This window comes from Cervus elaphus, chromosome 5, assembly GCF_910594005.1.
Source record: "Cervus elaphus chromosome 5, mCerEla1.1, whole genome shotgun sequence".
In the NCBI taxonomy this organism is placed as follows: Eukaryota; Metazoa; Chordata; class Mammalia; order Artiodactyla; family Cervidae; genus Cervus; species Cervus elaphus.
The window spans coordinates 79,431,156-79,503,244 of record NC_057819.1 but is presented as its reverse complement, the minus strand read 5'-3'; the positions used below and the strand labels follow the sequence as shown (position 1 = coordinate 79,503,244).

The 72,089-nt window shown below is 41.0% G+C and overlaps 1 long non-coding RNA gene and 1 pseudogene across 1 annotated transcript; both read right to left on the bottom strand.

The window, feature by feature from the left end:
- Window positions 1-22,965: 22,965 nt before the first annotated feature.
- Window positions 22,966-23,408, bottom strand: LOC122693364 (annotated as a pseudogene).
- Window positions 23,409-32,039: 8,631 nt separating this feature from the next.
- LOC122693363 lies at window positions 32,040-55,030 on the bottom strand. The gene is made up of 3 exons (XR_006340890.1): window positions 54,808-55,030; window positions 46,624-46,628; window positions 32,040-32,051 (listed from the first exon to the last, which is right to left on the bottom strand). It is a non-coding gene; the product is annotated as an uncharacterized LOC122693363 (long non-coding RNA).
- Between the last annotated feature and the right edge of the window lie 17,059 nt (window positions 55,031-72,089).

The following is a 72,089-nucleotide window of genomic DNA, read 5'->3' as shown; positions in this document are numbered from 1 at the left end:
TTAAGACTCCAGGCTTCCAGGGCAGAGGGGGTGCAGTTTCCATCCTTGATTGGGGAAATAATATCCTGCATGCTGTGTGGCATGGCCCAAAACAAAACAAAAAAAATCATAAAGCTTCTGACCATACAGAAAGCTCTGGCATTAAGACAAACACTTAAAATTTAAAAACATACTGCATTTGAATAACAAAATGTAAAGACAAAGAAACTTACCATTTTGGTGCTGAAATGTGCTTAATAAGGTACCTGGCTATCTCTCATTTTCTAGAGGATGAAACCTGATGTCCAAAGACCATGAGCTCTAGTCATTTATCAGCACAGGCATTCATTGGTTATCTCTATCAAGTGCCTATTGGCTGTTCCCAGTCCTATAAGCTGAGAATAGAAAGACAAAAGAGTGCTTTTCTTTGGCTGCATGGTGCTGATGATTTAGGAGCAAAGGATATAAGGTGTTTTGAAATATGATACACTACACTGGAAACATATGAGTGAAGGCTGGAAGAAGGGATTCAGAAAGCATTCACTGAAGGAGGCAGCACTGAACTCGTTCTGAAGAAGTGCAAAGTTTTTGCTCGTTCAAAAAGGGAAGTCAACACTGTAAGCAGAGGAATCAGGACACACAAGCAATAATAGCATAAACTGCTGAATCAAGACATTGGCAATAAAGCATTTACAAAGTAGTAGCAACTTCTGACCACCTAGCCATGATAAGAAAGGCACTTTCTTAACATCAATCCCATATCTGAACAAGAAGAAATTTGAAGGTGAGGAGTGAACTCACATCTTCTAACCCCAAAATTACTAGACAGAAGCATCTAATAATATGCTATAGATTTGACTTTCTTTGAGTTTTATTTTTCAAAAAGTAAAGGAAGGAAAAAGAATGAATTAACTATTTAACTCAGATTTGTTAAAAAAAAAAAAAAAAAAAAGACCCAATGGTTATGTGCAAGATGGCCAAGTAAAGAAAATAGTGAAAGTGGGGCAGACACATTTTATATAAACTAAGCGATTATGTACATAATTTTATTTACCTTTCTGAACAACTTAGGATGTGAATATTACCTATTTTATGGATGAGAAAAATGGTACCTCAGAGGCTTGTCAGGGTGCACTAAGTCAGTAAATGCTGGGATCCTAGTCCATCTTCACTTTGTGCTCTTTATATTATGGGAATAAATCTGTGGTCCCTGGTATACAGTAGCCCTACAGTAAGAATTTGACAAATGAACCTAAGCACCATTAGGACAAATATATATTCATCATATTTGCCAGGAAAATGACAGACATAGTGTTCTTTGGATTTTTATTCTAGTAGGAAAGTTAGCGAAAACAACAATATATAATATAAATGTAAGTAGCAATAATTTCCATAAGGAAAAATGGAGGTGGGTAAAGGAAGGGAAATAATGTGTGGTCATTTTTTGTTGGTATAGTTGGTTTGGGAGGTGAAGGACTACTTTAGACAGGGAGACATTTGAGCAGAGACCTGAACGAAGTGAGGTGGAGGATTAATCAACTATTGCTGTATCAAAGTGCATCAGAGCTTGCTGGCTAAAAATAAGATTTCTTATCTCAAGTTTTCGGTGTTTCTGGTGTCCAGCTCAGAGTCTGTCATGAGGCTGCAGTCAAGAGTCCTCTAGGACTGCAGTCTTTGCAAAGATGGACAAGACAGAAGAGGATCCTCTCAGTCTCACTCAGGAGGCGGCTGGCAGGACTCAGTTCTTCCCAGCCTCTTGGAGGATTCAGCTCTTGACTAGCTGCTGGTGAAGTGATCATCTCCAGTTCCTTATCCCATTAGTCTCTCCAGAGAGCATCCCCAAGATGGTAACTCATAGAGCAAGTGAGAAGCATCAAACAGAGAGAGTGAGCAAGACTTCACAATCTTTCATAGCCTAATCTTTGGGGGACATCCCTTCATTGTTGCTCTTCTTGACAGAGGTCTGTGCTGGTTTATTCTTTAGAAGTCACTAGTTCCAGCTCACATAGAGGGGACAGGATCACACAGACATGAATCCCAGGAGGTAGATCCCTGGAAGCCCAGCCAGAAAGCTTCAGACCACAGGATGGCACTGTCCATAGGTCTAGGGAAAGAGCACACTGCTGTGGGGAATAGCAGATGCAAAGACAAGGGCATGTTTGAGTGACAGAGAAAAGGCGGGAGAGAAATAAGAAGAGGAGGAGGTGGAACTTTATAAACTAGGCGGTGTCAATTCCTAGTCATATGGAAGGTTTTAGGTCTCAGTGTTTTGGGTTTGATTATGAATATGAAGAAACGTCCTTGAAGAGATTTGAGTAAAGGAAGTGGAATTAACTTGCTTTTATGAGATCACAGTGATAGCAAATAGTACATTCACTATATTTTTTTATTTGTTTGTTTCTAGTTACTTTTAGTGACCTCTGTAAGGTGATCACAGCCTTATTGTGGCGAAGGGGTTTGCCAAACTCAAAGAAGCTATGAGCAATGCTGTGCAGGGCCACCCAAGACAGATGGCAATAGTGAAGAATTCTGACAAAATGTGGTCCAGTGGAGGAGGAAATGGCAAACCACTCTAATATTCTCGCCATGAGAACCCCATGGATGGTATAAACAGGCAAAAAGATATGACACTGGAAAATGAGCCCCACAGGTTGGGACGTGTCCAATATGCTTGCTACTGGGGAAGAGTGGAGGACAATTATTAATAACTCCACAAAGAATGAAGTGGCTGGGCCAAAGAAGAAATGATGATCAGTTGTGGATGTGTCTGGTGGTGAGAGCAAAGTCTGATGCTCTAGACAACAGTATTGCATAGGAACCTGTGATGTTAGGTCCATGAATCAAGGTAAATTGGACATGATCAATCAGGAGATGGCAAGAGTGAACATCAACATCTTAGGAATCAGCCAACTAAAATGGATGGGGATGGGTGAATTTAATTCATATTACCTCTAAATCTACTACTTTGGGCAAGAATCCCTTAGAATAAATAGAGTAACCCTCATAGTTAAAAGAAAAGCCCAAAATGCAGTACTTGGTTGCAATCTCAAAAATGACAGAATGATCTCTGCTCATTTCCAAAGCAACCCACTCAACATCACAGTAATCCAAGACTATGCCCCAACCACTAATGCTGAAGAAGCTGAAGTTGAATGGTTCTATGCAGACTTAAAACATCCTCTAGAACTAACACCAAAAAAAGATATCCTTTTCATCATATAGGATTGGAATGCAAAAGTAGGAAGTCAAGAGATACCTGGACTAACCAGCCAGTTTGGCCTTGCATTAAAAAATGAAGCAGGGAAAAGACTAACAGAGTTTTGTCAAGCGTGCACACTGGTCATAGCAAACACCCTCTTCCAGCAACACAAGAGACTACTCTATATACGGACATCACAAAATGGTCAATATCAACATCAGGTTGATTATATTCTTTGCAGTTGAAGATGGAGAATCTCTATACAGTCAGCAAAAAACAAAAAGACCTAGAGCTGACTGTGGTTTAGATGATGAGCTCCTTATTGCAAAATTCAGGCTTAAATTGAAGAACACAGGGAAAATCACTGGCCATTCAGGTATGACCTAAATCAAATCCCTTATGACTATACAGTGGAGGTAGTAAATAGATTTGAGGGATTAGATCTGGTAGACAGAGTGCCTGAAGAACTATGGACAGAAGTTTGTAGCATTGTACAGGAGGCAGTGATCAAAACAATTCTAAAGAAAAAACAAATGCAAGAAAGCAAAGTGGTTGTCTGAGTAAGGTTTACAAATAGCTGAAGACAGTAGAGAAGCAAAAACAAAGGAGAAAGGAAAAGATATACCCAACTGAATGCAGAGTTCCAGAGAATAGCAAGGAGATAAGAAGATCTTAAATGAACAATGCAAAGAAGTGGAGGAAAACAATAGAATGGGAAATGCTAGAGAGCTCTTCCAGAAAACTGGAGATATCAAGGGAACATTTCATGCAAGAATGGACATGATAAAAGACAGAAACAGTAAGAGTGTAACAGAAGCAGAAGAGATTAAGAGGAGGTGGCAAGACTACACTGAACAACTATACAAAATAATTTCTTAATGACCTGGATAACCATAATGATGTGGTCACTCACCTAGAACCAGACATCCTGGAATGTGAAGTCAAGTGGGTCTTAGGAAGCATTGCTACAAACAAAGCTAGTAGAAGTGATGGAATTCCAGCTGAGCATTTTAAAATCCCAAAAGATGATGCTGTTAAAGTGCTGCACTCAACATGTCAGCAAATTTGGAAAACTCAGCAGTGGCCACAGGACCAGAAAATCAGTTTTCTTTCCAATCCCAAAGAAGGGCAATGCCAAAGAATGTTCAGATTACCATACAATTGCACTCATTTCTCATGCTAATAAGGTTATGCTCAAAATTCTTCAAGTTAGACTATTCAGTTCAGTTGCTCAATCATGTCCGACTCTTTGCAACCCCATGGACTGCAGCATGCCAGGCCTCCCTGTCCATCACCAACTCCCGGAGTCAACTCAGACTCATGTCCATTGAGTGAGTGATGCCATCCAACCATCTCATCCTCTGTCATCCCCTTCTCCTCCTGCCTTCAATCTTTCCCAGCATCAGGGTCTTTTCCAATGAGTCGGTTCTTTGCATCAAGAGGCCAAAGTATTGGAGTTTCAGCTTCAACATCTGTCCTTCCAATGAACATTCAGGACTGATTTCCTTTAGGATGGATTGGTTTGATCTCTTTGAAGTCCGAGTGACTCTCAAAAGTCTTTTCCAACACCACAGCTCAAAAGCATCAATTCTTTGGTGCTCAGCTTTCTTTATAGTCCAACTCTCACATCCATACATGACTACTGGAAAAACCATAGCCTTGACTAGACGAGCCTTTGTTGACAAAGTAATATCTCTGCTTTTTAATAGTTAGACTAGAGCAGTATGTAAACTGAGAACTTCCAAATGTACAAGCTGGGTTTAGAATAGACAAAAGAATCAGAGATCAAATTGCCAATATTTGTTGGATAGAGAAAGCAAGGGGATTCCAGAAAAATATCTACTTCTGCTTCACTGACTATGCTAAAGTCTTTGACTGTGTGGATTACAACAAACTGCAGAAAGTTCTCATAGAGATAAGAATACCAGACCACCTTACTTGTCTCCTGAGAAACCTGTATATGGGTCAAAAAGCAACAGTTAGAACCTTCAATGGAACAACTGACTGGTTCAAAATTGGGAAAGGAGTACATCAAGGCTGTATATTGTCACCGTGTTTATTTAACTTTTATGCAGAATACATCATGCAAAATGCTGGCCTGAAATCACAAGTTGGAATCAAGATTGCTGAAAAAAATGCCCACAGTCTCATATATGCAGATAATACCACTCTAATCATATAAAGTGGAGAGGTAGTAAAGAGCCTCTTGATGAGGGTGAAAGAGGAGAGTGAAAAGGCTGGCTTAAAATTCAACATTCAAAAAAACTAAGATCATGGCATCTAGTCCCATCACTTCATGGCAAACAAAAGGGGAAAAAGTGGAAACAGTAATAAATTTTATTTTCTTGAACTCCAGAAGCACTGTGGATGGTGACTTCAGCCATGAAAATAAAAGACACTTGCTCCTTGGAAGGAAAGCTATGACAAACCTAGACAGCATGTTACAAAACAAAGACATCACTTTACTGACAGAATCCATATAGTCAAAGCTATTGTTTTTCCAGTAGTCATGTATGGATTTGAGAGTTGGACCATAAAGAAGGCTGAGTGCCAAAAAAGTCATGCTTTCAAATTGTGGTGCTGGAAAAGACTCTTGATAGTTCCTTGGCCTGCAAGGAGGTCAAACCAGTCAATCCTAAAGAAAATCAGTCCTGAATATTCATTGGAAGAACTGATGTGAAGCTGAAGCTCCAATAGTTTTGGGCACCTGATGTGAAGTACTGACTCAATGGAAAAGACTCTCATGCTGGGAAAGATTGAGGGTAGGAGGAGGAAAGGACAGCAGAGACTGAGATGGTTGGATAGCATCACGGACTCAGTGGACATTAATTTAAGCAAACTCTGGGAGATAGTGAAGGACAGGGGAGCCCGGTATGCTGCAGTTCATGGTGTCTCAAAGAATAGAACACTACTTAGTGGCTGAACAAAAACAACTAAGGGAAAACTGGCCATTCCATGTCTTTATTTCCTATATTTAAAAAATATATCATTTTACTAGTTATTAACACCCTGAATCTGACAAGTTAGTGATCTATAGGGGGATGACTTGAAATCAGATTTTTTTTTTTTTTTTAAGATTTGAGCTCCTGTACGTTTTGGCAGGAAGGATTAGTTGATTTATTATTAACAATTATTAATTTTTGTTTTGCAATTAGTTGAACTTGTGCCCCTTCTGCCTCAGGCAAAGTCAGGGGAGCAAGGAGCTGGAATGAGAAGCAGTATGGTGAGATTTTTCCTGTCTGTGCATGGGGAGCCATGCGGAAAGTCTCCAAGAGCCCTAGGATGTTCGGGGTTTGCAAGGTCTAACTCCTGGAAAATGGATGTGTGCATTCTAAGTCACCTCAATTGTGTCCCACTCTTTTGCGACTCCATGGAGTGTAGCCTGCCAGGCTCCTCTGTCCATGGGATTCTCTGCTTTGGCAGTTGGGTTGCTTACTACTAGTGCCACCTGGGAAGCCACTCCTGGAGAATAAACACACTTAAATTGCTGATTCCTTCTCCCTAGTTGTCTGGGTCAGTTAATCTCAGCACAGAGCAGCCAGCTGAGCTCTTCCCTAGCCAGGATGCTCTGCTTTGAAATTCCCCCTAGGCTACCTCACCCAGTGATGTCAGAGGGGTGAGTGCCCGCCAGCCCTCCCTCTCGCAAGATGCTGTGTGTGCTGTCTTTGCTCAGGAAACATCTGGTTGATCCAGCAGGTCACTGACTGTTTCATAAGTTAGTGGAAGAGAATAGGATGTGAAGACACAGAACTTCAGTGATTACTCAACCCCACCAGCAAGTTGCAAACTAAAATGAGATGTGAGGAAACGGGCTCCCTGGCCCCCCTCTCCAGAGACCCAGCACCTTGGCTGCACAGGCACATTTCCTAGCATGTGATGGAAAACAAGTGCTGTTTACAGGAGCCTGAAGTCGCTGGAAGCCAACAGAAGCCAAACAGTATAGTGGAGTGAGAACTCCTACTTGGGGGCTTTCAGCAATCCAGCAATGATTCAACACTGACCTGAAATAATACTCACTGTCCCTGGAAAAACTATTATACCCTATCCCTTGGGATAAAACCCCACACTCCTTGGTGAGCAGAATACCTGACCACTGAAAACAGACCCAGTCTCTCCCAAGCTGTTTGGCATAGAATAGAGGTTGCTGTGTGTCCTTCATTGAGCTCCAAGTACTGTTTTTCTCTTTCTTGGTTTCCATCGGCTGTTTTTCAGTTGATGAACCACTGGAGAGGAATAGAACAAAATATATAGGAGAAAATGGGATTGGTGGCTGCCCCCACCCCCACCAACCTCTATATCTGTCCCTGAGGGAATCAGATTTTATTTATTTATTTTTTAACTTCCAGAATCCATGCCTGTGAATGAAAAGCTCTGCTTTCCTTATCCTGCTCTGCCTCCTGCCTCTCTCTCTCCTGTGTGGACTTCTAGACAGTCAGTATAATTCCTCCAGAGGTGTTGAATCAGAATGGAAAGGCAAAAATAAACATATACAATTTTAAGTTATAAAATAAAGCAAAGCAAACAAAAACTCTGCAAGCCAAAACAGTTCTAGCCTCAACATTTATTTGTTCTCAAAATTCATTCTTCTGATGAGGATAAAGTGGAAAATAAAATTAAGCGTATATTTTACCCATCTTTCTGCCATAGAGTCGAATTGTGTTCCCGGGGTTTTAGAGATACTGCTTCTTCATTATTTCATTCATTCCTCAGCATAGAGTTTCAGTATTTTGTGTGTTCTCTATATTAAGTGTATAGCTGGTAACTAGGCAAAATTCTGTGCTCTCTCGAGACCTTTATATGTATTTAAGTGTAAAGATAAAATTATCTAACATCTGTGAAATTGCTCATCCTGTGCCTGGCATTTAGAAAGTGGTCAGTAAATGTTTATAGCTTTTGCTCCAACTGCAAATATCTTTCTGCCTCCCAGGCTCTCTACCTCTATGCTTTGCCTCAAGCTATTCCTTTTACCTCCCAATTTTCAAAGGAAATTTTCCCATGTTTTGTCAAATTTCTGTACAAATTCAAGACTTATAGCAAGAAGTTGTCTCACATGATTATGTAGGCCAAGAAGTCCTAAAATCTTTTTGGAGACTCTTTGTAAGTAGATATAGCATAAAACATAACTTGTTGAAAATTTTATTGAAAATTTTATCTCACATTTATTTAGCTTCCTTCATCTTTACATATGTGTTTAGATTAGTCTTGAAAATTTTATGACACTTTAAACAGCTAACTATTATCTTAAGTAATCTTTCTGGGTGATGAATTCTATTGTTTGAGCTATCATGAACTTATTTGACTTTTTGTAAACACAGGTAAAAAAAGTATTGTATTTAATGCTGACAACTCTACAGATACACCTGTTTTAATTAAACCAATAAATTTAAGCTAGCTTTAATTTATGAAAATTATTTTAGATCACAATAACTTAGAAACTATTTGGATTAGTGTCTGTATTTCTGAGCACATACTTTATTTATATAATGCTTGTTTGTCTTTAGTCAATAAAATAGAACCCTTTAGGAAATATTAATAATCTTGGTAATGCTATTCAGAAGCAAAAGCACACACAAAAAAATCACATATCTATAGTATATATGGCTTCTTAGGTAGAGCTAGTGGTAAAGAACCTGCCTGACAATGCAAGGGATATAAGAAATGTAAGTTCAGTACCTGGGTTGGGAAGATATTATGAAGGAGGAAATGACAACCCACTCCAGTATTCTTGCCTGGAGAATCCTATGGATAGAGCAACCTGGTGGGCTACAATACATGGGGTCGCAAAGAGTCAGACACGACTGAAGTGACTGGGGATGCACATAGGGTAAACATATATCAGTTCAGTACAGTCGCTCAGCTGTGTATTACTCTTTGCAACCCCATGGACTGCAGCACACTAGGCTTCGCTGTCCATCACCAACTCCCGAGTTTACTCAAACTCATGCCCATTGACTCGGTCATGCCATCCGACCATCTCGTCTTCTGTCGTGCTCTTCTCCTGCCTTCAATCATTCCCAGCATCAGGGTTTTTTTTTTCAATGAGTCAGTTCTTTGCATCAAGTAAGTATTAGAGTTTCCACTTCATTAGGAGTCCTTCCAATGAATACTAAGGATTGATTTCCTTTAGGATTGACTTGTTTGATCTCCTTGCAGTCCAAGAGACTCTTAAGAGTCTTCTCAAAAACCACAGTTCAAAGCCATCTATTCTTCTTTGCTCAGCTTTCTTTATAGTCCAACTCTCACATCCATCCATGACCACTGGAAAAACAACAGCCTTGACTAGATGGACCTTTGTTGGCAAAGCAATGTCTCTGCTTTTCAATATGCTGTCTAGGTTGGTCACAGCTTTTTTCCCCCAAGGATCAAGCATCTTTTAATTTCATGGCTGCAGTCACCATCTGCACTGATTTTGAAGACAAAAAAATAAAATGAAATAAATAAAGTCTGTCACTCTCTTCATTGTTTCCCCATCTATGTGCCATTAAGTGATTGGACTGGATGCCATGATCTTAGTTTTCTGAATGTTGAGTTTTAAGCCAACTTTTTCACTTCTTGTCTTTCACCTTCATCAAGAGGCTCTTTAGTTCTTCTTTGCTTTCTGCCATAAGGGTGGTGTCATCTGCTTATCTGCTTATTGACATTTTCCCCAGCAATCTTGATTCCTGCTTGTGCTTCATCCAGCCTGGCATTTCGCATGATGTACTCTGCATAGAAGTGAAATAAACAGGGTGACAATATACAGCCTTGATGTACTCCTTTCCCAATTTGGAAACAGTCTGTTGTTTCATGTCCTTTTCTAACTGTTGCTTCCTGACCTGCATACAGATTTCTCAGGAGGCAGGTAAGGTGACCTGGTATTCCCATCTCTTGAAGAATTTTGTACAGTTTGTTGTGATCCACACAGTCAAAGGCTTTAGTATAGTCAATAAAGCAGAAGTAGATGTTTTTTCTGGAATTCTCTTGCTTTTTTTATGATCCAACGAATATTGGCAATTTGATCTCTGGTTCCTCTGCCTATTCTAAATCCATCTTGAACATCTGGAAGTTCATGGCTCCCATACTGTTGAAGCCTGGCTTGGAGAATTTTGAGCAACACTTTGCTAATGTAAGAGATGAGTGCAACTGTGTGGTAGTTTGAACATTCTTTGGCAGTGTCTTTCTTTGGGATTGGAATTAAAACTGACCTTTTCCAATCCTGTGGCCACTGCTGAGTTTTCCAGATTTGCTGGCATATTGAGTGCAGCACTTTCACAGCATCATCTTTCAGGATTTGAAGTAGCTCAACTGGAATTACAGTACCTCCACTAGCTTTGTTTGTGGTGATGCTTCCTACAGCCCACTTGACTTCCCTTTCCAGTATGCCTGGCTCTAGGTCAGTGATTACACCATCATGATTATCTGGGGCATGAAGATCTTTTTTGTATAGTTCTTCTGTGTATTCTTGCCATCTCTTCTTAATATCTTCTGCTTCTGTTTAGTCCATACCATTTCTGTCCTTTATTGAGCCCATCTTTGCATGAAATTTTCCTTTGATATCTCCAATTTTCTTGACAAGATCTCTAGTCTTTCCCATTCTATTGTTTTCCTCTATTTCTTTGCATTGATCACTGAGGAAAGCTTTCTTATCTCTCCTTGCTATTCTTTGGAACTCTGCATTCAAATGGGTATATATTTCCTTTTCTCCTTTACCTGTCTCTTCTCTTCTTTTCATAGCTATTTGTAGACCTCTTCAGACAACCATTTTGCCTTTTTGCATTTCTTTTTCTCAGGGATAGTCTTGATCACTGCCTCCTCTACAATGTCACAAACCTTCATCCATAGTTCTATCAGATCTAGTCCCTTGAATCTATTTCTCACTTCCACTATATAATTGTAAGGGATTTGATTTAGGTCATACCTGAATGGTCTAGTGGTTTTCCCTACTTTCTTCAATTTAAGTCTGAATTTGCAATAAGCAGTTCATGATCTGAGCCACAGTCAGCTCCTGGTCTTGTTTTTGCTGACTGTATAGAGCTTCTCCATCTTTGGCTGCAAAGAATATAATCAATCTGATTTGGGTATTGACCATCTTGTGATGTCCATGTGTAGAGTCTTCTCTTGAGTTGTTGGAAGAGAGAGTTTGTTACGGCCAGTGCGTTCTCTTGGCAAAACTCTATTAGATTTTGCCCTGCTTCATTCTGTACTCCAAGGCCAAATTTGCCTGTTACTCCTGGTGTTTCTTGACTTTCTACTTTTGCATTCCAGTCCCCTGAGATGAAAAGAACATCTCTTGGGGTGTTAGCTCTAGAAGGTCTTGTAGGTCTTCACAGAACCATTCAACTTCAGCTTGCTTCTTCAACGTTACTGGTCGGGACATAGACTTGGATTACTGTGATATACAGATGGCTTGCCTTGGAAACAAACAGAGATCATTCTGTCATTTTTGAGATTGCATCCAAGTACTGCATTTTGGACTGTTTTGTAGACTATGATGGCTACTCCATTTCTTCTAAGGGATTCTTGCCCACAGCAGTAGATATAATGGTTATCTGAGTTAAATTTACCCTTTCCAGTCCATTTTAGTTCACCAGTTCCTAAAATGTCAGTGTTCACTCTTGCCATCTCGTTTGACCACTTCCAATTTGCCCTGATTCATGGATCTAACATTCCAGGTTCCTATGCAATATTGCTCTTTACAGCATCAGAATTTACTTCCATCACCAGTCACATCCACAACTGGATGTTGTTATTGCTTTGGCTCCATCCCTTCATTCTTTCTGGAGTTACTTCTCCACTGATCTCCAGCAGCATATTGGGCACCTACTGACCTGGGAAGTTCATCTTTCAGTGTCCTATCTTTTTGCCTTTTCATACTGTTCATGGATTTCTCAAGGTAAGAATACTGAAGTGGTTTGCCATTCCCTTCTCCAGCAGACAGTATTTTGTCAGAACTCTCCACCATGACCCTACATCTTGGCTGACCCTACACGTCATGTCTCATAGTTTCATTGAATTAGACAAGGCTGTGATACATTTGATCAGTTTGGTTCATTTTCTGTGATTGTGGTTTACATATATAGACATACATAAACATAGACTTCCCAGGTGGTTCAGTGGTGCAGTATCTGCCTGCCAATGCAGGAGACGCATATTTGATCCCTGGATTGGGTAGATACTCTGGAGGAGGAAATGGCATCCCACTCCAGTATTCTTACCTGGGTAATTTCATGGACACGAGAGTCTGGTGGGTTACAGTCCATAGGGTTGCAAAGAGTTGGACACGACTGAACACACATGCACCAAACATACAGAAACAGAGATCTTACAGCTTTCACTTAAACAATCTATTTATGAAATGGATACAATAATACAAAAGTCACTAGTTTACAAAACAACAGTTGGGTGCATTGTGTTCCTGGCAAATGGAATAAGTTAAGGTGACTTACTCAGATAGCTTTTTGCTATTATTTGTGTAAGAGACTAAAACGGAGCAGGACTATAAGAGCCTTTCCTGGTTACCAAAACTTTCTGTGTCCCCTGTTCCTTGTTTGTAGGAAATAAGCTTCATTCAGCCTCCTTTGAACTTTCCTGAGTTCCAAAGGGCAGACTGAATCAGTTGCATACCAGGGAAAGGAGAGAAAGAAAAAGAAACAAAAGGAGTATTCAAGAAACAACAGCGCAGCCATGGAGCAGGTTCTTGGTTCTTCCTAAAGAGATATACAGAACAAAATGCTTTTGAATTCTTCTGCCAGTACTAAGGCCCTAACCAAGGTGGAGAATGGTAGCTTCAGTCTGAGCACAAAATTCATGGTACACCACCCTGCTGGGCTTCCCTAGTGGCTAAGATGGTGAAGAATCTGCCTGTAATGAGGGAGACCTGGGTTCAGTCCCTGGGCTGGGAAGATCCCCTGGAGAAGGGAACAGCTACCCACTTCAGTATTCTTGCCTGGAGAATTCCACGGACAGAGGTGCCTGGCAGGCTACAGTCCATAGGGTCACAAAGAGTCAGAAACTACGGAGCGACTTTCATTTTCACTTTCTGCCCAGTTACCTTGCCACCAACCAATCAGAAGATAGTCTGCACACTGTGAAAGATAGAGAAGACTCCGATTCCTTTCCCAACAATTCTCCTTTAAACACTTTGATGGCTAAGCAGAATCTTTGGAGTTAGGTTTTTGGACACGAATCCATTCTCTCCTCAGGTTGCAGCCTTCTGAATACAGCGATCTTCCCTTTACACCCAGCGCTTATCCCTTGAGTACTTGCTTTTCTGTTCCTCTTTACTTTCCTCTTGACACCACCATAAGGGTGGTGTCGTCTGCATATCTGAGGCTGTTGATATTTCTACAGCCAATCTTCATTCCAGCTTGTGCTTCATCCAGCCCAGCATTTTGCATGATGTAATGTGCAGGGTGACAATATACAGCTTTGACATACTCCTTTCCCAATTTGGAACCAGTCAGTTGTTCCACGGCCAGTTGTAACTGTTGCTTCTTGACCTGCATACAGATTTCTCAGGAGACAGGTCAGGTGATCTGGTATTCCCATCTCTTGAAGACTTTTGCACAGTTTGTTGTGATCCACACAGTCAAAGGCTTTAGTGTAGTCAATAAAGCAGAAATAGATATTTTTCTGGAATTCTCTTGCTTTTTCTCTGATCCATCAGAAGTTGGTAATTTGATCTCTGATTCTTCTACCTTCTCTAAATCCAGCTTAATATCTGGAAGTTCACAGTTCATGTATTGCTGAAGCCTGGCTTGGAGAATTTTGAGCAAGACTTTCCTAGCATGGGAGATTGGGAGATGAGTGCAATTGTGCCCACATTCTTTGGGTTTGGACACATAAAAGGACTAAAAAACAACAACAACAACAAAAAACCACTGTGCAACCAGGTAGGATGAAAGAAGGAAAAAAAAAAAGAGGAAACATGATGGGACCAGCATCCCTTGTGGGGAGCTGAAGGAGAGGAGAGGTTTGCACACTCAGGAAAGCCCCTTTACTGTGGTTGGATCAGCTGACACAGAGAGGGAGCTTCAAGGGGTCAGACAGGAATGCAGTAACTGGTCTGTGAAAGGCAGGACAAAGTAAGACCTAGATGTATGGTCTTTGCTGCAGCCCTGCACACCCCAGCCTGAGTCTTGCGTCTCCAGGTGCAGCAGGGGATGAGTGCTGGAAAGTGGAATTTGGAGAGCAGACCAGGGAGGAGACAGCTGTTGGCTGTGAAGAGACAGCCTGAAAGGAAGGGACTAAAGAGCTCAACAAACAGAAAAGTTTGTGCAAGAAGCTCAGACCATCATAGATATAAGGCGTCATTATTGTGTGTGTGTAAAGGGTGGGGCCACTTTACAACACCCTTCCCCACCCTCCAGTCCTGCCTCCAGGGAAATGATAGGGAACCCACATCAACAGGCTTGCTTGAGCCTCTTCCACCCATACAGCTTCAACAAAGCCCTTAAATGCTTCCCCACTCCTGAACTGTGTGGACACATGCTTCAGAATAACCTCGGAACAGATGCTGGTGAGAGGAATATGTAGAGATGGTGTTGAAACCATAGCTGAGTTCCAGGGGCTGTGCAACTAAGGAAGCAACGCGAAAACCTCTCCTTGTGGCCACCCAAACCACAAAGTTATGCCTCTGCCGATGGTTTCCAAAATTCAGCACCTACAGAATATCCAAATAGGCAGCAAGTGTTCCTGCAGCTGAGATGGAGCTGGCTTTAGCAACAGTGGGTTTTGTGGGGTCTGTGGGCCCAGTCCTTGTGGGACTGGGCCAGGCTAGAGTCTGAGTTGCCTTCATAATTCCCACAATGGATTTGATTGCATGAATACTGCAGTTCTGGGACCTGACTTCAGTGGACCTCAGTGCCAGAGGCCTACATTTGCTGGGATGCCTATGGTTACACAGGGACCCAGAACAGTGCCAACAGTGTAGTTTGTGAGCCTGCACAGTGTTGAAAGGGGACACACTAGGGCACACTCAAGGAGTGAACAGTCAGAGGAGAAAGACTCAGAGGCTTCCTTCCTGTTAGGAGTGCCACAGTCCTGCCTACCTTGTAGTAGAGATCAGAAACACAGTTAGGAAACAGATTCTGCAGCCTCTTCTTTAACAACTAAGGAGCACACCATGCCATTGACAGGTCAGTGACAACCACAGAGCAAAAGACGGGCCCACTCAACATCCACCTCACTCACCAAGGAGCAGACACCAGAAGCAAGATGAGCCACACTCCTGCAGCCTGCAGAAAGGAGACAGCAGACACAGCAAGTCAGAGAAAATGAGACAACAGAGAAGTCTGGTGCACATGAAGGTGCAAGATAAGAACCTGTAAGAACAACTAAATGAAGCGGGGGATAAGCAGTCTACCTGAAAAAGAATTCAAAATAATGATAGCGAAGAAAATACAAGATCTCAGAAAAAGAATGGAGGCACAGGTCAAAAAGATGCGAAAGATGTTTAACAAAGACTAGGAGAACTAAAGAACAAAGAAGCAGAGATGAACAACACAAGAACTGGAATGAAAAATACTCTAGAAGGAATCAATAGCAGAATTACCAAGGCAGAAGAATGGATAAGTAAGCTGAAAGACAGAATGGTGGAAATCACTGGCATAGAATAGAATAAAGAAATAAGATTTAAATGAAGTGGGGACAGTCTTAGAGACCTCTAGGACAATATTAAATGCACTGACATTTGAATTATAGGGGTCTCAGAAAGGTAAGAGTGAGAAAAAGGCCTGAGAAAATATTTGAAGAGATTGTAGTTGAAAAATTCCCTAACGTGGTAAAGGAAACAATCACCCAAGTCCAAGAAGTTCAGAGAGCCACATACAAGATAAACCCAAGGAGAAATACACAGAGGCATATATTAATCAAACTAACAAAAATTAAATACAAGGAAAAAATATTAACACCAACAAAGGGAAAGCAACAAATACAAGGCAATCAAAATAAAGCTATGAATTTCCTTTTCAGCATAAACTTTGCAGGATAGAAGGGAATGGCACAATATATACAGTAATGAAAGGGAAAAAGTACAACCCAGAATACTCTACCCAGCAAGGCTCTCATTCAGATTCGACCAAGAAATCAAAAACTTTACAGGCAAGTAAAAGCCAAGAGAATTCAGCACCATCAAACCAACTTTACAACAAATGTTAAAGGATCTTCTCTAGGCAGGAAATACAAAAGAAGAGAACAAAAGAGGAAAGGAAGGGAAAAAATGCAAAAGTACAAAACAGTTAAGAAAATGGCAATAGGAACAAACATATTGATCTTAAATGTAAAAGGATTAAATGGTCCAACCAAAAGATATAGACTGGTTGAATGAACATAAAAGCAAAACCCATATATCTATTGTTTATAAGAGACCCATTTCAGAACTAGACACATGCAGACTTAAAGGGAGGGGCTGGTAAAAGGTTTTCCATGCAAAGGGAAATCAAAAGAAAGATGGAGTAGCAATACTAATATTGGACAAAATAGATTTTAAAATAAAGACCATTACAAGAGACAAGGAAGGTCACTACATTAACGATCAAGGTATCAATCTAAGAAGAAGATAAAACAATTGTAAATATATATGCAGCTAACGTAGGAGCACCTCAATATATAAGCAAATGCTAATAGCCATAATGGGGAAATCAGCAGTAACACAATAGTAGTGGGAGATTTAATACCCCACTTATACCAATGGACAGATCATCCAGACAGAAAGTTAATAACACAAACCTTAAACTACATGTTAGACCAAATAGACTTAAATGATTCATAGGAACCATTACATTTGAAAGCAGTAGAATATACTCTCTTCTCAAATTTATGAAAATTGAAACTATATGAAGCACCTTTCTCATAACTACATTATGAGATTAGAAACAAATTACAGGAAAAAAATTTAAAAACAAAAACACATGGATGCTAAGCAATATGTTATTGAATAACCAATGAGTCACTGAAGAAATCAAAGAGGAAATAAAAAAAATATATTTAAAGACAAATGACAATGAAAACACTGGTCCAAAACCTATGTGATGCAACAAAAGTAACTCTGAGGGAAGTTTATTGGAATACAATGTTACTTTAAGTAACAAGAAAAATCTCGAATAAATAACCTAACCCAACACCTAAAACAACTAGAAAAAGAAGAAAAAACAAAATTCAAACTTAGGAAAAAAATTATAAAGATCAGAGCAGAAGTAAATGAAATAGAAATGAAGATAACAATAGCAAAGATCTATGAAACTAAAAGCTGGCTCTTTGAGAAGGAAAACAAAATTGATAAATGTTTAGCCAGACTCATCAAGAAAAAAAGGGAGAGGACTCAAGTCAATAACATTAGAAACAGAAAAAAAGAGAAGTTATAACAGACACCTGAGAAATTAAAAGGCTTATACGAGACTTCTACAAGAAATTATATGCCAATAAAATGAACAACCTAGAAGAAATGGACAAATTACTAGAAAACTACAACCTTGTAGAACTAAACTAAGAAGAAATATAAAATTTGAACAGGCCAATCAGAAGTACTAAAATTGAAAGTGTAATTAAACACCCCCACCCCCACCCATGAAAGGATCAGGACCAGATAGCTTCACAGATGATTTCTATCAAACATTTAGAGAAGAGTTAACACTTACCTTTTAAAACTCTTCAGAAAAACTGCAGAAGAAAGAATACTCCCAAAGTCATTCTACAAGATCATCATTACCTTGATACCAAAACCAAAGATATCACAAAAAATATATATATATAGGCTAATCTCACTGATGAACACAGACACAAAAATAGTTAACAAAATACTAACAAACCAAATCCAACAATAAAAGGATCATATATCCTGATCAAGTGAGATTTATGCCAGTCATGCAAGGATTCTTCAATATATGCAAATCAGTCAATGAGATATACCACATTAACAAATTGAGGAACAAAAATCATATTATCTCAATAGATGCTGAAAAATCTTTTGACAAAGTTCAACACACATTTATGATTAAAAAAAAAAAAAGAATAAAGAAAAGCTCTCCAGAAAGTGAGCTTACTGGCAATCTACCTCAACAAAATAAAGGCCATGTGTGATAAACTCACAGCAAACATTATCATCAATGGTGAAAAACTGAAAGCATTTCCTCTAAGATCAGAAACAAGACAAGGTTGCATATTCTCACCACCATTATTCAAAATATTCTTGGAAGATCTAGCCACAGAAATCAGGAAAAAAAAAAAAAAGAATTCAAATTGGAAAATAAGAAGTAAAACTGTCACTGTTGGCAGATGACATGATACTATACATAAAAAATTCTAAAGGGGTCACCAGAAAACTACTAGAGACAATCAATGAAGTTGGTAAAGTGGTAGGATACAAACTAAATCCACAGAAATGTCTTGAAGTCCTGTACACTAACAATGAAAAATCAGAGAGATTAAGAAAATAATCCCATTTACCATCACAGCAAAAGAAACTAATACATAGTAATAAACCTAAGGAGACAAAAGACTTATACTCAGAAAACTATAAGATTGTGATGAAAGAAATCAAAAGATGACACACAGAGATGGAGAGATATAACATGTTCTTAGATTGGAAGAATTAATAATGTGAAAATGACTACACTAAACTACCCAATCTACAGATTCAGTGTAATCTATATCAAATTACCAACAGCATTCTTCACAGAACTAAACAAAAAAGTCTACAGTTTGTATGGAAACACAAAGACCTTGAATAGCCAATGCAATCTTGAGAGGGAAGAACAGAGCTGGGAGAATCAGGTTCCCTGGCTTCAATCTATAGCTACAAATTCACCAAAACAGTGTGGTACTGGGACAAAAGCAGAAGCATAGATCAATGTAAGATGATAGAAGTTCCAGTGATAAACCATACATCTATGTCCATCCAATCTATGACAAAAAAGGCAAGAATATAATGGAGAAAAGAAGTCTCTTTAATAAGTGGTGCTGGACAGTTACATGTAAAAGGATAAAATTGGAACACTCCCTAACACCATACAGAAAAATAAAACCAAAATAGGTTAAAGACCTAAATGTAAAGTCAGATGCTATAAAACTTTTATAGGAAAACATGGGCAGAACATTCTTTGACATAAATCACATCAAGATCTTCTTCAAATTACTGCTTGGAGCAATGGAAATAAAAACAAAAATAAACAAATGAGACCTAATTAAACTTCAGCGATTTTGCACAGCAAAGGAAATCATAAAAAAAAAAAAAAAAGAAAAGAGAAACCTTAGAGTGGGAGAAAATATTTGCAAATAAAGCAATCAACAAGGGATTAATCTCCAAAATATACAAATAACTCATACAGCTCACTATCAAAAAACCAAGCAAACCAATAAAAAAAATTGGTGAGAGATCTAAATAGACAATTCTCCAGAGAAGACATATAGATGGCCAAAAAAACATGAAAAAATTCCTAATATCACTAATTATTAGAGAAACGCAAATCAAAACTACAATAAGGTATCACTTCACACTGGTTATTATTTTTTTAATTTATTTATTTTAGTTGAAGGCTAATTACTGTACAATATTGTAGTGGTTTTTGCCATACACTGATATGAATCAGCCTTGGGTTTACATGACTTTACACCCATTAGAATGGCCATCATTAAAAAATCTACAAACAATAAAATGTTAAGATAGTGTGGAGAAAAGAGAACCCTCCTACACTTTGGGAATGTAAATTAGTATAGCCACTATGGAGACCAGCTTGGAGGTTCCTTAAAACACTAAAAACAGAGCTACCCTATGACCCAGAAATTCCTTTCCTAGGCATATACCCAGAAAAAACATAGTCTAAAAGGATACATGCACCCTAATATTCATTGCAACACTGTTTACAATTTCCAGCACATGAAAGCAACCTAAATGTCCATCAACAGAAAAATGAATAAAGAAGAAATGATACATATGTACAATGGAATATTACTCAGCCATAAAAAGGAATGAAATAATGTCATTTGCAGTGATATGGATGGACTTACAGATTATCATGCAAGGTGAGGTAAGTCAGAAAGATAAAGACAAACTTTGCATAATATTGTTTATATATGGAATATAGAAGCACTGTACAGATGAACCTAACTGTAAGGCAGAAATAGAGTCACAGATGTAGAAAACAAACATATATAATTTCCAAAGGGGGAATAGGAAGTAGAATGAATTAAGATTGGAATTTTCTATACACATTACTATATATAATAATAGATAACGTCTGAGAACCTACTATATAGCTCAGGGAATTCTACTCAATGCTCTTTTGTGACCTAAATGGGAAAGCGATCTAAAAAGGAGTCAATATATGTATGAGTACAACTGATTCACTTTGCTGTGCTGCAGAAAGTAACAAAACATGATTAATCAACTGTACTCAAATAAACATAAAAATAGTGCAGATAAACGGTTTGCAAAAAAAAGGATGCAGAGAAAAGAGCTTTGTGTGTGAACGGGAGTTTGTAAGATTGTATTAACTTTCATTAGATAAATGAATTTTGTTAGAAATAGACTGGGGCAGGAGTGGATTTGGTTTCTCTCAGTAAAGAGAGCAAAATTTTCTTGGCATGCTGCTGTTGATAACAGATCATATGATTTTCCTTGCCATTAAGTAATTTGTGTTTGTTTTTTAATTCTTTTGTCACTTGGTTAAATGAATAAGTATTGTTTCACAGTAACCTGTGATCCTGTTTGACCAAGTATTTTGGAATCTTTTTGATGTTTTTGACAAACTCCCCAAACACTGAATTCTAACTGAAGTTCTTTGACTTCCAGCAAAGTTTGAGATGCTTCAGAGGAATTCTGAGGCATCTCAGAGAGATTAAAAAAAAAAAAAAGCTAACTAGAATTATTTGGCATAAGAAAATTCTACCCATTCCGTCTTCCTTATCAAAGAGTAAGCTACTCTGGGCTCCTTGCTAGCCAGTCTGAGCCCATTCTCATATGAGAGCTGGACCAGTTTATTTTGAAGTGGAACTTGGGGGCTGCATCTCTGACACTTTGTTTATGGGACACGTTTGTTGTTTGTGTCTGTGTTTCAGGACTACTGGCTGTCACACATCGCTGGTCTCTGAGCTCTGAAGACAACATGAGACTCTCTATTGCATTGGTTTTGGCCATAGCAGAACATCAGTTGAGACTTTTCCCTGTCTGAGCCAAGAGACCTATGACCTTGAGAGATCAGTTTTCATTATATAGTTTGTTCTCTTGATATTTGTGTATGGGTGATTTGATCTATTTTCCATCATGTGGTCCCATAGGGTGTATTTTTGCAAAACAGGGAAATCTTTAGTTATGCTCTCTTGAATAAAAGAATGATACTTTTTACTGTAATACTGTTTGACCTCAGTACTCTTGACTCTGGAGAACAAGAGCTCCTAATAGCTCCGCTATTGTATCAAAGTGAGCCCTTTGGACTTGGTTTGGCTTTTATCGTGGGTGTGTGCATAAACCTCCTGTTCTCTCTTCCTTGTTTTGACTTTTGTTACGGGGACCTTGTAATGCAAATACTGATTCTTGTTCCTCTGAAAATGAGGCATGTGAATGTGAGAGAATGATATGTTTTATTGTCTATTACTGCTGTTTATTATGATAAATTGAATATTTAGTAATTTTTAAAAATCCTGGAAAATTGCAAAGGTGGAACCCTTTGGATATTCTAAAACATGCTTTTGCATGTGCAGATATAGGAAGCTAGTTTTCTAGAATGAATACACATTTCTCTTCTTGTGATTTTGAGATATAAATGAGCTACTTGGAACCTTAATCTAATCATTTATGATCCCAGAGAATGAGGGGAAAAAGAGGCATTTGTTATTTGGTATGTTAAATTACATGAGAAGCATTGTCAAATGAGTGATAAACTTTTTCAGGTTATATTATATAGGCAAATGTTATTAATATGAAATCTAAAACTTTGGTATTCTGTTTACTGTAATCAACTTTCTTTTTCTTGTTGTTTTTTTTTTTTAGTAGAAAAAGCTTTTTATTTAAATGGAAAAAGCTACATTAAGATCTGTAAAAGGTATTGATATAATATTGTCTATACAGAAAAAAATTCAGATGTGAATAGCAGCAAATAAAAGTTACACATCTTTCTACCTAGCAGTGCAGTTAATTCACATTGTAATAAAGTTAAGCCAAGTATAACAAAACCAAGACAAGTGCTTCTCCATAATCAGCATACTAAGAATTACAGTATAGAGATCATTTCAGGTTTAAGAAATCTGCAATCAATCTACAGAATACCCCAAGATAAGGGAGACAGACAGTTAATTCATTTCATTATCAGTTGTTGCGTTTTTTCAATACTGTTCACAGAAAAAATGTAACAAGTTGACATACATGTAAATAGAATATATTTAGTTTATACAGTAAAAAATATAAATTATAAAGTGAGCTAACAAAGAATGAAATCTGAGTACATATTTATAAAACTGACGACGTCTTAGATAACACATACAGTATTTTCCATGTAAAAACATCTAGTTTCAGCAAAAACATAATTTGGTTGCTTTTCAGATGCATTGTAGATCTTGTAAGCTGAAGATGCAGATGTCCAAGTATCTTAAAAACCATAATGTCTTTCTCAATGCATACAAAATGATAAATGCTCTCATCATAGTCTCAAGAATATTTTTGGAAGTTTGTTTTGTCTTGCTTCAGAAATACATTTAAAATGGTAAAAATAGAAAGATTTCATGGTACAATGAAACAGTAAACATTGCTCAATTTCCTAATATTGAAAAAATCTAGATTTTATAGTACTCTGGTATACATGAAAATTTTTTTGATTTTACATTGCATATTTCTGAGTTCATTCTCTTGCGTGTCTGTTATATTATCCTTTGTCTGATTTATAGATTTGTGCAATATCTGGTACTAAAGGGTCACCTGGATTAGGGTCACAAACAGAGAACATATGTACAATAAAACTTTTGATACAGTCAGAGCTGGTGACCGCTGCGACCTCAAGATATCAAGACAAGTACTGCCATTACTGTTTATGTTTGGACAGTAAGTTTTTGTTGTGAAAGCAGCCTTTGGTAGTTCAAAAGGATAGTCTGTCGGAAAATTTACAGTGAGAAAGAAGACGCCACCTTGATATGCGCTATCAGGAGGCCCCATAATATTTGCTTGCCGGTGGAACAAGTCGTCTCCCACGGCGCCAGCCGAACAGTGAGCGGGTGGGTCGCGCTGTGGATCACTTAACTCCTTCTGAATCGGCTTCAGCGCCATGGGACAGGGAGGGCGGCGCGACCCCGGCCTGGGTGGGACGGCTGCGGGGCGCAGGGGCGTGGGGGAGTGGGGTCGTGGGGGGCTCGGATCTCCGGCTGCTCGCTGCTGTCTGGCTCGCTCTCCTAATCAAGTTTCTTGATTGATTACATAGTAATTAGTTGACCTTCTCTGAGTTCGGAAGGGTAGATTCAATCTGTTGTTAAAAAGAGAAGGAAGGGAATGCAGAAACAAAGAAGGAGCAGTCAAGAAACTACAGTGTACATAGGGCAGGGTCCTAGTTCTTCCTCAAGGCGTATAAGTACCTTACCACCTCCAGGGGGAACAAGAAAGCAGCAAGCTCAAGGGCTCAGCAGCTTCCCAAGAATGGTTGCTTTTGCTCCCAGGGTGGTTTTGAGGGCCTCCTTTGGTTCCCTCTTCTGACACTAGAACTGTTAAAACATAAACTGAGACATATTAAAACTAAGCTTGAATCAGCATACAACCAACCAGACCAAAAGGAACTTCAGTTCAGTTCAGTCGCTTAGTCGTGTGCGACTCTTTGCGACCCCATGAATCGCAGCATGCCAGGCCTCCCTGTCCATCACCAACTCCCAGAGTTTACTCAAACTCACGTCCATCGAATCGGTGGTGCCATCCAGCCATCTCATCCTCTGTTGTCCCCTTCTCCTCCTGCCCCCAGTCCCTCCCAGCATCAGGGTCTTTTCCAATGAGTCAACTCTTTGCACGAGGTGGCCAAAGTATTGGTGTTTCAGCTTCAGCATCAGTCCTTCCAATGAACACCCAGGATCTCCTTTAGGATGGACTGGTTGGATCTCCTTGCAGTCCAAGGGACTCTCAGGGGTGTACAAAATGAGAGCCTTTCTTAGGCAGAAGGGAGGAAGAATAGGAAGTTACATTAAGAAGAAAGCAGGTTGGTTATTATGTGTATGTTAAATTTCTACAGTTGCGGACAACTCTTTGCCACCTTATGGACCATAGCCAGCCAGGCTCCTCTGTCCATGGGGATTCTCCAGGCATGAATACTGGAGTGGGTTGCCACACCCTCCTCCAGGGGATCTTCCCTACCCAGGGGATCAAACCTGCATCTCTTATATTTCCTGCATTGGTAGGCAGGTTCTTTATCACTAGTGCCACCTGGGAAGACTCAGGTTGGTTATCATAAGGTTCCTTTCTTTAATCTATTAGGAAGATTAAGGCAATTCCTGATTGACTAGTTTGAGGTTACATTTCTGGGAGAGCCAAAACTGTATGTAAGTCTTGGTTTGGTAAGTGGAGTTTAGCATAAATGACTCCATTTTGGGCTTGCTGTCTTGTTTTTAAGAGTGGTTAGCCATAGACTCTTAAAATATTACATCTTTCCCTTACATAACTGATATTCTCTCATTATCATAAACTGTGTACATATTCCATGTCCTCTGTAATTTCCAGGTGGCGTTAGTGATAAAGAACACATCTGCCACTGCACGAGACATAAGAGATGCGGGTTGGATCCCTTGGTTAGGAAGATCCCCTGGAGAAGGAAATGGCAATCCCCTGCAGGATTCTTGCCTGGAGAATCCCATGGACAGAGAAGCCTGGTAGGCTACAGTCCACAGGGTCAGAAAGAGTCAGACACGACAGAAGTGACTTAGCAGGCAGGATTTGTTCACCTTTATGACCTCCACTGCCTAGCACAGGGCCTGGCACTATCAGGTAGAGAACCTGAAAACTCACTCACATAACATGCTGCCTCGTTGTTGTTCCATTATTATATCTGATGAAATGGAGCACATATCATATGTATCCAAGCAGACATACATAAAAATACACATAAATACATTAGCAATATAAATAATTTTTCTGAAGCCCTTCTATTTTGTTGGTTCTAAGCTCTGAGGACCTCAGTAAATAATGTGCTTTTGTGTTCTTAAGCATATATATATACATATATATGTATATATATATTTATAGGCTTTCCAGGTGGTGCTAGTGGTAAAGAATCTACCTGCCAATGTGGGAGATGCAAGAGACATGGGTTTGATCCCTGCGTAGGGAAGATCCTGTAGAATAGGAAATGGCAACCAACTCCTGTATTGTCACCTAGAAAATTTCATGGGCAGAGGAGCCTGGAGGGCTACAGTCCATGAGGTTGCAAAGAGTCAGACATGACTGAGTGTGCACGCGTGCACACACATACACACACATTTCTTCCTTGTAGTTGGGGAGGAGTTTAGAAAATTAAACTTTGGGAAAAGCAGACCTGCTTACATTTTCCATGACTTTCCTTTTTCTCTACCACTTCTGCCTTTTGCAGTGGCTCTGCCCTTATTGGATGCATGATGCAATCACACTGGAAGGTGTACTGATGACAGCACTGGCCAGGAGCATCAGGGGTCATGCACATGGAGATTCTCTGATCTCTTTTCTCTGGTTAAATTTCAGAGTCTGATGCTCTACTTTGGAAACTAGATTTGAGTGGGGGCTTCTCAGCATGCTGCCTCACAGTGGGGAGGAAGGATTCCTAGAACAGGCTTAGAGCATCTCGGAGAGCACCCCCACACCATGCTGGAGGAACGCTAGAGATGGTGAACCGTGGGGGAATGAGCAGCTGTTAGGAATGAGCATGTCTCATCAGCTCACTGCTCAGCCCCAAATCCTTCAAAACTTACTGGCATTCTGGGTATAAAGTAAAAGTCTTTGCAGTATCTCTCAGGATCTCCCGCAGCCCCACCACCTGCTTCTTCAGCCACATGTGAGATGCCTTCCTCCACTCTCATTTCTCAGACCTACTGGCCTTCGGTTGTTCCTGCAACATGACTGCCTCTCCTGCTTGAGGATTGGAAATGATTCCTTCCATGTGGGATAGCTTTCTTCTTCAATCCTCATTCAGCCAACTCCAACATGTTCTGCCCAATCCCCCAAACTTGGTTAGCCCCCTTTACTTGCCCCTTCTCACAACTCATCACCTTTTAATAGCTTGCCTGCTGTGTCTTCTTCACTGGATCACAGCTCCTTGAGGGTGGACCCCACGTGTCTCCCCCATCCCAGGAACTACCATGCCTGTCCCCTTGCCAGATCATTGAGAAATATCTGTGACGTGAACACACATCTCAAAGCATCTAAAGACAATTCCCTGAGCTGACTGGGTGATGCTGCTGGAAACCTGAGAATGGGCTCTCTCTGCGTTTTCTCTTTCAGCCCAGTACGGAAGCAGGGGTTTTGAAGGGCAGGCCCTAGATGTGAGGATTCCGGGTGAGAAATCTCAGCCAGGGAGCCAGGCCGGGACTCTCACTGTGAAATAGGAACATTTTCAGGAAGTGACTCTCTGCTGGAATTCCTCATTTCCAAGGTGTTCATGAACTTTAAACTGTTACACAGTATGAATAATTCGCCTGTGGGAAAAGAAATTAGCACTGACAGAAGTGCTACTTTCGTCATCAAAATTCTGAAATCCTGACTAATCTCAGCTGAATTCAGCCCAGGCTGAGCCATTTCCATAATATTAAACTATAACCAGTAACCACACCAGCAAAGCCACCCCTTAACAAATAAAAGATCTGGTGACTGAGGAATCAGAAACTGAGGAATCTGTAACCCCTAAAATGATAGCATGGGGGAAAATTTGGCTTGAATTAAATTCAGTTCAGTTCAGTTCAGTCCCTCAGTCGTGTCTGACTCTTTGTGACCCATGGACTACAGCATACCAGGCCTCCCTGTCCATCACCAAGTCCTGGAGGGTGCTCAAACTCATGTCCATCGAATCAGTGATGCATCCAACCATCTCATCCTCTGTGGTCCCCTTCTCCTCCTGCCTTGTTAAACCTTAAAGTAGTATTTAACATAATCAAATCAAACCTCTCTATCTGGGTAGTTTTGTCTCTGGGTGTGAGTCATGTGGTCAATCTTCTCCGGATCATTAAAGTCACTCATTAAGTACCATTGAGTGCCTAATGCCAGCTTTACTACTGGTTCAGAGGCTCTCAGTTTCCCATGTAATCTCATATATCAATGCTGAATGGCTCTACCTTCTTCGTATTAACAAGCACAAATGTAAATCGGTCTTCACTCTGCTAATTATAGCAGACTTGGTGACTTTTTTCAAATTCCTTATCTAAAAACTCAGCATTCTCAGTGTTTTCAAAGTTCTTAGCAGACCATCAAACACTGTTTAAAGATACAGTTTCTATGGCACCATTGTATATTGATTCTCTGCTCAAAGACTATAATCCTAGTGCTTGGGTTTGAATGACTCTATACATAAAATGTCCACTTGACCTCTATTATATGAGACATTTAGACTCAATTTACCTAAAATCCTAGCTATAATACAAATGGTGATATTTTAATTATACATCTATGAAGTATCCACTTTTTTGCATAATTCTCTCCATATGACCACAGCGACTGGCAGGGACTGACACCGGTTTGGAGGGACTCATGGGATAGTTTGGGATCAACTGCAAAGACATGCTGTCTTTTTTTGACTAGGCATGAACCTGGGAAGATGTAGGCCTGCCTTTGGCTCTTAGAAGCCATCCTGCCACCAAACATGGCCCAACATCAAAGAAACCTTAGGGAACAGAGCTCATTCCTAATGTCAGATTTGAGCCCCTGTACCAAATCCCTACCTAGGACCACTATATCCCTGGCCTTGCATGCAAGTGAGCCTGAGATTCCATCTCATGTTCCAGTCCATGATAAGACCTCAAGACTCTGCTGTCTAAGGCTGCACCCCAGCTCTGCCTGTCCCCAAACGTGGCCCCTCAGGTGCTGCAGGGGGCAAAGCAGCCATGGGGGACACAGGCATTGAGGAGGTCACTGAGGGGGCCGCTGGAGGACAGTCTTCCTCCTGGAATTACTTGGTTTAGAGGAAGAGCAGTCAGCAATGATTTGAATATGGAGATCATAGAACAAGCCCATACTGACTGCTAGAACTCATTTGAACAGATCCTAAAATGAGAAAAACAAACAAAAAAATAAAAATATATACTTATTACTGAAGTAAAACTCAGTTATGATCTTTTAAATATAAAACAGCATTTTATCTGTTATATTTTTAAAAATATGCTTGGATCACATATGGACTTGCAAACCAAAGAGACTTAACTTGATTCATTTTCACAGAAGGCTCGAGGTAGGGAGGAGAGTGCAGACAGGACAAGTATAAGTCACTCTGTACTTATTTGGTATTCAATACACTCCCCATTCCTGAGAGAAAACACTTGGTCTGAGATATCTCATTAATAAATCCTCCTCCTGTCTTTATGTCCTGCATTTTTATGCCCATTAATCGAGGTTTGTGCTGTCACATACAGTATTTAAAAATTTTCCCTGAGATTATTTTAAGGCTGTGTATTTTGCCACAGAACAGCTCCCTTTCTGAAGTTCAAGAGAAAAGTAGAAAAAGGGAAGTATTCTGGTGGTGAGAGAGGCAGATAACAAACAGAATTACTGAGAAAAAGGTATAGAATCAACCACAACACTAATTCATATTTCCTTGACCATGAACTGTATTCTTTCAACATCTCCAAACATTCTAGCAGGGAAATTCATTTCCTGCCTAAAAGAAAATTTATCTCAATACTGTGTACAAAGCAGGTTGGCTCCTGCTAACCACCAGCCTTGTCATAACACCTCAGTTTCTGTTAAAATGCAGAGCTAGAGTGCTGAAGAACTGATGATTTTGAACTGTGGTGTTAGAGAAGACTCTTGAGAGTCCCTTGGACTGCAAGGAGATCCAGCCAGTCCATCCTAAAGGAAATCAGTCCTGAATATTCATTGGAAGGACTGATGCTGAAGCTGATACTCCAATACTTTGGTCACCTGATATGAGGAACTGACTCATTGGAAAAGACCCAAAAATGCTGGGAAAGATTAAAGGCAGGAGGAGAAGGGGATGACAGAGGATGAGATAGTTGGATGGCATCACTGACTCAATAGACATGAGTTTGAGTAAACTCTGGGAGTTGGTGATGGACAGGGAGGCCTGACATGCTTCAGTCCATGGGATTGCAAAGAGTTGGACACGACTGAGTGACTGAAGTGACTGACTGGGAAGTACTGGACACTTCGATATATCACTCATTTAATTATTTCTCTCATTAATTATCTCAGTTCTAAGAAGTTGATAAAATAGACCTCAGTTGATATACGATAAGTTGGAGACTCAGAAGAGTGAAGTGACATGTCCAAGGTGGCAGATTAACACGTCAAAACTATTGTTCTGATTTTGCTGTTGCCCCACAGCCACATCCGTTCAGTCCAGCATGGACCCCTTTCAGACTCTCTCCTGAGGCTGGAACTCAAGGAAAGCAGGTCCTCAGTCCGTGAGTTTTTGCTGAGAAGAGGTGTCTCATCAGAGATGGTCCCACTAGCCTTCCTGCCCATGTGCAGGAGGCTGGTGTGTGCAGTATAAGACGAGCCTGAAGTGAGTTTCTAAGCCTTCTGATTCACTTGGATGTTCTGATTTCACCTGGGCAATGCAAGAGTGAAGAATGAACTGATCAGATTTAAGCATGTACTTACATTTTACCCAAGCTTCTGGGGATAAATCGAGTCTCCCTTGTTTCTTTACACCCAAGTCCAGTCTCTGGCCTCGAGGAATCTGCATCTTGCACTCTACATGCCGGCAGTCAATGTGGCCTTCACACGGGAGGCCCTGGCAGGCACCCCAACACACGCCGTCTTTTTACCTTTGCTCCCCCTTTTGCCATCACTCTGGATCGCCAGCCTCTGCTAGAACTGCCTCACCTGGATCACATCTAACTTGTCTGGAAACTGCGGCTCAGAGATGCTCTGGGCCAGGAACACATGCACCTTCTGTCCTTCAAAGTCCAGCTGCCGCCGCTGCCACACAGACGCACGACACCACCAGTGAAAGCGCAGAATCAAGGCCAGCATGGCAGACGAGCAGAAGGAAAGCCCGCAATCCAGAAGCAAAGGGCCGTGATTCTGCTCCTCCCCTTGGTGTCTGCTCCCTTATGCTGTCACGTGACTTCCTGTCCTTCTGCCTACCTGCCCTGCAAAACCATGGCTCCTCCCACCTGCTGTCCTCCTTTGAGAACATGGATAACCCACCAGTGAATGGTTCCTTGTTGACTTAATTATGTGGGAAACCCACTCCTTTCTCCAAGAAGGCAATGCAGTCTCAGAGGATTGTTCACTTATTAGCTGTGTGATCCTAGGTGAGTTACTCAACTTGGTGGAGACTCTGGAGAGAGACTGGAGCAGAATCACACTCAATAAACAATGAGGCTATCACTCTCTGTTCTCCCCCAAAGCCCTAATCACTGACATCTATGCACAGAGGATGGTCAGACAAGGTTGCTTACACATGGTGATCACAGGAAGACACATGAATACCCAAATATTTAGTAGACTGATATCCTCACTGGTTCTGGTTCACCGAGAATAATAAAGCCATCTCATGTCATATGGTCTTCCCTGGTGATTCAGACGGTACAGAATCTGCCTGCAATGCAGAAGACCTAGGTTCAATCCCTGGCCAGGAAGATCCCTGGAGAAGGAAATGGCCACCCACTCTAGTATGCTTGCCTGGAGAATTTCCTGGACAAAGGAGCCTGGCAGGCTACAGTCCATGGGGTTGCAAAGAGTGGGGCATCAGTGAGTAACTAACACTTTCATGTTCATCTCCATAAACACTCACAGAACAACAATGTCTATGGTACTACTATTGAGAAGACAATTTGATTTTAAGAAACAGCAGAAATCACATCTTATTGAGCCCTAACTATGTACACATATCATGTGTTTCACATGCAGCATCAAATTTGATGCTGAAAAATTCCCTGTGAATTCACCATAAGTATTCTCATTTTATAGATGACAAAACTGAGGCTCAGAAAAGTAAAGAAAGTTGCAGAAGATCCCATAGCCCAGCTGAAGTGACGGAACCGGAATCTGAACCAGATGAGGCTCCACAGTCTGGTGAGACTTTCTTTCATAGCTGCAGAGGGCTCAGCTCTTTAATGTATTCCTTAGACTGTCCCATGGCAGAATTTTAGGTTTCAAAGGAGAAAGACTCAATGCCTAAAATAATCCAAAAACTTCACTTTAAGTGTAACACAGTTACATTACAACAGCCAAAAGCACAGCCTGGCCAGCTGGAAATCTCTACAGCACCCACACTGGTCTTCTCCCCTAGACAGTCTGCAGATAGTCCGTTATGTGTATGTATGTGGCATATACATATATACAAAGACTGAGAAACTCATTATGGGATTATGTGGCATTGGGAAGCCAATGAAACAAAACTTCAAGGAGTTTTGTTGAAAACTCCTTGAGAACACCCCCAATGCAGGGTCCCTGTGAGGTCAGAGAGGTGGGGTTGCCCAGGTCCAGATCACCTTCTCTGGACACAGCTGGACCCAGGTCCACAACTGCCTCTGCCACCAACTAGCGGTGAGACCCTGACGAGAACCTGAGCAGAGTTCTGAACGTCCCTCTGCCTCAGATTCCTTCCCTGTCTGAGGGGGATGATGGCTCCTATCCTGCACAGAGGTTGGCAGGATGACAGAAAACCACATAAAATCTAAGAAATTAAATAACGACAATTTCTTGAATTACCAACCACCTATATACAAACTAGTTAGCAATCTGTGCAAATTGTGCCAGAAATAGTCCCTTATGGGGTCTGTAATCTAGCTGGACCAGGATTGATACATACCCAGAAAATCAGTTCAGTCGCTCGGTCATGTCTGACTCTTTGTGACCCCATGGAATGCAGCACGCCAGGCTTCCCTGTTCATTACCAACCCCCAGAGCTTGCTGAAACCCATGTCCATCGAGTCAGTGATGCCATCCAACCATCTCATCCTCTGTTGTCCCCTTCTCCTTATGCCCTCAATCTTTCCCAGCATCAGAGTCTTTTCCAATGAGTCAGTTCTTCCCATCAGGTGACCACAGTATTGGAGTATCAGCTTCAGCATCAGTCCTTCCAATGAATATTCAGGACTGATTTCCTTTAGGAATGACTGACTTGATCTCCTTGCTGTCCAAGGGACTCTCTAGAGTCTTCCCCAACACAACAGTTAAAAAGCATCAATTCTTCAGTGTTCAGGTTTCTCTATGGTCCAACTCTCACATCCATACATGACTACTGGAAAAAGCATAGCTTTGTCTATATGACCTTTGTAGGCAAAGTAATGTCTCTGCTTTTTAATATTCTGGATGGGCATACCTTTTTCTTCCAAGAAGCAAGCATCTTTTAATTTCATGGCTGCAGTCACCATCTCCAGTGATTTTGGAGCCCAAGAAAATAAAGTCTGTCACTGTTTCCCCATCTATTTGCTATGAAGTGATGGGACCAGATGCCATGATCTTAGTTTTCTGAATGTTGAGTTTTAAGCCAGCTTTTTCACTCTCCTCTTTCACTTTCATCAAGAGACTCTTTAGTTCCTCTTCGCTTTCTGTCATAAGAGTGGTGTCATCTGCATATCTGAGGTTATTGGTATTTTTCCTGGCAATCTTGATTTCAGCTTGTGCTTCATCTAGCCTGGCATTTTGCATGATGTACTCTGCATAGAAGTTAAATAAGCAGGGTGATAGTATACAGGCTTGATGTCCTCCTTTCCCAATTTGGAACCAGTCTGTTTTTCCACATCCGGTTCTAACTGTTGCTTCCTGACCTGCATACAGATTTCTCATGAGGCAGGTAAAGTGGTCTGGTATTCCCATCTCTTGAAGAATTTTACACAGTTTGTTGTGATCCACACAGTCAAAGGCTCTGGCATAGTCAGTAAAGCAAAAGTAGATATTTTTCTGGAACTCTTTTGCTTTTTCTATGATCCAGTGGATGTTGCTAATCTGATCTCTGGTTCCTCTGTCTTTTCTAAATCCAACTTGAACATCTGGAATTTCTTGGTTCATGTTCAGTTGAAGCCTAGCTTGGAGAATTTTGAGCATTACTTTGCTAGTGTGAGAGATGAGTGCAATAGTGTGGTAGTTTGAGCATTCTTTGGCATTGCCTTTCTTTGGGATTGGAAGGAAAACTGACCTTTTCCAGTCCTGTGGCCACTGCTGAGTTTTCCAAATTTGCTGGCATATTGAGTGCAGCACTTTAACAGCATTATCTTTTAGGATTTGAAATAGCTCAACTGGAATTCCATCACCTCCACTAGCTTTGTTTGTAGTGATGCTTCCTAAGGCTCACTTGACTTCACATTCCAGGATGTCTGGCTCTAGGTGAGTGATCACACCATCATGGTTATCTGGGTCATGGAGATCTTTTTTGTATAGTTCTGTGTATTCTTGCCACCTCTTCTTAATATCTTCTGCTTCTGTTATGTCCATACCATTTCTTTTCTTTCATTTATTGTGTCCATCTTTGCATGAAATGTTCCCTTGGTATCTCTAATTTTCTTGAAGAGATCTCTAGTCCTTCACTTTCTATTGTTTTCCTCTGTTTCTTTGCACTGATCACTGAGGAAGGCTTTCTTATCTCTCCTTGCAGTTCTTTGGAACTCTGCATTCAGATGGGTATACACAGAAAATGCATGCAAACAATTCCCACAAACACACCCCCACACCCCATGTATTTTTAAAGAACAATTCTTTAGATACAAACAGACTTACAGAATGGTAGAGTTAGAAAATAGTCCAGCGATTATCCAGTACAGTAGTTCCAGACTCTTGTTTAAATCACAGAGACTGTTTGTTTAAAGGAAGCTTTATGGAAATTCAGTGCTTAAAACACTCCGCTGGTGTGATTGAAGAGGACAGTGGAGTTGAAATCTCCCCTGTCCCTGCCTTTATTCCATCCCATCTGCCCACCCAGTAAATGTCCATCACACCTTCCCAGCCTGGCCCTAAGGAAGCTTCATAGAACCCTGGAGTATCAACTAAAACTTCCCACATCCACTCAACTGCTTCATATCATCATCAATGAAAGTGGGTGGAAAAACACGCACACAATGTCCAGAGCCAGTATTTGTGGGGGAGGGTAGGAGCAGAGAGCTGGGAATGTGGGCCTGAGTTCCAGCCCCCAGCTGGCTGCTAACCAGCTGTCTGTGAGCCTGTCACCTTACCTCTCTGGATCCCTGCTTCGTCCTCTATACATGGAGGGAATGCACTGAATACCCTTTATGAAAAGTTGTTTTCAAGTCCCCAGTACTGTAGCACTAAGATTTCCTAGAAAAGTTCTCAAAAAATATGAGCTTCCTTCCCACCATTACAGCTACTGCACATGATCAGGCCCAAAAATCACACTCTGAGGTTTCTGAAAGTCACACAAGAAGCAACAGCTTTAGCAGATGCTTCTGAAAGAATCAGACAATGTTGTCCACACCTGCTGGACATACCACCATTGGGTGACAGCCACGGGCACAGAAACACTTAGAAGGATGAGGAAAGGTGTGAGCCTTTGGAAAGGATATATCTCTGCTGAACTTGTGAGAAGGGCTCTCCACTTCCCAGTAGACCTCTACCTCTCTGTTGCATTCTTTTTCATAAAGTTCTAAAGAGAAAAAAAGAAGTTACTGCATCTGAAAGCTTCTGTGATTTAAATTACACAAGAAGTTTTGATATGATGACTTTATAGGGAATGATAAACCACTAACTTGGGCACAAAATAATAGAAAAAGTCAGACATTTATTACCACTGAAAGCTTGTTGCCCAGGGACAATGTCTAATAGATATAAAAACACACTAAAAGTAAAACAATCCAGGGGCCTCTCTGGTTGTCCTTCAGTTAAGACAACACCTTCCAATGTGGGGAGTGCAGGTTCAATCCCTGGTCAAGAAGCCAGGATCCCACATGCCTCATGGCCAAAAAACCAAAACATAAAACCGAAATAATATTATAACACATTCAATAAAGACTTAAGAAAACAGTCTAACAAAATTTTCATTATATACCAAAACAATTTCCTTATGATGAGTAAAGCAAAATTAGGCATCCAAAAAATTTTTTGGTTTAAAAATCAGGGTAACCACCAGATGTCACTAGAGTACCACCAGTTACTCTGTTGTGCCCTGACTCCCCTCTTAAGACTTGACATATTACAGGCATCCTGGGACTGAGCCACCCAGTCTGGTGTGTGTAGTGGGGAAATGAAATTTCCATAGAGGTTAGTGTCCTTCCTAAACAGCTAGAAACTCCACTATGCTAACCCTAAATTTCTTGCCTCTTTCCCATGTTACTTTTGTCATAGCTATAGGGGCCAAATCTCTTTAATATCTACTGTGATATTGCATGCAAATAGCATCAGCTTTTGGAGGGAGATAGCAAAGAAATGCTATGAAGTGTGCAACCTTTGCCTTCAAGCTGTGTGGGAAGCTTCTAGCTAACCATTTGGAGAAGGATCCATGCCAAGGCTTCTGTAGGAACCAAGAGAGTCCCTTGAGGAGATGCTGACTGTGGAAATGTGCTAATTTAGCTTTTGAAAAAGAAAGCTGTTAGAAGCAGATCATGGGGTGAAGCTTGCCAGCCCATTGGTATAAGAGGCTGAAGATGCCCTTGACAGGAAGGGAAGTTGTCGACATCTGTTGAAACTGGAAACTACACTGTGTTTAGAGAAATAAATGTTAGTATTATTGAAAGAATTTATAGTAGGTCAAATGAAAAGTCATTTGCTCCTTGGAAGAAAAGCTATAACCAACCTAGACAGCATATTAAAAAGCAGAGACATTACTTTGCCAACAAAGGTCCACATAATCAAAGCTATGGTTTTTCCAGTAGTCATGTATGGATGTAAGAGTTGGACTATAAAGAAAGCTGAGCACCAAAGAATTGTTGCTTTTGAACTGTGGTAGTGGAGAAGACTCTTGAGAGTCCATTGGACTGCAAGGAGATTCAACCAGTCCATCCTAAAGGAAATAAGTCCTGAATATTGAAAGGACCGATGCTGAAGCTGAAACTCCAATACTTTGGCCACCTGATGCAAAGAGCTAACTCATTTGAAAAGACCCTGATGCTGGGGAAGATTGAAGGCAGGAGGAGAAGGGGGCGACAGAGGATGAGATGGTTGGATGGCATCACCAACTCAACGGACATGAGTTTGAGTAAACTCCAGGAGTTAGCAATGGACAGGAAGGCCTGGCGTGCTGCGGTCCATGGGGTTGCAAAAAGTCAGACATGACTGAACTGAACTGAAAGTGATAGGAAAAGTTCAAATGCAGAATACATGGCTATCACAGTGACACTGACAGATCACCAAGAGAAATATATTCCAAACTGAAAAGCCAAGTGTTGTTTGGCCAAAGAGTTTGTTTGGATGTTTCCTTACCATCCTATAGGAAAACTCAAACAAAATTTTTGGCCAACCCATTATAACCTATTCCTAATTGTTTGATCAGGGCCAAGAATGTAGAGGGTCCCAGCAAGTTTATAATTTTTTTCTAAACTTCTTAGTGGAAAGAAGGAGGTGGGGCTTTCTGTAACAGAGGGTGTGGAGTTTCAGATGTGGTGTGCTGTGCTTAGCTGCTCCGTCATGTCTGACTCCTTGCAGCCCCGTGGACTACAGCCTGCCAGGCTCTTCCGTCCAGGGGATTGATTCTCCAGGCAAGAATGCTGGCGTGGGTTGCATTTCCTTCTCCAGGGGGTTTTCCTGACCCAGGGACTGAACTCGTGTCCTGCATTGTCAGGCAGATTCTCTACTGCTGAGCCACCTGGAGCCCTCTTTTGTCCTACTTAAGTTACCTGGATGGGGATTATAGCTCTCACCACCAGCAAAGCCTAAAGCCAAGCATAAGACCTATGAAAGCAGGATTCTCATCTGCTTTTTTCACCATTGTGTCATCAAAGCCACAGGGGCAGTGCACCATAGTGGTGCTGCATGACCAGCTGTTTTTCGTATGCTGTGTGATCTCAGCTTGGAAATCAATAGGCTGCATCTGCCTGTCCTGTTTTTACAGCCAACTAGACATTATGAGTATAAGGCCTTTGGTGTTCTGGAGGATTTCCCACCAGATCTACCTGCAGATCTGTATATGAACTTGAACTACAGGAGAATGGGGTGGATTTGTTAAAGGTGAGAAACACTTGCAACTTTTTAAAATCAGTTACTGAGTAGAATCTATTGTCATTTACTGTAGCCAGTAGAAAACAACAGGTTTGATTTCCACAGTGTTATATTTCATTTTAAATTTTGGCTTAAACGTCTGGAGTGCTGTGCTGAATTATGCCTTCGCAACTTCTAGGGCTTGCTCTTTGTATACCTGTATTTACTCGCTGATTTGCTCTGAAGGCTACTTTGCCCTTACTATAAGTTCATTCTTATCCCATGTACTGGGGTGGGCATGGAAGTCTTCTTGGAGGAAGTAGTCCCCAAGCTTTGTTTTAGAAATTGAATCAAAGTTTTAGAGACAACAATGATACATATATGTGGGGAGGTAAGAGGATGAGGGGCTAGTGGTATAAGGACATTCTAGACCCAGGGAACAGATGACTAAAGTGAGGAAGGCATTAAATAACATGAAATATTTTTTTAAAAAAAATTGTGAGTAGCTGAGTGCTGTTGGGTTGTTGGGTAACAGAATCTGGAACCAGAATCTGGGAGGAGGGTCCAGAGCTTCTAGAAAATCTAGAGATCTCAGAAAATATAGAAAAATGGCCCTAGAGAATCCAGAGTTCTAAGATTTCCCCTAGAAATTATGGAGAGTTATAAGAGGCATTAGATAGGGGATCTTCCTGCTACTTATAGCAGGGAGTGGTCTCTGCCATCCCAGTCACAGTGGGATAGATACACAGCTAGCCCAGAGACACAGAAATTCTGACAGACCCTTGCTGTGCTCAGGAATCTTAGTTGCAAGAAATAAAAGCTTACAAACGTCGGTGTAAGAAAAGGAAAAAAGAGTTTATTGGCACATGGCATTGAAAATCCATGGGTGTCTGGCTTCCAGGTCAGCTACATCCAATACTTCATTTCTCCAACTCAACTCTGTTTCCTTATGTGTTAACCAGATTTTCAGGCAGATTCTTGTGTCATTGCAGAGATGCCACCAGAAGATGCAGGCTTACATTCTAACCATGTATGTTACCCCAGAGGAATAGAATATTTCTATTTATGGCAGCCAGAGTCTCAGGATTGGCTCTCAAAACCTCAGCATGGATTATGTACTTACTTACTTACAGGGGACATTTGTCATAGTTTTGGGTTTCAGATAGTCTTACTAGTTAGGGTTAATTGTGATGCTCACTTATTGAAGGGAAAAGCCAGACATTCCCTGTCCATGTCCCTACCAGCTGTGGTTCAGTCATGTGCTGTAGCCATTTGCAGAGCCTCTGATGTGTGATGCTTGGCATCAGAAGTCCACAATACAGAGTATGGTCCAAAGGCAGCAGTAGTTTGGCTTCTCTGGAATAATCCTGAAGTTCTGAACCTAACTTTGGTCCTCCTAGATCTTCTGTGAGCTACCCGAAAGCCTTTAATAAGCCAATTTTTCTGCTAAACTTGCTAGAGTGGTGGTAAGCCAAGCCTCTTTTCACAGGTGCCTTCCCTGAACTGATCACTGTGACCATGTCTGGCTCATTTTCCCAGTCCTGAGATTAATGCCAAGTCAGTCCTGCTTAAACCCACAAAGTGGAGAAGGAGGAGAAGGGTGATGCCCTGAAGGAGAATGAGAATGTAAATTCATTATCTCCTGTAATCTCAACAAAGACCTGTCATATTGACCAGGACTTGGGATAGCCAGAAAGAGGGTGACGTTAACCCCTCCTTCCCAAATGTCTGTTAATTTAGCTCTAGTCTCTTCACACATTTACTCTAAGCCATTGTTCCAAATCACAAGTTAATGATCCCAATAAAGACAGCACAGAATATTAGAGTTATAACGGATCTTAGACGCTTATATAAAATATGTCATTGCCTAGCCAAGAGTAAGGCAATGACATTCTTGGTGGCAAAGCCTGATGGGAAACTGTTCCTTCTAGTTTCCAAGCCAGGGTTCCTCCCTTAAACCAGCCAGGATGGCCTTCCCACTGCGATGACCCCCTGAGTCCTCCAGCCTATGTGTTTGTCCAATAGACCTCTGACAGCCAGAAGAGGTGTTTTTTAGGTGCTGCTTCTGGGGTCTTGAGACAAGGACCAAAGAAAAGGCAGGAATGGAGTGAGGATGGGGTAAGAATATGATTACCTTAGGTGAATTAGGCTGTGTTTTCTTTTCTCATATTATTCCAGAGTCATTTCGAAACTCCTGTGGCCAGGAATACAGCATAGTAGTTACAGCAGGAGGTTAGAGTCACAGCCCAGATATGTTCTAAACTCTTCCACCTGCTTGCCTTGCTTTCCTCAGCTGCAAAGTGGGTCTGAAAAGAGTTTCTACATAGAGGAATGATTGTGAAGGTTAAGTTAGGTAGTCTGTCTAAAGCTCTTTGGTGCCTAGTACAAGTAATTAGTATGTATTATGTATCATTTTCACTAACAATGTAGGTATAAAAATGATCTCCTTTTGTCAGATTAAAGAACTGGGGATTCAGAACTGTAACATAATGAGGAGAACTAGCATCTTTGGAGCACATGCTCTAAGCTTGTAACTGTGCTGGGAGGTAAATACTCACAATAATGAAGTAAGTATCTCATTACCTCCACTGTTTCAGGGAAGAAGCAGAGGGGATATGGAGGCATGTTGAAGCAATTTGCTATTGTCTTCATTAATTTTTGAGATGCTCTGTTGTTTTACCTAATTTGTCTAAAAATCAGTCTGAATATTTATTACCGTAGTGGTTCAAGTGCATTAAAAAACTGGATTTTTTCAACTGCATTCATAGGGTTAACATATATTTACAGAAACAATACTGCCTCTAACACACTTATTTGTCCTAAGCAGAATAAATTCTGTAAAAGCTAATGCATTTACTTATGAGAAATGTTAAAATCTCATAATGTTGGCATTTGACATTTGCAGTCAGTCCACAGGATAAATTCCTACAATGGAGTAATCCCAACTCTCCCACCTCCAGCCCACAGCCTGACCTGGAGAAAGGCGCCATTCATTCTTTTCAGTTTATCTGCATTTACATCATTTACTACGTGTGATTTATGAATTACATCTCTCTAATCCTGTAATGCAACTCGAGTGTGCACTGAATTCTATTTGCCTCTCATAGAAAAGTTCATTTTCATTCCGCAGAGGCCAGGAAGCTTCCCCAATCTACCACTGTGGAAGCTGTCCACCGGCAGCCCTTTGTGACAAGTTACAGACTCAGATGGTATGAAAAGTGATCATTTTTCACCAACAAGAATCACTCCCAATAGCAGGTGTCAAAGCTGCAGCTGCCACTGGGAAGTGTGTTCCATGACTGTTTGAAGAAAGGTGACTAAATCTGATTCAATATTTAAGGTTTTTCCAAAAACACATGACAGGTTTAACCTTAAAGACTATAGAGAACTAGTAGCTAATGTTTATTGAGTGCCTACTTAATACCAGGCACTGGGCTGAGTGCTTCACAGGGGTCATCCCACTTAACCTACACAATGAGCTAATATGACGAATGGGCCATCAATAAACTCAGTTTGGGGAAATTAGGTAGAGGGATAAGTGAAATTCCACACGTCTGTCTCCAGGTATAAATAAGCCTGTCTTTCATCGGATCCTTGCATGAGGGCCACAGGAGGTAGCTACTAATAAACCTAAAATTTGATTTTGGGGGAGCCTGCGTAAACATTGAGAGGAAAGATGACTTCGTAGGAGGGATTTGGACATTTTGGATCTTTGGATATAACATTATACCAATAATACCTGGGTAAACCAGGGGCTGAACTGATGGAAGATGATAGTTCTTAGTCTTCCAATCGGCCTTCAATATAAAAGCCACCTCTTAAAGGCAGAAGGAGAATTCTAGCAGGCTCTCCAGTCGGAGTACTTTCTTGTTCCACAGGCTAACCACTCCCTGACATGATTGTGGGAGTCTATATTATGCAAATGAACATATATTTTGTAAGAAAGGGAGAATTCCTGTGAATACTAAAGTTTGGATTTTAGCCTGGGACTTTTAACGTGTTTTTAAGACACAAGAAAATCTTAGAGATATACATAGCTACCTTATCTTTCCATTTAGTTTAGGAAATGCAGCTTTCATAGCTGCCTTTGGATTTCCTGAGTATACCTTAGTGAGGAGAAAACTCCAGAATATTTGTTCATGTACTCATTCAGCAGTCCTTCAGGATCTATTGTGTGCGTGTGTTTTGCTAAGCCTCGGTGATGCCTGATGAACAGAACAAAGTTCATGCCTTCCATAAACTTTAAGACGACATAATAGGCACTTTTTATATTCTATGTAGATACTCTGACTTTTTGACCTATACCACATTTTTCCTCCTTAAAACCTTCTTTTAGCATTTTTTTCTGGAGCACGTCAGCTGCTGATGAATTCCCTCAGTTTCTATTTGTCTGAAAAAGTTTTTATTTCTTTTTCAATTTTGAAGGACTGTTTCATTGGATATAGAATTTTAGGTCAGTGGTTTGTTCTTTCAAAACATTATATATTTCATTCCACCCTCTTTTTTGCAGGGTGGCTTCTGATGAGATGTCTCAGTTCAGTCGCTCAGTCGAGTCCGACTCTTTGCGACCCCATGGACTGCAGCATGCCAGGCTTCCCTGTTCATCACCAACTCCCGGAGCTTGCTCAAACCATGTCCATCGAGTCAGTGATGCCATCCAGTCATCTCATCCTCTGTCGTCCCCTTCTCCTCCCACCTTCAGTCTTTCCCAGCATCAGGGTATTTTCCAATGAGTCAGCTCTTTGCATCAAGTGGCCAAAGTATTGGAACTTCAGTTTCAGCATCAGTACTTTCAAAATTTGATTTCCTTTGAGGTAGATTGGTTTGATCTCCTTGCTTAAGGAGACTCTCAAGAGTTTTCTCCAGTCACACAGTTCAAAAGCATCAATTCTTCTGCACTCAGCTTTCTTTACAGTCCACCTCTCACAGGCATATATGCCTGCTGGTAATAAATGAATACACAGAAGAACTGTACAAAAAAGATCTTAATGACCTGGATAATCATGATGGTGTTGTCACTCACCCAGAGCAAGACAAAGTTAACTGGGCTTTAGGAAGCATGGCTGTCAATAAAGCTACTGGTGGTGATGGAATTCCAGTGGAGCTATTTATCCTTAAAGGTTGATGCTATCAAAGTGCTGCACTCAATATGTCAGCATATTTGGAAAACCCACCAGTGGCCAAAGGACTGGAAAAGGTCAATCCTCATCCCAATTCCCAAGAAGGGCAGTACTAAAGAATGTTCACACCACCAGAAAACTAATCTCCCATGCTAATAAGGTTATGCTCAAAATCCTGCACGCGAGGCGTAAGCATTATGTGAACCGTGAACTTACAGATGTCCAAGTTGGGTTTAGAAAAGGCAGAAGAACCAGAGATCAAATTGCCAACATTCTCTGGAACATAGAGAAAGCAAGGGAATTCTGGAAGAACATTTACCTCTGTTTCACTGACTACACTAAAGCCTTGGACTGTGTGGATCATAACAAACTGAGGAAAACTCTTAAAGAGAAGGGAATTCCAGACCATATTACCTGTCTCCTGAGAAACCTGTACTCTAGTCAAGAAGCAACATTTAGAACCCTATATGGAACAACTGACTAGTTCAGGATTGAGAAAGGAGTACTACAAGGCTGTTTATTGTCACCTTGTTTATTTAACTTATAAGCAGAGCACATCATGAGAAATGCCGGGCTGGATGAGTCACAAGCTAGAATCAAGATTACCAGCAGAAATATCAACAACCTCAGATATGCGGATGATACCACTCTAAGAAAGAGAAGAGGAACTAAAAAACCTCTTGATGAGGGTGAAGGGGAGAGTGAAAAAAAACAGCTTAAAGCTAAATATTAAATAAACTAAGATCATGGCAAAGAGAGGGGAGAAGAAATATCATATAAATACCATAAAATTTATTCATTTCAAGTGTACAATTCAATGATTTTTAGTAAATTTTTGGGTCATGCATCCTTCTACAGGCTTCCTAGGTGGCTCAGTGGTAAAGAATCTGTCTGCCAATGCACAAGACACAGGAGATGGGGTTTGATCTCTGGATTGGGAATGTCCCCTGGATTAGGAAATGGCAACCCACTCCATTATTCTTGCCTTAAAAATTCCATGGATAGAGGAGCTTAGGGGTTATAGCCCATGGGGTCACAAAGAGTCAGACATGACTGACTGACTGACTGATGATCCTTCCCCAAGCCTAATTTTAGAACATTTGTGACATCCCCAAAGAAACAGGTCCTGCAGGTGAGTCTTGTGCACCAGCATCTCAGGCACGCACAAAAGGAGGGGGGATGGAATAACAAATATCTATTTGAAAAAAGAGTTCTTCCAAAGGACCTTCCAAACTCCATGCCAGCTCAATTCAATTTGTAGCTATAGGGTAGGTCTTGGTGATGTCCTTAGAGACTCCCAGTCAATTCTAATGTGCTTGAGCTTTGATGAACACTCTCTGGTCCATTTCTCTTCCAGATATTTGTGGGATACAACCTCTCATCACGTCTATCTCCACTCCAGTGTTATCTCTGGAAAGGGGGCTCTCCAGATACCCTTTGTCTGAAGTACATCACATCATCCCTGGATACCCCCTCTGCCATGCCCCCTCCTTTATACCGTTATACTTTTCTTGAGAGCTTCCTGGTGGCTCAGATGGTAAAGAATCTGCCTGCAATGTTGGAGGCCTGGGTTCCATCCCTGGGTGAGAAAGATCTCCTGGAGAAGGGAATGGCAACCCACTCCAGTACTCTTGCCTGGAGAATCCCATGGAGGAGCCTGGCGGGCTACAGTCCATGGGGTCACAAAGAGTTGGACACGACTGAGTGACTAACACTTTCACTTTCTTTGTAGCATTTTTCAGCTGCCATTTCACTATAGTCTATGAGTTTATTCTCGTCAATGGATGTGGTTCATTGTTCAAGAAGCTCATTCACTGAATCAGGAGCTCAATCTTCCTGCTCCCTGCTTATGCCCACTGCCTGCCAAGGCACTACCACATGGGAGGCATGCAGTGAATATCTCCTGAATAAGTGACTAATATGGAATGGAGCAGAGATTTTATCCAAGAATATCTGCCTCTAAAAGCAATGGTCTTCCCACCATATCATGTTGGATAGCACATAGCAGCTTTGCTCTAGCTTTGCTTAGCTTCTGGAAAGAGAATGTACTTCTGAATTGAAGCAAGCTGTATATTTGGTATTGAGTTTATCAAAGTAGACTGGTGCATGTCTAGTTACTAATTATGAGGTATTGTGTGGCTCATTTAATAACTCTGGGTCTTATTGCCATCCATAAAATAGGAAAATAAACACATCTCTGCCTATCATATTGATTTGTTGAGAAGAATAAATGAAAACTTCTATGTAATAGCATTTTATATATTAAAACATTACCTAAAGATAAGTTATTATCATTACAACATGGGGAGAAAGAAAGACAAAGTGAGAAAAAGAAAAAAAAAAAACTGGAAAAGATGAAAAGGTGATAGTATAGGGCAGAGGGTATGGAAGAGACTTTCTAAATCTAAAATTATATTGTTTAACAGAAAAATAGAAAATGAAATGGTATCAAAATGTTGTATGTAAAACATAGTCATTGTCCAAAAACAAGATTCAGAATTACTTGTGTCTACTAAGAAGAAGCCATAATCTTTTTCATTTTAAAATATAATTTGTTACATTGCAAGCTCTTTCAAATGACTGTACATTTCTTTCAGTCTTTTCACAATATGGGATAACAGCTTTGTTACAGCATCATTTAGATCATGATCACAGCTCACTATGGCTTCTTAGCCAGGCATAGACAGCTACACATAGTCCAGACTCACAGCAGGTTATTCCCCGGGGAACAGCCAGCCTGCTTCAGCTGGATAAACGTCTCTATAAAGTCTGAGAAGGGGAACTGTCTGACTCTTCCTATTCTATAAATTCCAGATGGGACACCCTTGATTAAGCAACTAATATAATTTGTATCAAACTGCAATGGACTACCATTATTGTGATCAGGACATCCATCCATCAAATATGCTCCTGACTCAGCAAAACTTTGGCAAAAATGTTGATGTGGAGGGTTCCTTTTGCATGGGCATCCCCTGTAACCTTACTGATGTGAAACTGAGCAATTCAAGAAGACTTATCAGCTTACTTGTCTCAGTTTCCCCTATGGATCTTATATTAATAAGAGATCAGGAGAGACAGGGAGAATCAAGGGCCTCATTCTAGCAGAGTGGAAATCTTAGCTGGTTATTAAGAAACAAGATTAATGAAGTGCCTATGGATGGGATTTAAGTAAAGGTCTTAATGGAGCACTATCAAAAGTTGGGTGGATCAATAAGACTGCCCTTTGCACCCCAGACTGGTCCCTCAATATTGAAGAGTCCCAAACAGATCCACTGTATGTACCCCAGTTGAAGGAATTTAAAATTCTAGAAGGAAAAGATTGCAATGAGAAACCTGGCCTAGAATCACTAAGTCAAGTATTTTAGTCAAGGTGAAGATTGACAGAGGGGCAGGTTGTTCTGGTCTGATCTGACCTCCAGTCAAGGACCTGGGGACCCAAGACCATATGCATATATGTAAAATGGTAAACCAACTCCAGGCAGGGAAGTGGGTGGAGGAGGAAGAAGGGGTGTACAATGCAAAAACATGCATGATGGATGAAACCACATGGGCCCGTAAGACAAAGAGGAGGTCAAAGGGCTTTGAAGGAGGCAAGTACAAGTCTAGGCAGAGTGTGGGACAAGCTGAATGCACCTTTGATGCGGAGTGGTATTCTGAAGACAAGATTTATTAAATGGTCATTCGAGGGAATTCTCTTCCAGGAGGAAAGAAAAGGATGGGAGTTAACCTGGACAGAAAATGAGTCTGTAGCAAAATGGGTCAGGCAGCAAATAATACTCAATATGCTAGAATCCAGTAAGGGTTCTAGCAAAGAGCTTGTACTCGAGACAACAGGGCCTCTTGACATTTAATGCAGATGAAGATCACTGTAGCCATGGGGCAGTGACCCTCCATTTAGCTGTGAAGGCTCAAGGGCACACATATGGGAATCGTATGACCTCCAAATTATGAAATTCTCTGCAAAGACTTGTGGCTTACATCAATGTTCCATGACTGCCCTCCTGCCCAGAGCAGGCAGAAATAAGATATATCTTATATTATGGTTGGTAGGGACAGGAACTATTCTAAATACACTCATATCCTCCCTACAGGAGGGAGGAGGGCCCTGTTATACAACAGTACACAATGGAAACAATACACAAAATAAAGCCAGTCACTCTTTCTCAGGTCAGGCAATGTATGCTACAGTATGAAAGGCACAAAAGCAAATGAATGCAAACCTGTAGGGGGACATGGGGTGTGTAATGAATATAACTGGTGTTGACTGGAGGAGAGGAGGGATGTGGATGAGTCATAGGCAGTAAAATTGACCACAGATTAGTGGGCATAGCCCACTTACCAGCACTTGCCCTCTTTAAAAAAGTCAATGCAGGAGTATATTTTTGGCACATGTCTGGACCTAGACAAATGAGTTCCAGTCCCTGTTTGAGTCTTTGGCAATCAATATAATCTTTCTACATACCCATTTCCAAAGTGATAAATAGGTAATAAGCACAGTACCTTACATACACATACATAGGACCTTACAATATAGGGTTGACATGAAGATTGAGTAAGTCAACATCTGCAAAGCATTTAGTGCCCAGAGCTTAAGAAAGCATGCAATTTGTTAGTTATTACTGTAGGTATTATTATTATTATTAACTCTGCAATCAACAGGGATACTGGAAGGGGCTTGATAAGATTACAATCTTTCTTGCTTGACTGGGCTGTAAATGCGTAGGATGGAAGGGATCAGAAAGATGGAAGACCAAGAAGCTAGTTAAGAGGCCACAGCAATTCTAGGTGAGAGGTGTCACCCAAAGTGGCAAAGGAAAAGGGAAAAAAGGGAGGCAAACAGACAAGACATCAGACACATCTGAGCAGTGAAATGACACATTGGTAAATACCTGGGTGTGGCTGGTATGGAAAATGAATGGTGGGAAGACAAAGGAAGGTGTCTGAAAACATGTTCATTTTTGGAGCAAGGCAACTGCTGAAATGACCTCAGAAATTAATTCTAATCTGAGCTTCCTGCTCATCCTGTTGTACCCAGTAACTCTGGGACACACAGACATTCAGAGCTCCTCCCCACTCTAACAGTTTAATACTCTGGTCTTTGCCAGGAAACCTTCACTTCACTTACTTTGCCTAAAGGTGATTTTTAACCTACTTACCATGCAGCAGCTAGCACACAGAGCATCCGATGACAGGCCATCATTCCACCTGGCCGGTTACCTGGCTCCCAAGGCCTGCAGGCATGCTCCCAACTTCATTCCTCCTATCCTTTTAGTTAATCTTTCCCGCAGAAGCTTCAGACTAAAGTTATTAAGTGTAATTTACAAGGAAGGGGGCAGCTCCCAAATGTAGCAAGTTAGTAAAATGACTAGAGATGACAGTAGGTTTCCTCTCAGCAGCACTTCTCACCCCACAAGTCACCCTGCACATTCACTCTCTATCTGAATAGTCCAGTCTCTTTGCTACTTATATGTAATCCTAAAATACTCCTCGCAGCACAAACAGCACTGTTGTCCAACAGGAGTGGGGCTCCACATTCTTTGTGGGCAAGTGCAGAGGGCTAAGAATTAGCCTATCCAGGTTTTAACTCTTATTAACCTTCTCAAACAAACTACTTTCCCAGGCCTCAGACCTGAAACTAAATTCTGATGACCTCCGCACTCTCTGAGACCTGTAGGGGGCAAGGTTGGCTGGAGGCACCTCAGTCCTGCTCTTCTGGGCTCCAGAAGACCCGCGGGGTTTGGACTTCTGGCTACAGCCTGACAATCTCCATACCCAGAGCCCCGACCCTCTCACCCCACCACCCCACTCTTCCCACTGCCCCTCCACATGACTTTAGCCCACCAAAAGCTACCTGGTTTAGCTGCAGCGCATGCTCTTCACCAAGAACTCCCAGCTGGCCCTGCCTACCCTGGGCTGCTGGAGCTCCAGGCAGACATTCCAGAACTGCTCCTCAGAGAAGCAGTAAGCAGCATAAGCCATTGTTCCATTGCCGCAGCAATTCTGCCTGCATGGGAGGCCCAGGAAAGGCTAGGTGTGTGTGTTGTGGGTGAGAGCAAGAGGGTGGCCCTGTGTGATTGGCAGGGACCCAAAAAGAGTTGGGTAGAAGGTGGGACTTAGGGGAGAAAGTGGAGAAGCAATGGCATCCCACTCCAGTACTCTTGCCTGGAAAATCCCATGGACAGAGGAGCCTGGTGGGCTGCAGTCCATGGGGTCGCTAAGAGTAGGACACGACTGAGCAACTTCACTTTCACTTTTCACTTTCATGCATTGGAGAAGAAAATGGCAACCCACTCTAGTGTTCTTGCCTGGAGAATCCCAGGGAAGGGAGAGCCTGGTGGGCTGCCGTCTATGGGATTGCACAGAGTCAGACACGACTGCAGCGACTTCACAGGGGAGAAAGTTAATATGGAGCAGAGATAGTGAGGAGTGGGTCTGGAGAAGTGGACATGGCTGAGCCAGAGAATAGGGAGGAATCCAGGAAAAGAAGTAAAACTAGAGAGGCACAGGACTTGATCTGGGGAAAGACAGAGGGCTGAGAAAATGGGAAGGCTTCTAGATGCGAAGGAAATGGAAGACACTACTGGGTCAACATGGCTTTCCTCAGGGTCAGGGGCACTGAATACCACACTACTGGGAGCCTCGGGGAGGGCTGGCATAAGTCCTTTTGAAGGGGGTCACCTCAGGCCAAACTATAGAGAGGGAACACAGCCCCTCCCACCACCAGAAAATTGGATTAAAGATTTATCCACCCATCAGAGCAAGACCCTGATGCACTCACAGCCAGTTCCTCCCATCAGGAAGCTTCCACAAGCCTCTTATCTTTATCCATCAGAGGGCAGACAGAATGAAAACCACAATCACAGAAAATTAATCAAACTGATTGCATGGACCACAGCCTTGTCTAACTCAATAAAAATATGAGCCATGCCATGTAGGGCCACCTAAGATGGACAGGTTATGGTGGAGAGTTCTGACAAAATGTGGTCCACTGGAGAAGGGAATGGCAAACCACTTCAGTATTCTTGCCTTGAGAACCCCATGAACAGTATGAAAAGGCAAAAAAGATATGACACTGAAAGATGAACTTCCCAGATCAGCAGGTATCCAAAATGCTAATGGAGAAGAGTAGAGAAATAGCTACACAAAGAATGAAGAGGCTGAACTAAAGCAAAAACAATGCCCAGTTGTGGCTGTGACTGGTGATGGAAGTAAAGTCCAATGCTGTAAAGAACAATATTGCATAGGAACCTGGGGATGTTAGGTCCATGAATCAAGGTAAATTGGAAGTGGTCAAACAGGAAATGGCAAGAGTGAATGTCGACATTCTAGGAATCAGTGAACTAAAATGGACTGGAAAGGACACATTTAATTCAGATGACCATTACATCTACTACTGTGGGCAAAAATCCCTTAGAAGAAATGGAGTAGCCATCATAGTCAATAAAAGAGTCTGAAATGCAACACTTGGGTACAATCTCAAAAATGACAGAATGATCTCTGTTCATTTCCAAGGCAAACCATTCAATATTGCAGTAATCCAAGCCTATGCCCCAACCAGTAATGCTGAAGAAGCTGAAGTTGAATGATTCTGTGAAGACCTACAAGACCGTCTAGAACTAATACCAGAAAAGGATGTCCTTTTCATCATAGGGACTGGAATGAAAAAATAGGAAGTCAAGAGACATCTGGAGTAACAGGCAAGTTTGGTCTTGGAGTACAAAATGAAGCAGGGCAAAGGCTAATAGAGTTTGCCAAGAGAATTCAAGGTCATAGCAAACACCCTCTTCCAACAACGCAAGAGAAGACTCTATACATGGACATCACAAAATCATCAATACTGAAATCAGATTGATTACATTCTTTTCAGCCAAAGATGAAGAAGCTCTATAGAGTCAGCAAGAACAAGACGGGGAGCTGACTATGGCTCAAATCATGAACTTCTTATTGCCAAATTCAGAATTAAATTGAAGAAAGTAGGGAAAACCACTGGACCATTCAGGTATGACCTAAATCAAATCCCTTATGATTATACATGGAAGTGACAAAAAGATTCAAGAATTAGATCTGATAGACAGAGTGCCTGAAGAACTCTGGACAGAGGTTCATAAAATGTTATGTACAGAAGATGGTGATCAAAACCATCCCCAAGAAAAAGAAATGCAAAAAGGCAAAACGGTTGTCTGAGGAGGCCTTACAAATAGCTTAGGAAAGAAGAGAAGACAAAGGCAAAGGAAAAAAGGAAAGTTATATCCATCTGAATGCAGAGTTCCAAAGAATAGCAAAGAGAGATAAGAAAGCTTTCTTCAGTGATCAATGTAAAGAAATAGAGGAAAACAATAGAATGGGAAAGACTAAGATCTCTTCCAGAAAGCTAGAGATACCAAGGGAACATTTCATGCAGAGATGGGCACAATAAAGGACTGAAATGGTATCAACCTAACAGAAGAAGAAGACGTTAAGAAGAGGTGGCAAGAATATACAGAAGAACTATACAAAAAAGATCTTAATGACCCAGATAACCATGATGGTGTGATCATTCACCTAGAGCTAGACATCCTGGAGTGAAGTCAAGTAAGCCTTAGGAAGCATCATTACCAACAAAGCTAGTGGAGGTGATGGAATTCTGATTGAGCTATTTCAGATCCTAAAAGATGATGCTGTTAAAGTGCTGCACTCAATATGCCAGCAAATTTTGAAAATTTTGCAGGGTCCTCAGGAGTGAAAAAGGTCAGTTTTCTTCTAATCCTGAAGAAAGGCAATGCCAAAGAATATTCAAACTACCACAAAATTGCACTCATCTCACATGCTAGCAAAGTAGTGCTCAAAATTTTCCAAGCCAGGCTTTGACAGTACGTGAACCAAGAACTTCCAGATGTTCAAGATGGATTATAAAAGGCAGAGGAATCAGAGATCAAATTGCCAACATCTGTTGGATCACAGAAAAAGCAAGAGTTCCAGGAAAATATCTACTTCTGTGTCACTGACTATGCTAAAACCTTTGACTGTGTGGATCACAAAATTGTGGAAAATTCTTAAAGAGGTGGGTATACCAGGTCACCTTACCTGTCTCATGAGAAATCTGTATGCAGGTCAAGAAGTAATAGTTAGAACTGGACATGGAACAATGGACTGGTTCCAAATTGAGAAAGGAGTATGTCAAGGCTGTATATTGTCACCCTGCTTATTTAACTTATATGCAGAGTGAAATGCCAGGCTGGGTGAAGCACAAACAGGAATCAAGATTGCCAGGAGAAACAGCAGTAACCTCAGATATACAATGCCACCACCCTTATGGCTGAAAGCAAAGAGGAATTAAAGAACCTCTTGATGAAAGTGAAAGAGGAGACTGAAAAAGCTGGCTTAAAACTCAACATTCAAAAACTAACATCATGGCATCTGGTCCCATCACTTCGTGGCAAACAGATGGGGAAACAATGGAAACAGTGACAGACTTTATTTTCTTGGGCTCCAAAATCATTACAGATGGTGAATGTAGCCATGAAATTAAAAGATTCTTGCTCCTTGGAAGAAAAGCTGTGACAAACATAAACAGCATATTAAAAAGTGGAGACATTACTTTGCCAGCAAAGGTCCATATATATAAAGCTATGGTTTTTCCAGTAGCCATGTATGAATGTGAAAGTTGGACCATAAAGAAAGCTGAGCACCCAAGAACTGATGATTTTGAACTGTGGTGGTGGAGAAGACTCTTGAGAGTCACTTTGACTGCAAGGAGATCCAACCAGTCCGTCCTAAAGGAAATCAGTCCTGAAGATTCATTGGAAAGACTGATGCTGAAGCTGAAGCTCCAATACTTTGGCCACCTGATGTGAAAAGCTGACTCATTTGAAAAGACCCTGATGCTGGGAATGATTGAAGACAGGAGAAGAAGGAGATGACAGAGGATGAGATGGTTGGATGGCTTCACCGACTTGGTGGACATGAGTCTGAGCAAGTTCTGGGAGTTGGTGATAGACAGGGATGCCTGGGATGTTGCAGTCCACGGTTTCACAAAGAGTCGGAGACAACTGAGTAACTTAACTGAAATACAGTCTGACTTGGAGAATCATGGATATTTTAAAAGAAGGAAATGTTCACTCTTTTTCCTCTAAGGAACAGGTGTCTCACTGTGCTTTAAATCATATTAGGAGATGTATACCCTGTTTGGACATGGATGAAAAGATAAATATCTAGTACCATCTGTATGTAACACTGAGTCATACACTTGGACACATTGCTCATTTTATTAAGCAAGAAAAAAGGACACTTTAAAATACCTATGCAGTTGATGGGAATATAGGCAACTTTCCCAAGGTAAGAGTCATCTAGTTATCTAAACAAGCTTCTTCTGAACTGTACTTTCCCTTTCTGCTCCAGATTTCTTCTTCCTCTCCCAAATTCATTTGTATAATCAAAGTCAAATTTTTTCAAGGAATCACTAGAGAAGGGATGAAAGAAAACTATGGAAACATTAAAAGGGGCTGGTGATGACTGAAATCCATGCCATGCTTTGGGAACACCAAGGAATCTGGAAATGTGAATTTCAAGATGTTACAAGAGGGTATTTAATAGGGCCTCAAACTAGTTCCAAAGAAATTCTAGGATACCTCTGCTTCCTATGTGGGCTTCCCAGGTGATGCTAGTGGTAAAGAGTCCACCTACCAATGCAGGTAGATGTAAGAGATGAGTTTGTAATCCTTGGTTCAGAAGATCCCCTGGAGGAGGGCACAGCAACCCACTCCAGTATTCTTGTCTGGAGAATCCCATGGACTGAGAGCCTGCCAGGCTGCAGTCCATAGGGTCAAACAGAGTTGGACATGACTGAAGCAACTTAGCGCCTGCTTCCTACAGTATTGTTAGGTGAGCTGGGGATGGAGGAGTTAGCTTGAAACATGTGCATCAAGGTGGGAGACAAGGGGTAGCTCCAGAGGTGCTAGATGTCAGGTCATGCCCAGTCTTCCTGGGGCTGCACCTGTCTCCATCTTCATTTTGGAGAAGGCTGTACCAACAACTTTCCTCCAGTCAGTGGAGCTAGATTTAGACTGGTAGACACCGAGAAACTAGCAGGCCAGATGTACACACTCTCCAAGGTCTTGGTCAAAACAAAAATGTCAATGTCAGTAACTGGGTCACTACAGCTAGAGCCTGGACTGGTGAACTAGGGCCATAAACTGATTTTACAGAGGATGGGGCCTCAAGGCTGCAGCTCTAGCCTGGACTGGGTGAATGTAGGGGAAGAGAGTAAGTGAAGTGATCTGCAGCCAAGTCTTACCCATCCCTCCTAGTAACCAATCCAACTAGAAGATCTCAGATCTAGTTAGTGGCAAGTAGTGTAGAGTCCCTCAGTCATCTGGGCTCAGAGTCTCAGGTCTAGGATAATATAATATACCAACCTGAAATAGCAGTCACACTGCATTGTTCATCTCCATCTAGAGCAGGTGAGAGAGCTGAGCCTCTAGCCGGGAGCATCAGCAGAAGCAGCTGTGACCAGCTGGGGCTCAGAAGCAGTGAAGCAAGGCTGGGGCTAATGCAGCACTGGAAAGGCCGTACCTGTGAAATGTCCTGTAAGAGGGTACTTACAGGAGCTCTGTTGATAACTATCTGAACTGAAATCCACTAAACATGGCATTGTCTACACAAAGAATTCATTTATGACACTGACATGCAGATATGGGAAGAAGTAGAGACTGGGTGTCATATTTTTAGTTTGAAGCAAAAACACAAGCTGTTGGTCACTGCTTTTGTAAGATTCTATTTTACATTTTTGCTTTCAAATGTGGCTTTCTTAATGAATAAAAACTGCCTGCCAAAAACCACTACAATATTGTAAAGTAATTAGCCTCCAACTAATAAAAATAAATGGAAAAAACAAAAAAACAAAAAAAAAAACTGCCTGCCGATGAGAAGACAAGGAGAAGGGAAAACATAACTGCCGGGGTCCAGCCCCAGCAGGATCCAGGGGAACCCTCAGGATGAACGGCGTCGGTGAGAGAGAGACACGTAGGACCGGCCTTGATAGGACCAAGTCTGCTAGGGAGAGAGAGAGAGAGAAAGAAAGAGACCAGACCAGGAAGGTGCGGCAGAGTCTGGCAGTTGCTTTATTTTTCACTGTAGCCTTTATACCCTAAGTCGGTACATTTCTAAGGGGCAGATAAGCATACAGACTTAGTTTAACATTATATCAGCTTGTCCTTCATGAAACGAGGTATTCTCTGTGTATTTTTGTTTATGAGAGTCTTTTCCCATAGATTTTTTGTACATTATCTCCTGGCCTTGAGGTTAGCAGAAAACAGAAAAGTGGCAGTCTCATGGTACAGCAAGTTGCAACATAATAGAAATACAATCCTGTTAACATAAAAGTCAGTCTTTTTGCAGAAATTCTCAGCTAAATTTATCTAAAAAGTTTAACACACAAAGACTCTGCGGCTCCGGTGGGGCAGCCCCTGTTTAGTGCTCTTGGTTAAAATTAACAATTATCTTATTTTTTTTACACTAGGGCTAAACCCTTATTTTACTATATCTTTAACTATATTAACAATAGTTTCCACTGCACAACCTCAGCACATTAACATCAATCAAATGTTGATCTAATAACCACTTTTAAAACAATAGTTTTTGTATTTTCTAATAGGGCTTTCTCACCCCCCAAAGGGCCCTGTGCCTATTAGGGCCTTTTTAATGGTTAATCTCTATGTATAATATCTTTTGGCTTTCAGGCCTGTTGACAATTTATGGCTTGCACCTGGTGCAACTTTAAGCAACTTCAGTAGCCGACCCTGTCTTATTTGTGGTTAATCTATTTTCTTTCTATTAGATGTCATCTCCAAGGGAACTAGATAGGATTACATTGTCACAGAACAGAAATGCAAAGAATTGCAAAAACAGCAGATATGGCACAAAACAGGCTCTTAGTCCAAAAGTTAATTACCTGCAAAAAGTCACCAGCTAATCTCTATCTAAACTATTTTCTATTAGGCTTATATGTGGCTATAATATTTGTGGGGCTTTTCTCACCCTGCGGAGGGACCTATGCTTAATAGTTTCTTTTGTTAGCGTACTGTGCTTAGGATGTTTAGAACAATCATGAGCATTTTGTGCAATGAGAGCACATGTTTATCAAACAAGCCAGAATGCCAGCAAAAGGGTTAATTGAAGCATTTCCTTCATCCCTGGCCCCTTCATAGGGTACCAGCGTCCAGGAGATTTATTAATTAGGGTTTTAAGTTGGTCCTCATTCAGTGAAAGAGGAGCAGGAGAGCTCTCGGCAGGCAACACAAGAATCTGTAGCAGGGCAAATAAGAACAACAGCAGAAAAGGGGGGAGGATACAGGGTGGGGTAGAGGCTGAGGCCAACCTAGAGGGTCCCTTATCCTAGACGGCCTTGCCTGTCAGGTTCTTTCCTCGTGACCTCGTCATGGATGGGGTCCCGGACGGCCTTGCCTGCCCGTTATTTTCTTCATGACCTCGTCATGGGCGGGACCCCCCCATAACGGCTCCTGGCACATAACCTTTGAGAAAGCTTTAGCTCCAAGAGTTAGCACTTCCTGATCTCCGTGTTTTAGTCATTTGGGAAAAAAGAAAATTAAGCAATGCATCTAGTTGCTTCTCCTCATAAAATTTAACTTTGGGCAAATGATGTTATGTTAGTGGTAAAGACAACATATTCCATCTGAGGTAAGAGTGGAGGTCAATGTTAAAATATTTCAGTAAAAGAATAAATATTAATATTTGTAGCACTGGGGTAAAAAATCAAACAGGGGATTAGAACTGCCTATAGGAGAAATGAAATAAATTCTACCCATCTTTGACCAATTCAGCAACTGACTTTAAAAAATTTTTGGACTTCTATGGTGGTATGGTGGATAAGAATCTGCCTGTCAATGCACGGGACACACATTTGATCCTTGGTTCAGAAAAATCCCACATGCTGCAGAGAAACCAGGCCCATGAACCACAGCTACAGAGCCTGCTCTCTAGAGCCCACGAGCTGCAACTAGTGAGCCCACATCTGCAACTACTAAAGCCCACATTCCTGAAGCCTCTGCATCACAACTGGACAAGCCACTGCAATGAGGAGCTCATGCACTGCAACAAAGAGCAGCCTCTGCTTGCCACAACTGGAGAAAGCCAGTGTGCAGCAGTGAAGACCCAGTGCAGCCAAAAATAAAATAATTTAAAAAAAATTAATAGTTCAATATTATATCTCCCAAATGACAATGTTTTTTTTAAATTCATTGAAATGTGGGCTCCAGGAGGGCAAATAATTTTGTTTGTTTCACTCAGTGCTGTCTTTCTAAGGCATAGAAGATAGTAAACACTCAGTAAATACTGTGAATGAATGGGAGAAACCACTCTGAAAGCCTTGTATCTGCCTATAGACAGTCTTGAATCTAAAGTGTTTCAAGAAGGGCTTAGATGCTCCAATGATGTCATCTTTGCTCTCCCCTTACTTCCGCTCAACCTGTCAGGGAGGGTTTGGGTTTGCTGACATCTAGAAGATGGCTCTCTGATCCTAAGAATCTCATTTAGTCCTGCTCTGATTCTAAAGAATCTAATGGAAAAATCAAAGGATGAGATGGGGCCACAAAAAAATTCCTGGGAATACTTCAGCATCCACAGAATAAGGGGTTGGAAAGAGCCATTGTAAGACAATTTCCTTTTCAGCCTCTGCTCTTGATCACAAAGAATGGAATGGAAGGATACATTGCTTTCCTTTAGGACATAAATTCTAACACTTCAGTTGACTTTAACTCTTTCTCAAAAACCCAGTTATTACGACAGTATTCTTAGTTAATACCCCAGCAAAATTCCCACTGGCAGAGGGTGCCATTGAGCCATCTCCCACAGAAGGGTGGTTATGCCCGTGGCTTCCTTTAGACCTGAATCATGTAACGTGTTTGGTCACCGTTGTCTAAGAAGGAAGGGGCGAGGTCCAGGCACTGATTTTGCCAAGCTCAGTCAAACATCCTAAAAGGTTTTCCGACATTGGGAATTTGACAAGATCCCAAGTATATTTGGCCTGGGTCTCCCTTTTCCTCTTAACTGCTGAGCCCAAACAGAACATGTAATCCAACTGCTTCAGAATCATCTTCCTACAACTCCTCCAACTTTCCTTGGTGAGAGCTATTTGATGCTTTTGTCTTACTGGACTTAACACCTTCCTGCTCACATTTTATTTCTCGGAACTAAGAAGCAGAAAAAGCCAAAAGTAACAAGAATCAGTTACAAACACAAGACATAATCTGCAAGAATGGAGGGTCAAGAGTCTCGCTTCCAGAATTACAGCTGTGATACCTCTGAGGGGTGGAGTTGAAGGCATCTGTAGAACAAATGTCCTTGGAAGACCAGAGACAACAGCTAGCTGAGGACAGAGTGCTCTCCACCCTATTTCCACCAGCAACTGGGACCCAACACCTCACCACAGTTCCCTGGTGAGAAAGTTGAAAGCAGAGGCTTCACTAACTCCTGCTGTTTTGTTCTTGCTCATATTGTAAACATGACTTGGAGCACAAGAAGGCTCACAAGATCCACCTAAGACCTCTTAATAAGATCCTGATCCTCAAGATGAGACAAAAATGTGTCAAAGACCCACTTCCTATTATGGTAGTTATTGATTTTGTGACCATGGGAAAGTTCCTTAATATCTCTGAACTTAGGGTTTTCATTGTAAATAAATATGATTAAAAAAAAAAAAAACCTTCCTGGCATATTTATTGTGAGATTAATGCTTCCCTGGAGGCCCAGACAGTAAAGAATCTGCCTGCAATGCAGGAGACAAGTGTTTGATCCCTGGAGAAGGGAATGGTAGCCCATTCCAGTATTCTGGCCTGGAGAAATCCATGGACAGAGGAGCCTTGTGGCTACCGTCCATGGGTTGTAAAGAACTCGATACAACTGAGTGACACTTTCACTTAAAGATAAGATTATAGAGCTTAACACTGAGCCTGGCATTAGGAAAGTACTCAGTGATGGCTACATGACTGTTACTGTTATTTTTATGACAACTTTATTGAGATATAATTCACATCCCATGCAATTTATGTACCTCAAATTTCTTTTGATATAGTCCGAGTTCTTCCTGGCCCAGGGATTGAACCTGGGTCTCCTGTATTGAAAGCAGATTCTTTACCATCTGAGCCACCAGGAAAACTTCTGTAATCATTACCACAGTCATTTTAGGGCCTTTTATCACTCCAAAAAGAAACTACATGCCCATTACCACTCATTCACGATTATCTCTCAATCCTAGGTGACCACTAGCGAACTCTTACTCTCTGTGGACTTGTCGCTATGGACAGTTGGAAAATCAATAGATTTTAACTGAGAAGGTTTATTTCTGACCCTCAATTCTGATCCAATGATATATGATTAACCTTGTGCCAATATCTCACTGTTCTGATTAATGTTGATATGTAGTAAATTTTGACATGAGAAATCATGAGTCTTCCAAAATTTTTCTTCTTTTTCCAAATTTCAAGATTTTTGGATACAAAGTTATGTTATTTATAAAAAGAGAAACTTTTACTTCTTCCTTTCCAATCTGGTTGCCTTTTATTTCTTTTTCTTGCCTAACTGATCAGAATCTCCAAGGCAAATTTTGAATGAAAAGAGCAGACAGCCTTGTCTAATTCTTGATTTAAGGGGGAAAGCTTTTTTCATCATTAAGAATGAGATTAGCTGTTGTCTGTGGATGGCCTTCATAATGATGAAGTTCCCTTCCATTTCTAGTTTGTTGAGTGTATTTATCACTCAACAAAGTGATAGAATTTTAAGAATTCTATCCTAAAAGGAAATAATTTTATTTTTATTATAGAATATACAAAAATGCAGGTGTTCTATCTTGCCCTTATTTTCTCTTTTCCCTTTTTTCTCTCTTTCTTGTTCCCCCCTTTTTGATTTCTTTCCACAGGCTAGTAGGACATCAGGATGACATCAGGAAAAAGAAACCATGGGCTGCTGTGCGTCCACTCCCTGAAGTGCCCTGAGCAGCACCTGCCACCCCTCCCTCCTGTCTGCACTCTTGACCAGTGATTGTTGTGCTGGCACAAGCTGCATCCCTCCACTTTGATCTGCTTTCTGACCCGCTGTCTCCTGGCTCTGAGTCATTATCTTCCTGTCACTCTTCTTCAGTGTTCAGATTCCCTTGCTACCTCTTTCCAGGTGTCCTAGACTGCTTTGGCAGCTACTGGTGTTTGGAAAGTCAAAGGCTGTTTTCCAGGCTGTAGAGTTTCCTTTTCACTCATATGCCTAGTTTGATTCTACAGATATTTCATGAAGACTTTTTAATATCAGACATTGTGGCTTTTGATACTGATAATACTCACAATAGCCCCGCTATACTGTTCCCAGTTTGGTCTCGTGTTCCAGAAGAGAAAACAGAGGGTGCGGGTGGCTAGTTTGTCTGAGGTTACATACATAGTAATTGGCAAAGCCACACATTAATTATAGACCTGTCTATTTAGGGAAAAAGAGGGGACATGCAGAGAGTTGAAATTGCTAATATAGAACTCAGAACATCAGTTGTCATGTTGGAAGAGCCAGGGCGAGTTAGGAACATGCTATGTATCATTTCAAATATAAGGCTTCTTTTTTCTGACCTTTGACAGCTTGTCCAGCCCATCTTCCAAAAGACACACACCTATCCATGCAAGACACAGTAAATTATGTCAGGCTATCTCTATTGCTGTTTTTTCCCCCATAGGCTTATGTCTCTGTCTGTCTCTTCTACTCAACTGAGAACTTCTAGATGACTGGCCAAATCCTACTACTACTTCAAGACCCAGTATAGGAATTACTTACCCTGGGAAGTCTTTCTGACTCTTCCCAAGCTGTGCTCCATCATATTCCATACCACTTATGTCCTAATGCTTACCACATTCAAGTTCTCCTCCTCCCCCACAACTTATCACAAGGAAAACATAAGCACCCTGAAGGCAATAGCCACAGTTAGTTCTCCCAGGACTCATGATAATTCCAGGACCAATATTTCTCGAATTACTAATTTAATATTAAATGAGCTCCCATTGAGAGATACTCTCTCTGGAAGGTGATTTCAACCACCTCTCTATTTAAGTAAATAAAATGCTGGGACAATTTCCTGTTTCCTTCCCTTATGCAGAATCTGAATCATAAATCACCGGGCTCAAGCCTGTGAAATTTGAACTTAGCACAGTAAATACAACTTCCCTCTCTGCAAAATTCCACTCATGCACACCAGGTCAACATGGGGCAGACCTTCAAAAAGATAATGATCCAAAGGAAGGAAACATGGGCTTCATTTAAATCATAGGCCAAGATCTCCCTAGACTTCTTAGGTATGTCTCAACATCCAGGGGTCAAGAATCAGTGCCAAACACAACCTTTAGGTTAAAAAGCATAAGCCATTCATGTTTTCAGTTATTGAACAAAATGATCATTTCTCTTCTGACTCAGTGTCAACTCAGTGAAAAGAAGCTAGCCCCAAGACAGGGTATTTCTGGATCATTTGTGACAACTCTGAGAGCTAAGCCTTAATGCACTCAGTCACACTTTGCTTTCTCCCCCAAGAGAAGACTTTGAGGTCAGGTCCAGGATAACAATGCCTAACAGCCCCTGAAGGGCCCTTGGTATTAGTCCTCCCCAATTTCCCTCCAAGCCCTGGCACATCTTGGACTGGAGACACATGTGTTATCTTCATTTAATCGTGAATGCTGAACCTCTAGGTATTTGTGGGAGGTGGGGGGGGGGGTACTTTCTGATAACTTTGCAAAATGTGGTTTTAAGAAATAGTACTTCTGGTTATTTATCTAACAGATGATACTATGATCTGTAAGCTCCATCTTTGTTGAAGCTTTCACATTCTATAAACTGGGGGATTCATCACAGATGTTGGGGGGAGTTCATCTGGGGGTTGAAACTATAAAGTGGCCAATTATCTCTCAGCCATTGGTTGCATATGATCTTTACCCCCAAGCTTTGGAAACAAAGACAACATTTAGCAAACATTTTCCTCCAAAACTAATGCTTTGGAAAAGAATAACTACTTGTTGGGAATAAATGCATGGTGTTTAGTGCATTTTTGCATTATTTCCTGTTAACATGCAGACAGTGTGGCAGCTGATGAGTGAATGCCAGTCTCCCAAGGGGTAAGTTTCTAACTTGGTGAGGGCATGACACCCTTGTTGGAAAGCCGAGCAGGCTAGGAGCACACGGGGGCCGTGTCCTGGGAGCTGACTGAGGGCAGCTATGAGCCATAGCTTTCCACCAGCTCTGGTGATGTACAGACCATCAGTCCTCTCTGAGTATACCATTCAAGATTTTCTTAACTAAGACTAGTTGCCCATGCCATGGGTTATGTTAATCCTAAAACCAGTTAAGCTAATATACCTAATGCAAGTTACTATTTTAACCTTACTCAAACACTGCTAGGCTCAGGGTCTTTTGTCAGAGAAAAGAAAGAGCATTACATGATCATTGACTCCATTTCTAAGACATGTTCAGAATAAGCAAATACATCAAGACAAAAATTAGATTAGTGGTTTCCTGGAGCTGGGAGGATGGGAGAACTAGGAGTGTCAGCTTAAAGGATGTGGGGTTTCTCTGGAGGGTAATAAAAAAAAATTGATTGTGGTAAGGATTGCATCAGTTCAGTTCAATTCAGTTGCTCCGTCGTGTCCGACTGTTTGCAACCCCATGAATCCCAGCACCCCAGGCCTCCCTGTCCACCACCAACTCCCGGAGTTTACTTAAACTCATGCCCATTGAGTCAGTGATGCCATCCAGCCATCTCATCCTCTGTCGTCCCCTTCTCCTGCCCCCAATCCCTCCCAGCATCAGGGTCTTTTCCAATGAATCAACGCTTCACATGAGGTGGCCAAAGTACTGGAGTTTCAGCTTCAGCATCAGTCCTTCCAATGAACACCCAGGACTGATTTCCTTTAGGATGGACTGGTTGGATCTCCTTGCTGTCCGAGGGACTCGCAAGAGTCTTCTCCAACACCACAGTTCAAAAGCATCAATTTTTCAGTGCTCAACCCTGTATATGTATGAAAGCCCTTGAACTGTACACATTGAATGAACAAATTGTACTGCATGTGAGTTATATGAATACCTCAATGAAGCTGTTAAAGAAAGCATAAAACTTTGCCCTCAGAAAGAGAGGAAACAGTATCAATTTTGTGTGGAAACACGAAGAATTAAAGTCAGGTATCGCGGGGGCTGAGGGAGATCCACACAGCACAGCTCTCCTCTGGCTTTGGGCTTTCTTTTGCCCTGGAGACTGCACCCTCTCTCTTGGCACAGGTCTGGGAGGATGGGAGAGAGGGACTTCCAGGAGCAGGAGGAGAGCTTCCAGCAATGGACTGGAAAGGAAACCCACAGTGAGATGGCAAGGATGTCCTGAGAAACAGCAGACTTGAGCCTCTTGTTGGAGCCCCAGTGCAGGTCCTACCTCCTGGACAGCTGTCACAAACAGCTGGTTCAAAGGAGGGAGGGTTATTCCGTCAGCTGAGAGCTCTGTGTTCCCTTAGACTCTCCATCCTAAAGACAATTTTCTAGAAAAATACCATCTCCACCCCCAGGCAGGTTTCCATACTCCTGTGACAAAGGTTTCTGAAATCAGGGCTGTTCACAAAATAAAACAACAAGAACTAGTCCTTAAGCAAAGTATAAGCCTAAATATTGCCTGATGCACAAACACAAACCTGTATTACAGGCCATGCAGATTACCACAGAAATTCTATAGGCAGAAGAAGAAATTTCACTCCATGCTTAAGTCGTTTATTTTTTTTTTATTGAAATGGTTTTATTTTATTTAAAAGGATCCATAACCATCTTCACCTCCATATCCTCTTTCTGCAACCATTTTTGTTTGTTTTTCAATTTCTGATATTTAATCAAAAGCAAATTTATCTGGTGTGTTTAATACAAATGATTCCAAATAATTTAAAACGTAATCATACTTTTTAAACTTTTAGATCAGTCATAAATATTAAAAGCGATAAATTGCTTTCCTATGTAACATTAAACTGTTGAGCAGTTTTGTGTATAAGCATTTAAAAGAAAAAGTTCATCAAGGGATGATTTGAGAGAATAGTAATGAAACATATACATTACCCTATGTAAAATAGATGACCAGTACAAGTTTGATGCATGAGGCAGGGCACTCAAAGCCGATACTCTGGGACAACCCAGAGGGATGGGGTGGGGAGGGAGTGGAGGGGGGTTCAGGATGGGGGCACACATGTGCACCCATGGCTGATTCATGTTGATGGATGGCAAAAGCCATCACAATATTGTAAATTAATCATCCTCCAATTAAAATAACTTGATTATTATTTTTTTAAAGGAGATTTTTCTACACAAATATGCCTCTGAGTTCCAGGTTTGGTGTCCTCTGTACCTGTGGACGTCTGCGTCCTCACTCGCAATGCTGCTGACCTGCCACTGTTTTTTGCTCTTGTCTCTACCTTCTTGTGGTGGAAACACAGGCTGAGGGGAGTGTGGAGTTAACATGGAGGAGGAAGCCCAGTCTTCCCTCTCCTCTTGGAAGTGCCTGCCCTGGGTAACTGTTGTGCCAGTTTCATTCCGGAGATATTTGGAGTTTCTGGGTCAAACTAAATTGAGGGATGTGTTGCCATTCCTGCTCCTCTGATCCCTGTTTACTTGGAAGAACCAATGAGAGTGAATTCCCTTTTCCAGTGAGTGTCTCTAACCATCTTCCATGACAAGGCAAGCATTGTCTTTGAGAAGTGGCCAAATTTCTGGTGTGGACCTTGAACTCTTGGCCTTCCAGAAGAGGTAGTGAAGCTACCAGCTGAGTAACACAGACCTATTTCCTGAGTCAGTTATGAACAGAGACAAAGGAATGTGAGGCATCTTCCCCCCCCCCCCTCCATCCAGCCTTGGCAAGGCTGCTGGCGCTGCCACAGGTGCCCAGCCCTGGAAGTAGCTGCTGGGTCACTGCCAAGCCTTCAGAGGGCAGAGCTGCTTGTCAGCTTGCTGGTGAGTGTCTTTACCTTTGCTTTTCATAACTTGAAAATAATTAAAATGAAACTCATTTTAATAAACTGCTTTGACCCATTTTATTTTTCTTCTCCCTTCTTCTTTCTAACAGCTGTCTTATTTTCAATGGGAGTCATTATTACATGACAGAGTAGAAAACTTCATATTGCCCTGGATTTTCAGGCTTTCTGCATTCTTTGGAATGGATATGAATAAGGTTATATCCAATTGTACAAAGACACATAGGATGGAGACACAGACTCAAAGATATAAATGAAGAAAAGACAGAAAAGGGTAATAGGTCTGAGTAATCCACTCATTAAATCTGCTAATAATATATGTCTTTAAGGCTATGAAACGATGTGGAAAAACACTCACTCCAGTCTGATCAGAGTCACATAAAAATGGACAGTATATAAGCAAAGTCTAGCAACAAACATAAAGGACAAAAGTAGAACATGAGTAGTTCTTTGCTAAACTTCTAATGACACTATAATATTGTTTAAAGGATGTCTTTTTAATGAGGAAGGAAAGGAAAATGTATAAGAAATAATGTACTCACTGAAAACTAATATAAAACTAGTCTCCAATCTGCCATTCTGCTTTCTTCTCTTTTTCTCTTGTCAGGCATGACTCTATGCCCGGTCATTCCACAGGGAGTTTCCACTGTTCTCGTGGGGAAGAGGGACAACCCCCATGGTTGCAGGGGGCATATAACTGGTTCTTTTCCAGAGTGAGTATCAGAAACAAAGGGTCCTTCTCATATCTCAATGACAATGTTGTGAATTTTCGAAGGCTGGGCCAGGCACTCAAATTTCCTCCTCAGTTGACTCCCAATCAGATGGGATAAGAAGGGCTTCCTGACACAGGGACCTGCCCTGAGCATCCTGAACCCCAGACCAGGTGAGACTACATCTCAGTAACTCCATCCTCTGCCCCAATGTCTGTCTGCAATTTTCCTAAGTCACCTAAGGGTGACTTGGAAACATGGAGGTAAGGGTTGAAACTTGTGACTTTGGTTGAGTGGTTTCCACTGGCAATGTTGGAGGTCTGACTTATTTGTTGAAATCTTACCCCTCTGTTGGTGCTCACCCTCAAGATCTAGGGTAGGGAAGAATCCAATCCAGAACCCACACATTATATGTTTATGTGTAGCTGTTATAACAAACTATTAATATTATGGCAAAATACTTGGGCTCAAATATTGGTACTATCTTTTGTTATCTTGGACTAATGTCTCAATATCTTTGCTTATCATTTTTTTTCTTTGTAACGTGGAGTAAGTACTGGTGCTTACTTCATATGATTGTTGGAGCATCAAATAGAAAATAACTTTTAAAAAGAGTGGATATATGTATATGTATAGCAGATTTACTTTGCTGTACAATAGAAACTAACAAAGCATTGTAAATCAATTTTACTACAATAAAAATCAATTGTATTTTATAATATAATTTAATTTTAAAGTTATATTTTAAAAGTTTAAAAAAAGAAATGATGCTTGGAAAGTATTCTCTTGGTGCCCAGCACATGATGAGAACTCAATAAATGTTAATGGTGATGTTTGTTGTTAGGTTCATCATCTTTATCATATTTCCCCTCTATTCATCACATTATTCATTGCAAAGTGAGCTAGAAGCACTTGATAAAGCCTTAAGATCAGGGAACCTGGAATCAGATCCCTTCCATTCTAATAGCTGAATGATTACTTGAGCGGGAATCCAAGTGTGTATTGGAACCACAGTGACCACATTCCAGGCCTGGGGCAGTGAAGCTGTCCAGCCAAAAGTTTTATTATTTTATTTAAAAGTGTGAATCATCAGACAAGCAACCCTCTCCATCCAGGTGTTGTATTCAGATTGCCCATAACATCTACTTCTTTGGTACCTGAGCCAAGCAAAAGAATCTACAAGAAATTGTTCTGGGCCTGAGGGGAACTCCTAGGTTGACATCTCTGTGGTAGGAATAGCATTTAAAACTCTCTAGGACTCAGTTTTGAATTGCATACAACAAGAGAAACTATGTAGGTTGTTTTTGTCAAGACCAAATGAGATGTGTGAGAAATTCACAGAGAGCATGGCACATGTAAGATCTGAATGTGTTTGCTATAACAAAATTATTCTACTAAGGTCTTTGGGGCTTTTAAAATTTGTTGCATTAACACTTCTTGTTTAACAAAGTTATATTCATTTTGGAGGAAAGATTTTGTATATAACAAATAAAATGAAGATATAGAGCTGTTTGGAATTCATGATCACTGAGCAAGATCCCCATAGTCTGGGTGGCTCAAAATAATTATCTGCAGGAGAAAATAGTTAGAGCTAAGCCTTGTAGGAAATTTAGGAACTATAGTAATAGATAGGAGGGAAAGAAGAGTAAATAGCTTCATAAAAACTTGCCAGCCTACTCTGATGAGCTCTGGCAGCTTAGTTGTAAGTAAACACACACACACAAGGTTTACAGTGTCAGTTTAAACCACACGATTTCCCCCTGCATCTTGCCTCAATCCTTGTTTTCATGATCTTGACCTGGCTACTAGTCTTGCCCTGTATGGTCAACGTGTGGTTTGGTCTTTAAGTTTTTCATGACAAGTTCCCTCTAGACTATGGTTTCCTCTAATTGACTCCTGGAAAATCCAAGTAGTTTAATCCATGTCTCTAGACCACCCTTTTCAAAAATTTCACCCACAAGGAGTCTCTGTGAGTCTCAAGTGCAGGATGGGGGTAAGCTGTTCTGGTTCTCTGGGATAATGAACAGATCTAATTCATTCCTGTGATCAAGGAAGCTATTGTTGTTGCTCAGTTGCAGAGTCCTGTCCGACTCTTTATGACCACATGGACTGCAGCACATCAGGCTTCCCTGTGTTTCACCATCTCCTGGAGCTTGTTCAAACTCATGTCCATTAAGTCAGTGGTGCCATCCAATCATCTCATCTCCTGTTGTCCCCTTCTCCTGCCTTCTATCTTTCCCAGTATCAGGGTCTTTTCTAATGAGTCAGCTCTTTGCATCAGGTGGCCAACGTATTGGAGCTTCAGCTTCAGCATCAGTTTTTCTAATGAAAATTTAGGGTTGATTTCCTGAAGTAGCAGGTAATTAAAACTCTTTAGAGTTGCACTCAATGAATGAAATTCCGAAAAGCACAGGCCACTCACTCATGATTAGGATAAAGCATAAAATGTCTCACTCTTCAGTCAGTTCAGTTCAGTCGCTCAGTCATGTCCGACTGCGACTCCGTAAGGTATCATAATTGCACATATTTTGGATTTTTTCACCTTGGTCCTTTTTTCTTAGACTCCTCTGTTTTATCCATTCTTCTGTTACCTCGATGAGTCTGTTTATTTCCAACAGACTTATTTTCACATACATTAATTCTCACCTCTAGGGGGAAGCAGAGAATGAGATAGTATCATGCACTCAATGGACATGAATTTGAGCAAACTCCAGGAAATAGTGGAGGACTGAGAAGCTTGGCTTGCTACAGTCCATGGTGTCAGCTATTTTTTAATCTAATAGTCATCTTTTTGTCTAATGTTTTGTCTTTAAGCAGTTTTTAAAAAGCTTGTCTTTCACAGAACTAGAATAATTTTTTTAAATTTGTATGGTTTTTAAATCCATACAAATCTCAATTTTTAAAAAGTTTGTCTTTCACAGAACTAGAACAATAAAAAAAAAAAAAAACTATATGGAGAAACAAAAGACCCAAAATAGCCAAAGCAATCTGGAGAAAGAAAAACAGAACTGAAGGAATCAGGCTCCCTCACTTCAGACTATACAACAAAGCTGCAGTCATCAAAACAGTGTGGTACTGGCACAAAAAACAGAAATATAGAACAATGAAAGAGGATAGAAAGCCCAGAAAGAAAGCCACTCACTATGGTCAATTAACTTATGGCAAAAAAGGAAAGAATACACACCAAAGAAAATACAATTTTCTTTTCAATCAATGGTGCTCAGAAAATTAGATAGCTACCTATAAAAGAATAAATTTTTATCATTCTTTAACATCATCCACAAAAATAAATTTAAAATGGATGAAAGATCTATATGGAAGACCAGATACTACAAAACTCCTAGAGGAAAACATAGGCAAAACAATCTTTGAAATAAATAGCTGAAATACATTTTTGGATCCATTTCCTAGAGTAATGGAAATAAAAACAAATATAAACAAATGGGACTTAGTTAAACTTAAAATCTTTTATACAATAGAGGAAACCATAAACAAAACAAAAAGATAACCTACTGAATAGGAGAAAATATGCAAATGATGTGAGCAAAAGAGATTAATTTCCAAAATATGCAAACAGCTTATATAGCTCTGTGTGGATCACAATAAAATTGTGGAAAATTCTGAAAGAGATGGGAATACCAGACCACCTGACCTGCCTCTTGAGAAACATGTATGCATGTCAGGAAACAACACTTAGAACTGGACATGGAACAATAGACTGGTTCCAAATAGTAAAAGGAGTACATCAGGGCTGTGTATTGTCACCCTGCTTATTTAACTTATATGCAGAGTACATCGTGAGAAATGCTAGGCTGGATCAAGCACAAGCTGGAATCAAGATTGCCAGGAGAAATATCAATAACCTCAGATATGCAGATGATGCTACCCTTGTGGCAGAAAGCAAAGAAGAATTAAAGAGCCTCTTGATGAAAGTGAAAGAGGAGAGTGAAAAAGTTGGTTTATAGCTCAACATTCAGAAAACTAAGATCATGGCATCTGGTCGCATCACTTCATGGCAAATAGATGGGGAAACAGTGGCTGACTTTATTTGGCGGGGGGGGGGCTTCAAAATCACTGCAGATGGTGATTGCAGCCATGAAATTAAAAGAGGCTTACTCTTTGGAAGGAAAGTTATGACCAACCTAGATAGCATATTAAAAAGCAGAGACATTACTTTGCCAATGAAGGTCCATATATACAAAGCTATGGCTTTTCCAGTAGTCATGTATGAATGTGAAAGTTGGAACATAAAGAAAGTTGAGCACCCAAGAATTGATGCTTTTGAACTGTGGTGTTGGAGAAGACTCTTGAGAGTCCCTTGGACTGCAAGGAGATCAAACCAGTCCATCCTAAAGGAGATCAGTCCTGGTGTTCATTAGAAGGACTGATGCTGAAGCTGAAACTGCAATATTTTGGCCACCTGATGTGAAGAGCTGACTCATTTGAAAAGACCCTGATGTTGGGAAAGATTGAAGGCAGGAGGTGAAGGGGATGACACAGGATGACATGGCTGGATGGCATCACCAACTCAATGGACATGAGTTTGGGTAAACTCTGGGAGTTGGTGATGGACAGGGAGGCCTGGCGTGCTGCGGTTCATGGGGTTGCAAAGAGTCGGACATGACTGAGCAACTGAACTGAACTGAACATGTAGCTCAGTATCAAAAACAAGCAAACAATCCAATCAAAAGTGGACAGAAGACCTATGTAGATATTTTTCCAAAGAAGAAAATATACAGATGGTCAAAGACACATGAAAAGATGTTAAACCTTACTAATAATTAGAGAAATACAAATCAATTTTTGATTAATCTACTTTAGGACAGGCCTTTGTGAAGAATGATCTAGTTCCAGATTTTCTTACCATTTGTAGATAGCGCTTCAAGTATCCTCAAAGAGTCAGGATTGGGTGAGGTAAGTGAGGCATGCCGGGTACAGGATTTAATAAATGAATACCTCCTAAAACTTTGCCTCCTACAAACCTAATTTGTTTCACCCTAGACCTGGCCTTGATATCAACTGAAAGTCCACACTATTTACCAAGCATCTATTCCTTGGGAGGTACTGAATTCCATATTTTGCTTCATAGCATCACTAAGACTGCCTAAGCTCTGCTTATATCTTCAGCTTCTTTGCCTTGACTTATAAATTAGCTATGACAAACCTAGACAGTATATTAAAAAACAGAGACATCACTTTGCCAACAAAGTTCTGTAACAGTCAAAGCTATGGTTTTTCCAGTAGTCATATACAGATGTGAGAGTTGGACCATAAAGAAAGCTGAGCACTGAAGAACTGATGCTTTTGAACTGTGGTGTTGGAGAAGACTCTTGATAGTCCCTTGGACTGCAAGAAGATCAAACCAGCCCATCCTAAAGGAGATCAGTCCTGGTGTTCATTGGAAGGACTGATGCTGAAGCTGAAACTCCAATATTTTGGCCACCTGATGTGAAGAACCTACTCATTTGAAAAGACCCTGATGTTGGGAAAGATTGAAGGCAGGAGGAGAAGGGGATGACAGAGGATGAGATGGTTGGATGGCATCACTGACTTAATGGGCATGAGTTTGAACAAGCTCCGGGAGATGGTGATGGGAAAGGGAAGCCTGATGTGCTGCAGTGCATAAGGTCGCAAAAAGTTGGACATGACTTAGTGACTGAACAAGGACAACAGAAATTACTAAAATATCTCAAGAAGAAATGTGAAGCCTTAATATCATGTTAATTTATTTGCATTTATTCTTGAAATTTTTAGTCCCTAAATCACTTTCTTCATAATTTTCCCATGATTTTAATGAGATTGTAAAAAATTAAATCTACTTTTTCCAGCTATTCTCTGCAGGATAGTAGGTCTGAAACAAGCTAGCCTACAAGAGTTAATAATAAAAAATTCATTTTATTTCTCTCTGTGCATGTGACAGTGAAAGGTTGAGAGACAATTTCACATTTTTTGTAAGTTGTGAATACTCTTTGTGTAGGTTTTGAGTCTTCCACATGGATCCTCCTTTTCTTCTGTCCATTATTGAAATGTTGTTGTTCATAAGGATTTCTTCATGAGAAATACTCTCCATGCAGTACATGAAATGCTGCCCATATTCTGAAGAATCCTAAATTTATGTCTCCATCCCAGAAAGTTAATCTGGAACCCCAGATTTCAAACACTTTATTGAGTACCTCTCTCTCTCTCTCTGGATATCCTCTGTTCTCCTAGAACTTATTATGCCCAATACTGAAATCATTACCTTCCCTGTAACCTCCTTACCACTCTCAACTTACTTTCCTGTTTCTATTCCTTTTTTTAAATTTTAATTTATTTAGTTTAATTGGAGGATAATTACTTTACAATATCATGGTGGGTTTTGCCATACATTGACTCAGCCACAGGTTTACGTGGGTCCCCCATCCTGACCCCATCTCCCACCTCCCTCCCCATCCCATCCTTCTGGGTTGTCCCAGTGCACCAGCTTTGAGTTCCCTGCTTCATGCATCGAACTTGGACTGGTGATCTATTTCACATATGGTAATCTACATGTTTCAATTTTCTCAAATCATCCTACCCTCGCCTTCTCCCACAGAGTCCAAAAGTCTTCTTTACATCTGTTCTCTTTTGCTGTCTTGAATTGTAGGGTTGTCGTTACCATCTTTCTAAATTCCATATATATGCATTAATATACTGTATTGGTGGTTTTGTTTCTGACTTATTTCGCTCTGTATAATAGGCTCCAGTTTCATCCACCTCATTAGAACTGATTCAAATGCATTCTTTTATAGCTGAGTAATATTCCATTGTGTATATGTACCACAGCTTTCTTATCCATTTTTCTGCTGATGGGCATCTAGGTTGTTTCCATGTTATACCTATTGTAAACAGTGCTGTGATGAACATTAGGATACATGTATCTCTTTCAATTCT